This window comes from Bos indicus, chromosome 6, assembly GCF_029378745.1.
Source record: "Bos indicus isolate NIAB-ARS_2022 breed Sahiwal x Tharparkar chromosome 6, NIAB-ARS_B.indTharparkar_mat_pri_1.0, whole genome shotgun sequence".
NCBI lineage: Eukaryota > Metazoa > Chordata > Mammalia > Artiodactyla > Bovidae > Bos > Bos indicus.
Genome location: NC_091765.1, coordinates 107161077 through 107232402, shown reverse-complemented (window position 1 = coordinate 107232402; position 71326 = coordinate 107161077). Strand labels below are relative to the sequence as shown.

The 71326-nt window shown below is 45.6% G+C and overlaps 2 protein-coding genes across 5 annotated transcripts; one reads left to right on the top strand and one right to left on the bottom strand.

Moving 5' to 3' along the window:
• Window positions 1-20314: 20314 nt before the first annotated feature.
• On the bottom strand, window positions 20315-26535 carry LOC139183501 (circumsporozoite protein-like). Its single transcript, XM_070790749.1, has 3 exons — window positions 26322-26535; window positions 25578-26113; window positions 20315-25382 (listed from the first exon to the last, which is right to left on the bottom strand). Exons 1-3 carry the CDS (start codon window positions 26533-26535, stop codon window positions 24963-24965), a joined length of 1170 nt encoding a protein of 389 aa, XP_070646850.1. The 3' UTR covers window positions 20315-24962.
• HS3ST1 (heparan sulfate-glucosamine 3-sulfotransferase 1) lies at window positions 25738-62439 on the top strand. Of its 4 annotated transcripts, none has more exons than XM_019963103.2 (4): window positions 25738-26024; window positions 26329-26590; window positions 26723-26837; window positions 60638-62439. In XM_019963103.2, exon 4 carries the CDS (start codon window positions 60749-60751, stop codon window positions 61685-61687), a length of 939 nt encoding a protein of 312 aa, XP_019818662.1. In that variant the 5' UTR covers window positions 25738-26024; window positions 26329-26590; window positions 26723-26837; window positions 60638-60748; the 3' UTR covers window positions 61688-62439. The 4 variants fall into 4 exon arrangements, with proteins under 4 accessions (XP_019818662.1, XP_019818660.1, XP_019818665.1 ...); XM_019963102.2 differs by lacking the exon at window positions 25738-26024 and adding an exon at window positions 26042-26143; XM_019963101.2 differs by lacking the exons at window positions 26329-26590; window positions 26723-26837.
• The last annotated feature ends 8887 nt before the right edge of the window (window positions 62440-71326 follow it).

The window sequence follows — 71326 nt, the reverse complement described above, 5'->3', positions numbered from 1 at the left end:
ACCTATCACCCCAATTGTAATCATGTCTCCATTTTTACTTTCTTTTTATGTCTCATCAACCACCATTTTGCAATCACTTTACTGACCCCAAAGAATCGAAAGCACCTCCTAAATTGCCTCTATATCTCCTCCCTCACTCTTGGGACAGATGCAAAGTAATCCAGCCCCTTTCACACACGTGATCACATTTAGGTCCCAGAAGGTGATATTTCCCAGGCTTCAGGTCTCATTTTCTAAGGATGTAATTTACAGGCTGAGTGACCTTTACCTACTCTCTTCCCCTCTCTGGACCTCACTAACTCATTTATTTGGGATAAGGCAATGGCACCCCACTCCAGTACTCTTACCTGGAAAATCCCATGGACGGAGGATCCTGGTAGGCTGCGGTCCATGAGGTCGCTAAGAGTTGGACACGACTGAGCGACTTCATTTTCACTTTTCACTTTCATGCATTGAAGGAGGAAATGGCAACCCACTCCAGTGTTCTTTCCTGGAGAATCCCAGGGACGGCAGGGCCTGGTGGGCTGCCGTCTATGGGGTCACACAGAGTCAGACATGACTGAAGCGCCTTAGCAGCAGTAGCAGCAACTCATTTATTTATACTGTTTTTGTCTTTTTTACTGAAAAAAGAAAAGAAGAAAAAGAAAAAGCCAGGTCTCAAATTCTATGATTCAGGAAGGCATGCGGTCCAGGATCAAATCTGCTTCATTACCTAAAGTATCTTTACAGAATGAATATGGAGAGAAGGAAGAACAAAACACCTAAGAGCTCTCCCAGTTCCTATAAAACCGGACGCCAGAAGCCACTCAGCCATTCTTTGCTGATGCGAACCCAAAGATGAAAAGGGTTAACCTCTGTGTGTGAAAGTACTTTCTAAACTTAAACCCTGGGTACATTTTCTGCATTTTTATTACTAATTAGCAATCACAATAGTGACTGAGTTAACACAGGCATTAAGCTGTTAAAGCCCTCACCTCGGTGTGAGCAGCAAAGATCTTCCAAAGTCCACGGACCCTGGATTTCCAATTCAGGGCTCCATCCACCAGGTCATGCAGCATTTCAAATATGAAAATGAACTCCGTGGGTGAAAAGCAATCATTCACCCATGGGCCAAGCTCTCATCTTTCTCTGCACACCTGTCGGGAAGAGAGCCAAGTGGAAAGGCCCCACTTACCTGAGATAAAGGCCAGTCCACTAAGAACCGTGACGGGGGTGCCCTGCCCTTGAGCCCTGCAGCACACCAGCTGCATCAAGACTGTAAGGCACACAAGCCTTCCTGGCCTATTTTATTCTTTCCAGGTCCCGGGGATAGTGCTCCAAACTCTGAATGAAAGGCACATTTTTGTTTCCATCCCAGTGTAACCTAAGAAAGCAGGCTCTTGATACAGCAGTTTAATTAGAGTATGCAAATCGCTATGCTTCCATTTCTCTCCTGTGTGTTACCATTTGTGCCTTATTTACAGGAGAAGAGAATGCAGCTCAGAGAAGTGGTGGGGATGATCAGAAAAATTAAAAAAAGGGAAAAAAAAAGGAAGCAATCTGCCCTCCTCCAGAACAACGTGCTGGTGAGGATGGTGAGGGATAAAGGGTCACAAACTTGCTCTCCCAATTCCCATCATGTGACACCATTCAATATGCTTACCTTGTGAGACAACTTTCGTTAAACCATGTCCAAAGTGAGGTGCATGCGTTGTAAACAACATGTAAATTTTGTAAATTTATTTTTAATATGCAGGCTCTAAAGTATACTCTTTTATTATTGAAGTATAGTTGATTTACAGGTTGCGCTAGTGTCCTGCAAAGCAGGAGGCCTGGGTTTGCTCCCAGAGTTGGGAAGATCCCCTGGAGGAGAGCATGGCAACCCACCCCAGTATTCTTGACTGGAGAATCCCATGGACAGAGAAGCCTGGAGGGTTATTATCCACAGGGTCTCAAAGAGTCAGACACGACTGAAGTACCTTAGCATGCATGCATGCATGACTATATCAGTTGACACATTGATCTTCATTTCATTTCCATGTTAGAATGGCAAATAAAGAATTCCATTTTGGACCTAAGTTTCTAATATCTGAGAGAGATTTGAATGGAGCTGTCAAGTATACAGTTAGACTAGCAATCACAAGAAAAGGTGAGTTGAAGCCATAAACCAACAAGGTGTCAGGACAGAGAGGGGAGTTGATGGGGTCCTTTAGTAACAAGGTTTTAAATAGAAGGGCGTCCCAGGTGGCTCCGTGGTAAAGATCTGCCTGTCATGGCAGGAGACACAGGCAACGTGGGTTCAGTCTCCTATGTTGGGAAGATCTCCTGGAGGAGGAAATGGTAACTCACTCCAGTATTCTTGCCTGGAGAATCCCATGGACAGAGGAGCCTGGTGGGCTACTGTCCATGGCATCACAAAGAGTCAGACAGGACTTGGCATCTGAGCACGTATGCATGCTAATATTTAGAGCTTAAGCAGGAGAGGGGAAACAATTCAATAAAACAGAGAAGGCAAGTGTAAAGAGTGTGCAGAGAAGCAAGCTTGTTCCCAGGAGAGAGTGGTGTTTCATAAAATGGTAGACAAGGGTGTCAAGAAAGACTGATGGACCATATTACATTTTGCTGGAGGGTTTAGTAAGATGAGAGAAGGACATGCCTACTGGATTTGATTCCCAGGATGTTTGGTGACCTCATGGTGATCTCAGCAAGAGGGTGGCCATTTCAGAAGACTCCAGTGCAAAGTGAAGCACAAAAAACCCATGCCCCAGGAAGGGCATTTTATTGTTACTGTTAACAGAAGCATATTTTATTTGGGTATAAAGAAATATATGCATGTTCTGACTGAAAATTAAGGGAATTAAAGAAATGCATGAAATGACCAACAAAAATGTGTTTTAAATTTAATCATCAATAATCCTCACTTAAAACAAAGCCCTGGAAGAATGTTGTGTGTCCACTTCCTCTGTTTTCTGTTGGTAGATTCTGTTCCTTTAATTTACTCCATGTAATTATGATTAGATTTTATGCACTGTTCTTTTTTCACTTCAGTTTTTAACAAACAAACTTTAAATGCTTTGTAAGCATAGTATACCACAAAGTGTGCACATCATATATTCATCCCATTTAGATCGTTTCTAATTTGAAAGCTATTACAAATAGAGCTGAAATGAATGTATTTCTGTATAAGCCTTCTCCACAATTATTCTGGATTAAACAAAAAACAGAAATATTCATAGGGAAAATTCTAGGTTAAATGGAAATATAGCTGATTTGGGGCTTCCCTGGTGGCTCAGCTGGTAAAGAATCTGCCTGCCATGCGGGAGACCTGGGTTCGATCCCTAGGTTGGGAAGAGCCCCTGGAGAAGGGAAAGGCTACTCACTCCAGTATTCTGGCCTGGAGAATTCCATGGACTGTATAGTCTATGGGGTTGCAAAGAGTTAGACACGACTGAGCAACTTTTGTGTTTGCATTGTATTTGTATAGCTGACTTACAACACTGTGTTAATTTCAGGTGTATAACCCAGTGACTCAGCTCTATAGTGACCCAGGGATTGAACCCATGTCGTCTGCCTTGGCAGGCAAGTTCTTTACCAGCTGAGCCACCAGGGAAGCCTGGTGGGCTACAGTCCATAGGGTCATAAAGAGTCAGACACAACGGAGCAACTGCACACACACAGTCTGTGCTAAACAGTAGGTCCTTGTTGGTTATCTGTAACTTTTTAATGAAAATTTCAAACACACAACAAATTTGAAAGAATGTTACAGTAAGCACCCATACACACAAACCTAGATTCTACTATTAGTATTGTATTATACAGTGTGTTTGCTAAGGACTTATTTTTAAAATGAATATTAGTATGCTGTGGAATGACAAAAAGGACCACAAATTGATCCATAAACAAGATAATAAACTCTTGGTAGTTTTAATTTAGCAATTTCCATGAACATAATTTCCTTTCTCACCATTCAGAATATTACTTTTCTACCTTTACCTCCAAGGATTTAGAACTTGTCTAATACTGAGCAATAGAACATTGCTGCCAGTACAACAAGACAGACATGGGTCAGAGGAGAGAGAAGAACCAGACAGGAAAGGAAGGAAAGGAAAGAGAAGGGAAGACCATTTGCTACCATTGATTTCAAGAAAGCCTTTAAAATTGTGTAACTTTTTTTTTCCCCAAATTTTTGTGTTGTCCAAAGCAGAAGCATCTGCATAGTAGACACTGTTTCTGCTTCTGGGACAACCAGCCTCCTTTTCCTACCACCCTCAGTCTGTTATTTGAGAACTTCCTATTAGGTGGAGTCCTGGGGAGATACACCCAATCCCTCACTAGGCAAGGAGAAACAAAATAGTTCTTCTTGTTCTGTCTTGGGTCAGTAGGAGGCTAACACATGGACTGGGCTCCACAAGTTGGTAATCAATTTCAGCAATCAATTTGGATCTTAAGAGAATGATGCACTTATGTGGGAATAGAGGTCATAGTCATCACTGTTGCAGCCTGAGCAGGCCAGCCCACACACATCTGTAGTACCTTGTGCTGCAGTCTTTGGTGGTTAGCTGTCCCTGAATATCACTTGTTTCTACATCTGGTCTTCCTCCTCTTGTCATTTCTATGAACCCTAAAAACCCTTGAATAATCACCCTTTCCACCTAAGTTGCCACAGTTCAGTTCAGTGACTCAGTCACGTCCAACTCTTTGTGACCCCACAGACCACAGCACACCAGGCCTCCCTGTCCATCACCAACTCCTGGAGTTTACTCAAACTTATGTCCATTGAGTCGGGGATGCCATCCAACCATCTCATCCTCTGTCATCCCCTTCTCCTCCTGCCTTCAATCTTTCCCAGCATCAGGGTTTTTTCAAATGAGTCAACTCTTCCCATCAGGTGGCCAAAGTATTAGAGTTTCAGCTTCAACATCAGTCCTTCCAATGAACACTCAGGACTGATTTCCTTTAGGATGGACTGGTTGGATCTCCTTGCAGTCCAAGGGACTCTCAAGAGTCTTCTCCAACACCACAGTTCAAAAGCATCAATTCTTCGGCATTCAGCTTTCTTTATAGTCCAACTCTCACATCCATACATGACCACTGGAAAAATCATAGTTTTGACGAGATGGACTGTTGTTGGCAAAGTAACATCTCTGCTTTTTAATATGCTGTCTAGGTTGGTCATAACTTTCCTTCCAAGGAGTAAGCATCTTTTAATTTCATGGCTGCAATCACCATCTTCAGTGATTTTGGAGCCCCCAAAAATAAAGTCTTTCACTGTTTCCACTGTTTCCCCATCTATTTGCCATGAAGTGATGGGACTGGATGCCATGGACTTAGTTTTCTGAATTCAGTCTTTAGTGTTTGTAAGAGGTCTCTACCTGAGCCCAGTGGGCAAGACCAGGCTGCATTAGGATTTTGGACTTTAGAGTGATGGAAAGTTTCTAGTGGGTAAAAACTCTTTCATCACAGGACTATTATCCAGGGAGGCTGGAGACCTCCCTGAAAAAGAGTGGCAGTCAGAACAAAAGGATACACAGGAGTGAATGCCCGCAGATGGTAAGGAGTCGAAAGAAGGCTGTTCAGAGTGGCTGACACCCTGGGAATGAGGACCTTCTCATTTTCCCATCATGCAAAGGCTCAGGACTCCAGGGAAACGAACACAAGAGACACAGAGGCTGTGATTTCCAGGGACAAATGAAGATGCCAGTAGAGACATTCCATGAGGCTCCTGTAGAGACTCCAGAGCTGTGTTTTTCCACTTCATGGAGCCAAAAAGAATGAAAAATTGATAATTATTGGTTCTTCTGACAGCTCCTGACTCCTCAACACTCATCTCCAACATGTCAGGTGGGAAAATTCCACCCAGCCCACAGCCCCCACTCCCACCTTCAAGAACAGTTTCCTAACTCAAACAGGGGCTCTGTTTCAACCTAGAGGGGTAGGATGGGGAGGGAAATGGGAGGGAGGTTCAAAAGCGAGGAGATACATGTATATTTATGGCTGATTCATGTTGAGGTTTGACAGAAAACAACAACATTCTGTAAAGCAATTATTCTTCAATAAAAAAATAAATTAAAAAAAAAAAGAATACTTTCCTAAACTTCACAGATAAGATTTTAACATGAAACTCTGGTTAAAAACCCAGCTTCCCCAACTCTGCCCCCAGAAGGCATAAATCAGAGAGTAGAGGTGAAAGCTGAGACTGATTTTTACCATGTTCTGCTTTATGACTCTTGTTATCATGAAAGTTTGTGAAACACCATTTTAATGTCTCTTACCTGGTAAAGATATGAAGTAGATTCCTAGCAGGATTTCTCTTGTCATCTGTGGTATCATCACAGATAAAGGTGGTTTCAAGGGTGAGACTAGTGGTTCTTGATACATCCCAGCATCTCCTGGAGTCTCCTGGGGGACCTGTGACAAAACAGATCACTGGTCCCACTCCCAGAGTATCTTACTCAGAAGATCTTGGTTGGGGTCTTAGAATTTGTATTCGTGACAATCTTAGGTGAAGCTGAAGCTGCTGATCTTGGACCACATTTTGAGAATGACTGACGCAGAAGTCCACAGGTATTCATTCACCTAATTATCACTCACCTATATTACCAAAGGAAATCCCTCACCCAATCAATAAACTGGTAGAAAAGGACAGGAGATTCTCGGTCAGGAATTGCATACCCTGAGGCACTAGAGGCCAAGACCCTCCCTCCATTATAACATATCAGACAATAAGATCTAGAATCCCCAGTGTGGTCATCATGTAGACTCAGAGATGCAACACAAATCCTAACCCTCTTTAAACTGAATAAAGTAGGAGGTTGTTGGGACATGGATGCCTATAGAGTGGTTGATGTTTCTACAGTACAGCCTTGGGAAACCCAAGGCAGAGTCAAAACAAGGAAACTGAGACAAGGACACCTGGGCCTTGGGACACATCCCTAGTGTCGGGAAGAGGACAGCTGACAGTAGGGGAGGTCATTCCGGGGGGAGGGGACAACTGGGGAGAGTTGACAAAGCCGGGCTGGAGCACCCAGCTTGCTCTGCCATGCTCTGGTGGGATGCCACTAGGCATAGAGTTGGTCTACAGAACCCAGTGCATATGGTCTACCGTTGGGTGGACGGGAGTTAGTTCAGTTGTGTCCAATTCATTGTGGCCCCATGGACTATAACCTGTCAGTCTCCTATGTCCATGGAATTTTCCAGGCAAGGATACCAGACTGGCTTGCCATTCCCTACTCCAAGGGATCTTCCCAACCCAGGGATCCAACCTGCATTTCTTGTGTCTCCTGCATTGTCAGGCAAATTCTTTGTCACTAGCACCATCTTGGACACCCTATTATTGGAATGCTTTGTAAATGCCTGATGATGCACTGTTCTAAGAGCCTTTCATGAAACAACTCCCTTAACACACCCCAGCCCCAATTAGCAGGTACTGATAATATTGACCTTTACTGATTAAGGAAGTAGGGCACAGAAAAGCCAAGGATGCTGGTGGAAGATACAAGGCAAGCATTCAGTAGAGCCACATATCAAGTCCAGGTCATGTGACTTCAGAGGCTCTTGGCTTACCTCAATGTGTCACTGCTGCTGCTGCTGCTGCTAAGTCCCTTCAGTCATGTCTGACTCTGCGCAACCCCATAGATGGCAGCCCACCAGGCTCCCCGTCCCTGGGATTCTCCAGGCAAGAACACTGGAGTGGGTTGCCATTTCCTTCTCCAATACATGAAAGTGAAAAGTGAAAGTGAAGTCACTAAGTCATGTCTGACTCTTAGCAACCCCACAGACTGCAGCCCACCAGGCTCCTCCGTCTATGGGATTTTCCAGGCAAGAGTACTGGAGTGGGTTGCCATTGCCTTCTCCGAAGAGACTATGTAGTTCATGATTTATTGTTGTTTAGTCACTAAGTCATGTTCAACTCTGCGATCTCATAGACTGTGGCCCACCAGGCCTCTTTGTTCATTGGATTTTCCAGGCAAGAATACTGAAGTGGGTAGCCATTTCCTGCTCCAGGGGATCTTCCCAACCCAGGAATGAACCCGTGTCTCCTGCATTGGCAGATGAATTCTTTACCACTGAACTACCAGGAAAGCCTTATTTCATGATTATCTGCCACCTTTAAATCCCCGTTTTAGCCACCTTTTGTGGGGTCTAGAGGAGGGGCATGTAAAAAAAGATACTCTTCCTGGAGAAAGATGATCATCTAGTAGGACAGACAGACCCCTTACAGTTAACAAAACAGATGACAGATAGAGGCATCTATGTCCAGCTAAAGGCTGTGAGGCTGCAGAAGAGGGAATTGAGGGAGTAGATGGTCAGTTCTGGAGACCTGGTTGATAGAAGCAACCTTCAATCTAGGCCCTAAATGGATTACAAGCGAAAAAGAAAAGTCCTTCCAAAGTGGACACTTAAAAGAGAATATCTTAGCGGAAGAAGTACCTGATGCTGAAGTTCTCACCTCATTTTTCAGATTCTCCTTTGCTCTGCACCCCTCTCTGGTTCCTGCTACCACCATCCTGCTGGCCTCAGAGGGTAGTAATCTTCTTCAGATACCCTGGCCCAGACAGAAAAGACCTTTCTATTAACTCCCCACCATACAGCTGAGGCCAGGCTGGAATTAAAAATAATGAAAATCAATATGCCTTTTGCTGAATGCTCAGGAACAGAAACAAGGAAATAAACAGTCCTATCATATCAAAACTTTGTCTAAGAGGTCTGCTTCTTCTACATGGGATCCCTGGGGTAAGACCATCAGAGCTGACGCCTTCCCTTCCTAGACCTTGGTCTCCCTCGACTTAGGGGATACTATTTTCATTCCCGCCTGCTATCAAGACTCCTCAAAGTCTAGACAGGAGATGGACAATGGTCTTCCCTGGATCTGTGTGCCTGTCCTTTCAGGTCTGGTGTCGTGTGTTCTCACCCACCTCCCCTCTGAGTAATTAGAAGTGATTGACTTTCTCCTCTGGACTTTAATTTCTTTACAGCCTTTTAAAGAACACCATGGCTACCTTGTCTGAAATCAAGTCTGGATGGAGCCATAAATTAACTGCAGAAATTTGATCCAGGCGTTTGACCTTTCTGTGTTTCTGTTTTTCTGCTGGCAAAATGAAGGGTTGGAATGAGTGGTTAGCTCAGTCTCCTTTCTGATCTCTCTATTATTCTAAGGCCATCTAACAGGCATGACTCAAATTGCTCGTAGCCTGTTTTTCTTCTACAGCGATACACTGAGGGAAATTGCCTGAACCTGAAAAGTCACGTCTAAGATCCCATTGCTTTTAAAGAACAAGCCTGGCTGAGTAGAATCTGGGCTTCTCGATTCTCTATCTCCATAGAGATGGTATTTAAAGTACATGAGGGGGGCTTCCCTAATGGTGCAGTGGTGAAGACTGTGCTCTCAATGCACGTCCAAAACCAGATCCTGAAATGCTGTAATTAGAGATCCCATGTGCTAAGACCCAGTGCAGCCAAAAAAAAAAAAAAAAGTGCATTAGGTTTAAAGAAATCCAGAGCCCTTCCTATCTCTGGCAAGCTCAACTGCATGTAAAAACAGCATGGCTGATACAAACACAAATGCCCAATCATCAGCTTCCTCCTCAGGCCCCAGTATCCAGTCTCTGATATTATAAGCAGGATTCAAGCTAGAGTCATGACAACAAGCACTTTTGCAGGAACAAACAAATTGGTATGGCTGGGACATGCCAATGGGCCATCAGGATATACATACAAACAACTCTGAGCTAAACCCTGGTAGTCACAGTTTCCTTTTCATATGTGAAGATGTACACAGTTTTACTATGATGATGATAATGACAAGATTCATGTTCAAAGAGTAAAAGAACTCAAGTGAAAATAATAAAATGTTTGAGGTGACCCCACTGCTATCAGCGATATCTAAGATTGTGTGGAAATTCACACTAGTGTTTTTACCAGTAAGGATCTAGAATATCAGATGCTTCTCTTTTGGCAGGAGACCTGGGAGAACTAGACCCGGAAGACATAGATATAATAGAAACTAGATGGAGACACCTCTCAGTAAAAGTCTAGGAGGCAGCAAAACCAGGAACCCTGATCCAGTGAAGAAACAAAGTTAAGAGATCAGAGTGCAGAAAGCAAAATCAGACTTGGGTACAGAAGCAAGGAATTCAAAGGCAGGAAAACAGAAGAGAGGACCATTGAATGAAATGAATTAGCAGACGATCATTTGGACAAATACCAGAAAAAAATTCTTTATTATCTGAGGTTGGATATTAAGATGATCTTCTAATGTCATGGTAATATGGGACACAGGGTTCACAAAAGGTTCTATAAGTCAATCTAACCCACCAAAAAAAGACAAAGGATGTGTGTTTTCTGGGTTTCATGATGGCTTGGGCTTCCAACTGAATTTGGTTTGATAATATATTAGCACATATCCTGCTACATATCCTTGAGTAACAATTAGCAAGAAACTTAGCAGCTTAAAACAGCATATTTGTATTGTTTCGCTCCAGTATTCTTGCCTGGAAAATTCCATGGACAGAGGAGCCAGTTGGGGTCGCAAAGAGTGGGACACGATTGAGCACACACACCATTATTCTGTGGACCAGGAGTCCAGGCCTTACTTTGCTGGGTTCTCCACTTCAGAGTCTCATTTGAAAGCTTCAGCCAAGGTGTTGGCCTGGGCTGCAGTCTCACTTGGAGTTTCGCCTGGGGAAAAAAATCCTCTTCCAGGGCCACGTGACTGTTGGCAGCATCACAACTGAGGCTGTGAGACAGACCTCAGTTAGAAGCTCTTCTCAGTTCCTCATCATGTGGCTTCCTCCACAGGGCAGCTCATGACATGCCCGGCTTCTTCAGAGCCAGTTAGGAGAGCCTTCTAGAAAGACCATGTTACAGTCTCATGTAATGTTACCAAGGGCATGCACATATGTTCCATCACCTTTGCCATATTCTAGTGATCTGAAGCAAGTTAGAAGACACACAGGCACTCAAGCAGAGGGAATCATGCAAAGGCACTATCAGAAGGTGGGGATCATGGAAGTCCCTTCGAGTCTGTCACCCGTAAATAGAGGTGTTATTTGTTGCTGGATCTCAGTATTCTTCCATTCTCTTTGACAGATTCAGAGAAGACACCACATGCTTGGCAATGAACAACATCACACAGTTAAGTACAGGCTGCTGGACCAGACAATGGAGCTCTCTAATCATTCCTTAGTTGACGACACAAGGTTGTTTCCTTTCTCTTGGGTAATAGCTGAGTTTCCATTCCCAGAAATCTAAGCTTTCCTTTTCCCAAGTAGACAGAAACCACGAACCAGATGAAATGAGGTAAAAATTTAACAAGGAAAAGTATTAGGGTTGACATCTGGGTCCCTTAAACCTACCTCACAAGTCGGGGCACGATGTGGTCATAAAGACTTGTGAATAAGGCTTAAGGGATTTGATTGACTCAGTCTGAGTCAGCAGTGTGATGAAGCTGCCAAGAACAGCAAAGGCTTTGTTAGACGCAGTGTAATTAGTCCAGATGGGCGATTACTCCAGAGGAGACGACCCTTTCTCACTCTGGGCTGCTCTGACCACACACTAAGACTGGTGCTGATGCCAAATCTCACATTCTGCAGGGGACATGGGTACATCGTGCTTAGTCGCTCAGTCGTATCCAACTCTTGGCAACCCCATTGACTGTACCCTGCCAGGCTCCTCTGTCCATGAGATTATCCCAGCAAGAATACTGGAGCGGGTTCCCATTCCCTTCTCCAGGGGATCTTCCCAACCCAGGGATCAAACCTACATCTCCTGCATTGGCAGGCAGATTCTTTACCACTGAGCCACCTGGGAATCCCACGAGTCCATCTCTGCACTGAAAGAGTAGAACCTCTCAGGAGGCTGAGGAGGTGAAAGCGTGAAAGATAATAAACCAAAAGGAACGAATTCCTGAATAGTGGACAGCACTGTTTTCAAACCCTAGAGGGCTGTCTTATGGACAGGTATGAGATGGTTTTATGTGAGTCCAAAGAAGAGCACTGATACCCTTAGTGGAAATCGTGGAGGATCAGAGTTCTGCTCAGAATGAGAAACATTTTCAAAAGCCACAGCTGCCATAGAAGAGGTTACATGTTTGTCACTGGAGAGCTTCACCAAGTCATTCAGTTATTCAACAAACATTTATTCTGCCGACAGCCAAGCACCAAATTATGTACATAACCAACAAAGCAAGTGCATTCCCTGTCTTCAAGAAAGGTATCTTGAATAAAACAAATTAATAAACAGTTTCAGTGACAAGAAGTATTCAACAACCTCCAAGCCTTAGATAGTCAGTTCTTACTGATGGCCCGTGTAGGAGACCATAGCTTGGTGCCATGTGCATGTTCATTCTGGAACCAGAATGAAGGAACTTAGGACAAGAGAACAAGAGTGATGTCATTGAAAGCTTCCCCTTAGATGAGGCTTGTCTACTCACATCCCATTGGTTAAAGCACATCACATGGCCAATGCCAATGTCCATGGACTGTACCAAAAAGTACAGTCTTGCCACATAATGACACAGCAACAGTCAAGTATGTATAACCCTATACAGGAAGGTGGGAGCAATCAGTTCAGTTCAGTTCAGTCGCTCAGTCGTGTCCCAGTTTTTGTGACCCCATGGACTATAGCACGCCAGGCTTCCCTGTCCATTACCAACTCCCTGAGTTTACTCAAACTCATGTCCATTGAGTCCGTGATACCATCGAGCTATCTCTTCCTCTGTCATCCCCTTCTCCTCCTGCCTTCAATCTTTCCCAGCATCAGGTCTTTTCAAATGAGTCAGTTCTTCCCATCAGGTGGCCAAAGTATTGGAGTTTCAGCTCCAACATCAGTCCTTTCAATGAACATTCAGGACTGATCTCCTTTAGGATGGACAGGCTGGATCTCCTTGCAGTCCAAGGTATTTTCTAGAGTCTTCTCCAGCACCACAGTTCAAAAGCATCAATTCTTCGGCACTCAGCTTTCTTTATAGTCCAACTCTCACATCCATACGTGACTACTGGAAAAACCATAGCTTTGACCAGATGGACCTTTGTTCTCAAATTAATGTCTCTGCTGTTTAACATGCTGTCTAGGTTGGTCATAACTTTTCTTTCAAGGTGAGAACAATATCAGGGACAAAAACACACTTTATTCTTGAACTCAGTCTGTAGAAGTTGAGAGAACAAGATTTTGTGGACTATGTAACTCTTTGAAGGGGCTTCAAGGATGAAGAAGACTGTTTTCTTGACAGTCTTAGGCCAATCACTGTTCCTTTCCAAAATCATTCTATATTTACACATATACTTATATAGAATAATACAGTGTGGATGTTTATAATTTAGTTAACTCTGGTCTAAAGGAGATGGTTTTCTTGCCTGGGGAGAGAAATGAAAAAATAAACAAACTTTCCACTCAAGAAAAAAATCTCCAGAAATTTAAATAAGGTAAATGAAATTTAACAGTTGAGAAATTACAACTATGAAGAACTAGGTTAATCCAGGAATGAAACAGAGTGAATCAGGAAAAAAAAATATAAGAAGCTGAATTTAATTAAGGGACCAAGAAGGAAGATATTAGTAGCTGTTCTCTGTGAGGAATAATAAATGAAAGATTGTCATTTTTGGTTGTAAAGGCCTAAATTATGGTCTTCTGCATGCCTCACTCCTCAAAAAAGAATGAATTTAATTTATCTGTAAAAATTTCACAAATGGAAGGAGCCAAGGCAGGCTGACTACAGTTTGTTGATTTGTTTGTTTATAAGAAATTCTACTGCCTTGGCTACTAGAGGCAAATTAATTCCCAAATGGGGAGAAAAGAAATGTCCTTTTTTTGTAAGTGTGGTTGGTGAACCAAGAGAAGTTGTTTGAGGCAGAGAGGGGCCCTGAGCCTAAAACACGTCATTGCTCCACTGCATAACTTCAAATACATTTAATTCCTGTGTTTGGGGAGTTCCTTTTTTTTGTTTGTGTGTCTGCATGTGTGTGTTCAACCTCCTGATGCAAAGTCATTCTATAAAAACTTTTGGAATCTTGGAATCAACATGCCAAATGCACCATAAAATGGCAGTGAGTTAACCGCTACTTCAGTAATTTCCAGTCAAAAACCACTTTGTTCTCTTCAGAGGAAAAACACAATTTTAATATTTTAAAAACAGTGTGGTGATTATAATAAAATGACAACCAGCATTTTCCTCTAAAGCTATGACTAGGGCCTTGGGTATGTCGCTCAGTCACATCTGACCCTTTCAACCCCACGGACTGTAGCCTGTCTGGTTCCTCTGTCCAAGGGATTCTCCAGGTAAGAATACTGAAGTGTGTCCCTTCCCCAGGGGATATCCCCAGCCCAGGAACTAAAGCCACATCTCCTGCATTGCAAGCAGGTTCTTAACCACTAAGCCACCAGGGCCCTAGTTGGGCCCAATCAGGGGTGACTAAGGTGAGTTCCAATCTTTCTGGATCTGCAAAGTAACGGTTTGCAAGGCAGTGTTGGTAAATGGGAGTTTGAAGCCTCTTTGGAGTTCTGTGTCCACAACGTGCTAGCCATGGGAACCTGACCGGTAACAAAAGCAAACGCTTACGGAGCACTTACTATGCGCCACATACGGTTCTAAGTGTTTACATGCATTAACTCATATAGTCCTAGCAACAACAAGATGTAAAGTAGGCATTATTATCATTCACATTTGTAGGCAGGAAAACAGAAGCATAGTAACTTGCCCCAAACATACAAAGATTGTCTATAAATCAATAAACACAAGACAATAGAAAAATGGGCAAAAGACATGAATAGGTGTTTTATAAAAGAGGGATACATTAGGGGTATGGGATTAACAGATACAACCTACTACATACAAAGTAGACAAGCAACAGGCTTATGTTGCACAAGACAGGGGGTTACAGCAATCATCATCTCATAGCCTATAATTGAGTGTAACTGCAAAAATACTGATTAACTATGCAGAAACCCTACTCCTAAGTTTACAACAAACATAAATGTTTACATTTCTGCACCAAAAGGACACACACAAGAATGTTCACAGACGCATGATTTGGGAAAGTCCTAAACTGGAAACAACCTGAACGTCATCAACAGTAGGACTAAGAATCTTCCAACACTCACACAATATTCAGCAGTAACAGAGAATTCCATCTCCAAGCAATGGCATGGATGACTTGTATAAGCAATGTAGAAAACAAGGTCTGGGACTCAGAATAGTGATGCGTGCTGGTATTTAAATCACATTCTGGTTTGCAAATTTAGTCTCTAACTTTAAAATCCAGGAGAAGGGGTGACTTTGGGGAAGGAAGAGGGGGAGGATGTTTGATGAGGAAGAAGCCTGAAAGTCTCCTGGAGGTAAAGACCTTCTCTTCCATCTAAACCCACTTCTTCATTCCTGGCTCAAGAACTGGGTGAGAGTGAATTGCTTGACAAGTTGCCCTTCTTCAGACTTCCATGGGTCATCAGACAAGAATGTATTTGGTCATTTTCTATATAAAGTAAATATTGAAGTATTACTAAAACTGATTTTTTAAAAATCAGAGACTAGGCTCCGGTTTGCACCCTTTCCTAAGAAATCAGAAATCCAAATATACAATAATGTTATGTTTAATAAAGTTAAACATAAACAACTTTAAATGCTATAGACTTAGAAATACTCTAGTACAGCAAACTGGTGATTTCAATTTCGTTTTTCATTTCAGTTATTATCTACCCAGTCTTAATCCAGGAATTGCCTTCAGGTAGTGGTATTATTGTTTTCTTTTTTTCTCTGTCTAGTTTTCTGTGATTTTTTTCCAAATTAGCTGTAATGAACAAGTATTACTTTATAAGAAAACAAATGCCAAAGCAAACTTCAAAATTTAGCTTAACCCTTAACACTGGGATATGGAGGTTTAAAAACAGTATTTAGCCCTCGCTTGTGTGTCATTGGTGGCCTGTATGCTTTTTTCTCCTCTGATCTGTTCAGTAAATTCATTAGAGAATTTTGCCATTTGAAACGTCTACTGAAACCAAACATTATGGTACATGGATGTGGCCCAAATCCCACCTCTTTGTGAACGATTCTGTTCCCTGATTAGCTGATCTTTTTCTCTGAATCCATCAAACACTCTGAGGGTAGGGCTTCCCTGGTGGCTCAGTTGGTAAAGAATTTGCCTGTAAGGCAGGACACGTGGGTTTGATCCCTGGGTGGGAAGATCCCCTGGAGAAAGGAATGGCAACCCACTCCAGTATTCTTGCCTGGAAAATCCTACGGACGAGGAGTTTGGCCGGCTACAGTCTACGGGATGGCAAAAAGTCAGACACGATGAACATACTTTCGCATGCATAAGGGCTTCCCAGGTGGTGGTGGTAAAGAAACCACCTGCCGATGCAGGAGACTCAAGAGTCTAGGGTTCAATCCCTGGGTCAGTAAGATTCTGTGGAGGAGGAAATGGCAGTTCACTCCAGTATTCTTGCCTGGGAAATCCCATGGACAGAGGAGCCTGGGGTTACACGAAGTCGGACATGACTGATCATGTCCGACTGATCATGCATGAAGCAGCTGTCGTATGCATAGAACTTAGTGGTATCCATCTCTTGACTGATTAAATGATTTACTAATTAAGTACCTCAAAATTTGATTCCACAATTTTGGCTTTCTTTACTCTCTATTATAACATATAACTGCAAAGGTCATGTGAAAATTACAAGAAAAAATTTATAATACGTCATGTAGGGGTGCCATTTCAAAGCTTCTAAGAAATAACATTGCATTTCACTGACTTTACATTTTTTACATCTTAATATTTATGAAACTGAGATTATACCACAATTGATAGCATCTCACCATTGTGATCCGCCAAGAAGTTGTCATGAGGCTGATGTCGCTGCCTGCTCGCGCATGGACTTGCCTATTGCCACATTTAGTGTGTACTATGTACCAGGCACTTTCTGCGTAATAAGAAGAGAAGGGGGCCATTTTCATGATTTTACAGAAGAAGAAGCTGAGGCTAAGTAACTCAGATGAGATCACAGAGTGCATTCTGCAGATCTAGGATCTGAACCCTGGCAACCTGGATCTGGAATCTGCCCTCTTGAGGTTTGTCATATGTCCTGAATGTTTATTTTGGAAGAATTCACCTCATGTTCTCTTTCCAAGAATGAGTAGGGCCTCAAAGGTATAAACTGTGAACCCAACAGACTTACAATAACCCCAGGCATTGACCTTGGCCATGGTTAACAACTAGAGCACAGGATGGTACGTAATGAGTGCTAATTACAGGCAGTTCTGGGGTTCAGCTCAATGACACTATGAGCCGTGCTGTGTAGGACCAGCCAAGACGCATGGGTGATGGTGGAGAGTTCTGACCAAATGTGGTCCACTGGAGAAGGGAATGGCAAACCACTTCAGTATTCTTGCCTTGTGAGAACCCCATGAACAGTAAGTGAATTAAGGTAAAGGGGAAAAGAGTTCATCAGTTGGGAGATTTTAAATCAGCTTCTGTAAATGGCACCCCTATTCCATGCCCATGCCATAGAGACCAAGATGGACGTCAGCTAAATAAGTCCTTTATTACTGAGGGAAAAGAGATTGCAGAAATTTACCATATGAGAGCTAAGAGGGCTGCATAACTGAACCCCAGAACTGGGCACTTACCCATGGGGGAAGAGACAGCCCTGGGCCAGAACAGACCTCTCTCCCATAGAGGTGGATCCCAAAGAGGCAGCAGAGGAGTCGAGCAGGTCGGACATTTCCTACAGGCATCTTGCTCTCAAGAGGAAGAAAGGCAGAACTAACGGATAATCTGAAGATACACTTCCCAGTTCGTTCACAAGTAAGTCCATTCACTGGGATTCCCAGGTGGCTCAGTGGTAAAGAATCTGCCTGCCAATGCAGGAGATGTGGGTTCAGTTCCTGGGTTGGGAAGATTCCCCTGGAGGAGGAAATGGCAACCTGCTCCAGTATTCTTGCCTGGAAAATCCCATGGACAGAGAAGCCTGGTGGGCTACAGTCCATGGGATTGCAAAGAGTCAGACACGACTGATTAACTGAGCACACACATACACACTGACACACAAGTCCATCCACTTCCCTATTCAGGCAGAGTGTCTCTACCAATCAGAACAGCTTCCAGGTAGAGTGAATCCAGAAGGGCAGGCTGAGTCCAGATAAGGAGCAAGAGCTGTGAAGGGCATTCAATCCTCCAAAGGATATGTGGACACCTTCCTGATTTTCAGCTCTAAGATGACAGGAAGTGCTATCCTGTCCACTCCTGTATCTCCAGGGCCCACCCCTGTGCCTGGCACAGACGAAGAACTAAAAACTACATGATGCTGGAATAATGAATGAATGACCACAGACACCAGAGCCAAGATCTGAAACCCTGCATGAAATCAAGGGCCGCAGTGTGAGATAAAGTTTGCCAGCAATACATCTTCATCATAAATGTATGCAGGGTGAAAAAAACAATGACATTGAGAACTGAGCTTTTAAGCCTAGAGTTAGTTTACTAAATGCGATTATAACAGTATCATGAATATGGGATTTAAATACCTTATGGTTAATTCCTAGAATGTAAGTATCTTTTCAAGGCCTGAAGAGAACCCCTGATCTCTTCTTCATTTGGAAGAGATAGACCATAAACTCCACTGGACTCTTCTTTCTTTGATGAAGTGAATACATGAAATTAAGCAAGAAAACAGAGATTATATCATGAGACAGGAGGACAAAAACATAGAAAGACTTGATGTTCAGTTCAGTTCAGTTCAGTCGCTCAGTTGTGTCTGACTCTTTGCGACCCCATGAATCCCAGCATCCAGGCCTCCCTGTCCATCACCAACTCCCAGAGTTTACCCAAACTCATGTCCATCGAGTTGGTGATGCCATCCAGCCATCTCATCCTCTGTCATCCCCTTCTCCTCCTGCCCCCAATCCCTCCCAGCATCAGGGTCTTTTCCAATGAGTCAACTCTTCGCATGAGGTGGCCAAAGTATTGGAGTTTCAGCCTCAGCATCAGTCCTTCCAATGAACACCCAGGACTGTTCACCTGGTCCTAAATCCAGCACTGCTGGTTGTATGCCCTTTAGGAACCTCCTTAACTGCTCTATGTCTGTGCAAAACGAGGATAAGAGATATTCAGATCTCCTAGCACAAATCTTATCAATAAACGCCATGATTTTTGCTTACCTCTTCATACCTCCACCTTATTTCTCATGCTGTCTAATACATTTTCCCAACTTTGTACCAGTTAGCCATTTTTAACATGGAATTCAAGCATGGTTTCATCTAATCAAAGTCACTCAGTCGTATCTGACTCTTTGTGACCCCATGGACTATACAGTCCATGGAATTCTCCAGGCCAGAATACTTGAGTGCGTAGACTTTCCTTTCTTCAGGGGATCTTCCCAGCCCGGGGATCAAACTCAGGTCTCCCACATTCCAGGCAGATCCTTTACCAGGTTTCATCGAGTCTCTGTCCTAAACCGTCTTTGGTCCACTTGTTTTGACATCTTCTGTGTCCTGGAGGTCAGACTTTGTTTCCATGGTGAGGTCTCTCATGGTAACAGGATAGATACAAAACAGAATTGAGGTATCATATTTGCAAGGTAGCCATTTTAAAATTTTATAATAAATATTGTTACCAATATATTGAGATATGTCAACTTGATCATTTTAAATATCAACTTTTTTTTTCTTTTAGAGCTAAGTTGTCTGAGCTTCAAAGTGTTCTATAAAATACACATTACTACCATAAAGGAGAAAAAAAAAAAATATATATATATATATATAGCGAGCTCTTTTGGAGTGTCATTACAAACTCTTTTAAAAGAAAAGTATTATAAAAGTCAGAAAGAGAACTCACAAGCACCTTTCAAGACTTTTCTCATAGTTTTGATTCTATTTTAAATCTGGAATCAAAACAAGGCTCAGAAGTGAGAAGGCAGCCCTGCCGGTTTGCAGGGACAATAAGGCCACACTCTGGAGGACTTCAGCAGGGACTCCGAGAGGAGAGAGCTGCTAGAAATAGCAAGGGCTGCTTGAAGCTGCAAGTTCAGGGTAGAATGTAAGGGCGTGAGAATCACATTCCAAATGTTCTGTCGACCTTCCTAGTACACCGGGAACCTGAGCGCATGAGAATCGTCAGGCTGAATTGTAATTTTTCTCTTCTGCACATCTGTGAACCCCTTTGGGGTTAGGGCTTACACTTTATTCTTCTCTGTACATCTCCACCCAGGTACTTACCACTGGGCTGCTATCTAGGACGTACCCAGTAAATGTTTCCACTGAACTGACAGGGCTAGAGAGAGGTAAAGATCCTTTTTTTTTTTTTCTCCTGCAGAGTTTGAACCTCTCAGGATCCTTGAATAAGGCCTAAAAGAGAGAATCAGCAAGACCCGCTTATCAAAGCATCATCAGCTTTGGTCCCTGCAAACCCAAAATCAAAGAGAGTGCCACAATTTCCCGTGGCCCTGAAGTCTTTCTGGCACTCAGCAGGGTCTAACAATTTGAACAAGAGGACCACTTCAGGGCTGCAATATTGCAATTTCTGCAGCACTGATGTGTGTAATTTGGGGCAAAGCTTGACCCAGGACCAGAAATAAAAGCAGCATGTTTTCTATAGTTGTTTATCCAACATAACAAATGGACCTTGAAGTATGAGTCTAGAATTGCGGTTTTCACGCATACTCTGTGTGATCAGTCTCTCAGTTATGTCCGACTCTCGGTGACCCCATGGACTGTAGCCCTCCAGGCTCCTCTGTTCGTGGGATTTTCCAGGCAGGAATACTAGAGTGGGTTGCCATTTCCAGGGATTCTTCCTGACTCAGGGATCAAACCCATGTATCTATCTCCTGCATTGGCAGGCAGATTCTTTACCACTGCACCTCCTTACCAGAATCAATTAAGCATTCATCCCCAACAACATCACCATCAACACAGGGCCAACCACTCCATTAGAAATCTTGAGATTTCTTGTATCTCAAGGTACTTTCAGGGCCTTTCAAAAATATTGTAATTTCTTTTAAACTCTCAAGAAATACTGATTTGGGGGACCTCATAAAATATTTAAATAAATAAAAATAATATCAATATATTCTGGAGAAGGAAATGACAACCCTTTCCAGTGTTCTTGCCTGGAGGATTCCATGGACAAAGGGAGCTTGGCGGGCTACACAGTCCATGGGGTCATGGGGAGTCAGATCACAACTGATCGACTGAAGACGCACACACATGCTTCTTTATGGCGATGTAGACGTGCCATATAATTTTAATGTTTAATTAATTACAAAAGCAATATGGGAGAAGGATAGGTCCTATAAAGGCAAAAGTTAGAACTGAAACTTGTCACCACATGTGCCATGAGTATCCAGTGTTACTAAGGGGATGAAAGTCCTGTTTTCAGAAAAACATCCCATAGTCTATTAATCACAGAGGCGTGAGTCATTTTCAAGGACACACAGATAAGGCTAGGAGTTGGACAGGCTGGTGGGGTAGGCAGGTGACAGGTGCGCTGGCTGGGAGGAATCACAATCCTACATATTTTCTGGATATGACCATCATTTTTCTATTCTCACAAGCCTTCTGCTCCAGCTAATTAGCAAGTCAAAAGAAATGGAAACAATTCTAGACCTCAGCACAATCAAATTAGAGGAGTTATTTGAGGATACCATTTTCACACAGTGCAATCACACTCCCTTTGTTTTGGCCAAATGAGTGAAAACCATCTTTCAAAGCGAACGCCCTCTCCTCTCCCAACCAGCTCTGTGCACAGCGGCATTTCATATCTGCTCTCATCCATTATACACGTGATCTTTTCTATGAAGACAGGGATGCACAGTCTACAATTAAACACACCCATCCAGCTTTCTCTACAACAAGGACCTTTTAAAAGTACATTGACTTTTAAGGTGATTCAGCACTGAAAGCCATTAGTGCATCATCTAAATCAAGACTTGGAAAGTTTATTAAAATTGGATTTTTAACCTGATCCCAATTTCCTCTGCTTATAAAGAATCCCATTGGACTCCTTAATATTCATGCTATTAACCTGAAAGTTTCAAATGGCCATTAAGGGAAGAAAGGCTGAGGCTGTACAGGGGAGCCTTACAGATAAAATCAGGTTGAGCTCAGGAAGGTAGAGTGACTCTGAGTCCTCGACGTCATCCGAGGAAGCAAGCCCTCTCTTTCTCTCTCTCTCTCTAATTCTCCTTCTCCTGACCTCTCTTCCATCATATATTTGAGGAAAAGTAGAAAACCAGAGATAACAAAAGCAAACATAAACTATTCAAGTACAGAAAGCAGTGGGCTAGGAATCTTTTTCATGGCAAATAGATGGGAAAAAATGGAAAGTGGCAGATTTAATTTTCTTGGGCTCCAAAATTACTGTAGATGGTGACTTCAGCCATGAAATTAAAAGATGCTTGCTCTTTGGAAGAAAAGCTATGACAATCCTAGATAATGTATTAAAAAAAACAGAGATATCACTTTGCTGACAAAGATCCATATAGTCAAAGTTGTGATTTTTCAAGTAGTCATGTATGGATGTGAGAGTTGGACTACAAAGAAGGCTGAGCACCAAAGAACCGGTGCTTTGGAACTACGGTGGTGGAGAAGACTCTTGAGAGTGCCTTAGACTGCAAGGAGATCAAGCTAGTTAACCCAAAAGGAAGTGTTAGTCACTCAGTCATGTCCAATTCTTTGTGAGCCCATGGGTTGTAGTCCACCAGGTTCCTCTGTCCATGGAATTCTGTAGGCAAGGATGCTAAAGTGGGTAGACATTCCCTTCTCCAGGGGATCATCCTGATCTAGGGATCAAACATGGATCTCCCACATTGCAGGCAGATTCCTTACCATCTGAGCCATCAGGGAAGCCAGGAAATCAACCCTGAATATTCATTGGATGGACTGATGCTAAAGCAGAAACTCCAATCCTTTGGTCACTTGATGCAAAAAGCCAACTGATTGGAAAAGACTCTGATGCCGGGACTAAGGGCAAGAGGAGAAGGGGGTGACAGAGGATAAGATGGTTGGTTGACATCACCAACTTAATGGACATGAGTTTGAGCAAACTCTGGGAGATAGTGAAGGACAGGGAAGCCTGGCGTGCTGCAGTCCATGGGGTTGCAAAAAGTCAGACAGGACTTAGTGAGTGAACAACTATAACAGCAACAAAGATGCTAAATAAGAACAAATAACCAGTGAATACTTTCTTATTTACCTAAGCATAAGAATATTGATCACTGATCAATGAATGCTGGCCAAAATCAAAAAAGAGAGAGAAGCTAAAACACCAATCCTTGCCAGTGGCCAGATCTGTCTGGAGTCATCTGGGGCAAGAGAAGCTTGTGACAGAGTCTCAGGGCTGCGGCCTGAGGTTCTAGTTCCCTTTTGGGGCTTGTAGTGGGGAACTAAGTAGATCAGTTAACCGGACTTTGGCTCCCAGGGTACAAATGGAATCACTGCCAGTCTCACTTTGCATCTCACAAATGAGTTGTGAAATCCAGACTGTGGGCCCAAAGGCACTTTGAACTCTTAAGGAAAAGCAATCATACCAACTTAGGACATCAAAGTGGCTCCCTATTTTGAAGAACTTGTGATCTGCCCTGGGCTTAGCTGCTGGTAGGAGCTTAAGGACTCCAGTACTTGGCAAGGGTATATTTGAAAATACCATTTGACCTGCACAACCTCATCATACATGATTTTACAGGGGTTCATTGAATGAGGCAGGAAAAGTACTTTTTTTTTAGAAGCTAATGCAAATTTGAATCTTAAGGCTTTTCAAAGAGAGGCTTTAAACTGACTTTGTTTTTTTCCAGGTTTACTGAGATGTAATGGATATACATCACTTTAAGTTTAAGGCATACAGCCTTCTGGTTTGATTTACATCTGTTGTGGTATGATTATGACAATGAGTTCAGCCAACAGACACCTTCTCACGTAAACCCAACAAAAGGGAAGAAAAGAAGAAAAGAAAAAAGTCTCTTTGTGATGAGAACTCTTGGGATTTACTCTATTAGCAACTTTCCTATATACCATACAACAGTGTCAGCTATAGTCATTATGATGTACATTTTTAAAATACATATGTGTGTGTGCGTGTGTGCGTGTGTTCAGTGGCTCAGTCATGTTTGAACCTCTGCAGTCCCATGGACTGCAGCCCACCAGGCTCTTGTGTCCATAGAATTTTCCCGGCAAGACTATTGGAGTGGGTTGCCATTTCCTTGGGCTTCCCAGGTGGCACTGATGGTAAAGAACCCACCTACCAATGCAGGAGATGTAAGAGAGGACTGTTAGATCCCTGGGCCAGGAAGACTCCCTCCAGGAGGAAATGGCAACCCACTGCAGTGTTCTTGCCTGGAGAATCCCCATGGACAGAGGAGCCTGGTGGGTTACAGTCCATGGGGTCACAAAGAGTGGAACATGACAGAAGAAACTTAACACAAATGTACTCCAAAAGCATTTTAAAAGTTCTAAAATATTATGTCAATATTAGTCTGGCTCAAAGAAGCGATCAGGATCATTAAAACTTCTATAATCTTATTTTCCAAAATAAGACTTGGCCTTGGCTTCCCAGATACTACTGGTTTTATTAGACAGCCAGAAAATGCTGATCATGGTTTTGCTTTCCAAAAGGGCAGTGGGTAACATTACAAGAGAAAAAGGTCAATTTCCTACAGGATTTATTACTTAGGTGGGTGTGTATTTTTAATCTGAGCAAAGTTAATGAGGTTTTTTACACTTGAAGGGCAAATTTGATTTCTTCCAAACATTTATTTTCCAATACTTAAGATATGGAAGAGCGACTGAAATTTCATCTAAAATAAATTACTTTGACACTCATCTGGCACGTTTTCTTTTTCCTTTATTTAATTTCTTAACATATTGGCTGATCTGCCTTTTAGGGCCACTAGTTTGGGCTCCGATAGAGAGACAGCCTAGCTTCTCCAAGGGGATTCCTACTCTGGGTCCCTGGAAACCTTACAGTTGAAATTAGACTGAAGGCTGGTCTAGTTCTGACACAAAACTTTCAGGTACAGGAACGCGGGGGAAGGGGGCAGGGGGACCGGCTTAATTTCAGAGCCCGCGTTTGCAATCCCGATGCCCTAGAGAAGGCAGAGCTAAAAAGCTCTGCGTTCTCCGGATGAATCCGCATCCGCTCCGGGGACGCGAAACCGAAGAGGGAGGGAGTGATCAATGGCGACACCGAGCGCTGGGGAGCCGGCTCCTCGCGCGGATCCTCGCTCCGGCTGCCCGGCCGCCGGCGTCCGGGTCCGGCTGCGGTGCGAGTGGATGGCTCCCCTCGCTTCCTGGGCGGCGCAGGGAGCAAGCGATGCCTAAGGTGGGCACCTGCCCTGACGGAGACCGGCCGCGCTGACGCACGTGGGAGGGCCCGGCGAGGCCGGGGAGTGGAGGAAGACGTGGGCTCCGGGTTAGGACCTCGCCTTCCCTAACGAGAGTGACGGTGGAGACAGGATGTCCCAGGTTCGCAGGGACGGCAGTCGCCCAACCCACAACCGGCCCCACCCTCCCGGGAGGGAGCGCTAGTCCCCTCCCCAAGTTCCATCCCCACCCCCAGCTTCCCAGGGCTGAAACCCCGGGAACTGCCGGGCCAGGGAAGGGGCGGGACTGACTCGTGCCGTACCTGTCCGCGGGATTTCCCGAGCCCTGCCCGGCCGCCCCGGGAGCGGCGTGGCGAGCCGGACTCCGAGTCGACCCGACCCCGGGGCAGCACCGGAGCGGACCGGGCAGCAGTGGGCGCTCGCGATCCTCCTCGGCCCGACACGCTCTCCCTGCGGGCTCGGCCTCCTCTGTCCCCTCCTCCCGCTCCCGCTCCTCCCTCTGCTCCTCCCCTCGGCGGCGGTGATAACCTCGCCTCCCCGCCTGCAAAGTCCCCGGCGCGAGGGCAGCCGCGAACCGCCGCCACCACTGGGTCTCCGCGGGCGCCTGCGCCGGTGTCTCGCCCTCCGGCCCGGGTCGTCCTGGAAAAACTCGCTCCGCTGGCCGCCGGGGCTCCACGGCGCTGCCCATGGCCAAGCCCAGGAGCCGACTTCGGGCGCCGGACCGGCTGGACAGCCGAGGCGCGGCTCAGGTGAGTGCGGCGCGCGCTTGCGGCGGCGGGGGTCGCCAGTGTGGGGAGCGGCAGGACCCGGGGCCATCGAGGTGCCCCGACCTGGCATCCTGGACTTCAGGACCAGAGCAGAGCCCAAGGTGAGTGAAGGCTGGCGCAAGTGGAGTGCACGTAGGTCGAGGAAGGAAGGAGAGCCCAGAGCTTTCCCCATCCTACTAGCCTCCAGACTTTGTCCCTCAGCTAGGCAAGTCTTCAGGGACTGGTTTTTTTCAAGCAGGTTTCTGACTTGGTGGATTTTTTTCTCTTTTTTTCCCTTACCCCCTAGAAGAGTCAGGAGGTTTGCATCTGCCCGACGCGTCTCTCTAGGACCGACCGTGAGGGGCAGTAGGAGCGCAAAGCTCCGCGGAGCCTGGGTACCACTCTGGCTGGCAACTGGGGCGGGGATAACAGCAAAAAGTCCGTCTTCGGGGAGCATCCAGGGTGGGGAAACCTCAGTGCGGTTAGCTTTGGGAACGAAGCAGAGATGGGACATCTCCCGAGGGGCGGGCAAAGCTCGGGAGGAGAGAGATGGAAGCGGCGGACAGACAGTAAGTAGCCTACCCCCTCGCCCCGCCCTCCCCCCCCCCCCCCGCCCCGTGCCAAACATGCACGGTTCTGGTTTTTCGTGTTACTTTTTACTTTTTTTTTTTTTTTAATCCTGCGTCTGTTTCTATTTCGAGCACCTTGGGTGGTGACGGCAGATGAAGGTGAGGGGAGGAGGGGCGCCAACCCGCGGTGGAAGCGCGTAGACTCGGACTCAGAACCGGGCACACTCGCGGAGCCTGAAGTCTGCAGGTGCGACCTCTAGGCCAGGCGGCCGGCTTGCGCTGCTGACCCCAACCTGTCCCGGAGGCCGGCAAAAAAATAAAAAAGAGAGAGAGAGAGAGAGATGGAGAGGCGAGAGGGAGCGAGAGCTGGGATGCAGGGCGCCGGGCGCGGGGGTGGGGGGCGGGGGGGGAGGCGGTGCGGGGAGTGTGAGGTGTGCTCTGCTCCGCGGAGGTTTGCGAGCTCCGCGAGTCTTCCATCTCCTCCCCTCGGCGAGGCGATCGTCCACGCTTCTTCGCGCACCCAGGCCCCTCTCTCGGGAGGGGATCGCACCCCTCTTCCTCCGCCCTCCACTTTGCAGGACCAGTCGGATCCTTGCTTAGCCTTGCGTGAGTCTCGCTCCTCCCTCCCCCTCCCGGCGCTGTCCGCTGGCTATTTTTATCCACTACTTGTTCAGAGATGCTTTCGGGGGGGATTCTGGGGAGGCGACTCCAAATCTGGTGTCTTCTCGCTCCGCTCCCAGAAGCGGTCCCCTCCTAGCAGGGAGCAGCCGCGAGAAGCGGCCAAGGGATGTAGACGGAGGTCTGGAAACCCGGGTTCCACCTGCCCCGCTTCTCCGCCTGCCACTAGGTGCGGGCGCGGATCCTCGAGGGTCCCATAGCGCCCTGGGGCCGGTACTTAGCTGGCTTTTGTGGCCGCAACCCGTTTACACTCAGGATCCTTTGGGCCCTACTTGGGCGTTATTGCTCTGCAGCCACATTTTACCCTATTTTGTTGAAATGCAATTGCCCACTACCGTTCAAGGGTTAATTTCAGGAATTTTATGTTAAAAAAAAAAAAAAAAAAGGAAAGAAAGAAAGGGCAGGGAGATAACCTAACTTCTGCCTCCTTGAATTTCTAAACCCCATCCTTTGGCGTTCGGAATTATTCTTCCTTTCTGCTTCCTCGGTACTGATTGGGTGCGACTCGAATAAGCCTGACCGAGTGAAATTCCAGAAGATGAACGCTTCAGCTGCAGATCCCCGCGTTACTCTTTGTATTTCTAGAGCTTAGATTTTTTTTTTCCCTTTCCTCCCATAGGATTGCAGAAATAACATATTGAAATGGCCCATTGTGTTACATAAGATTTTCTCCAGCGCTCGGCAGAGCAAAATCAACTTCTCATGGAGCGTTTCAGGGCTTCAGCGGATCCCTCTAACTCAGCTGAGTTTGCCTGGGATCAACAACTTCGTGACTAAGCACTCTTAAGTCGAAACAGTTCATTACCATGACAGCATACACTGAGGATCCCTTTCTGAGGCATCCTGAGCCTTGCTTTTGCGGCTTCTGATTCAGGCTAAAGCTGCCCGCTGTACAGTGCACTGTAGCTTTAAGATGGGAGATTCTTTGCTTGGGAAACTGGTGAGAAAGTGATACCTTGAACTCTACAGGGGAGAACAGGAAAAGCCCGTGGTTCTAGCTGTGCTGTTGGTGTGCCTTGTGTGAAATTTCAAGTCTTCCACGTTGTTGTTCAGGAGTCCTTTACTTGTATTCTCCCGTGTAATTGGGGATGTGCTTTAGTTCTGAAAAGAAGACCATTCTCTTACTGGAAATGTCCAGCGAGCTCCTTGAAGGGAAATGCAATGTGGAAGCTTTTCTTATGTTGAATTAAAATTTGATGATGGCTAAAAAGAGGCTAGGGAGAGGGACTGGCTAATGTAATGTACTTGATTGGTACAGAGTGGCTTTTCCAGAACAGAGCATCTACCCAGGGTGGTCCAGACCCACAGTGAGTCCTGAGTCATGTTCTGGCTATAGAAGCCAGTTTGGAGAAAGGCATAGTAAAAGGTACTGATGTCCTGGTGGAACTGAGTCTGTATTCAGGATTAGGACTGAGAATTCAGGCTCCAGGGCCTGCTTCTATGCCAGGGTTCTTGTGTAAGAGACAGTCTTGGAGGAGTAAACGCAAGTAGCAACTTTGGTGAGTAGCAGCAGCCTTCTAGCTGCTCTGTGGGAAATGAAGTGACTTTCTGGCTGTTGCTGAAAGCTGTTATTTTCCAGCTGATGTTGGAAAAGATCTGCCTGTTCCCCCATCACTTTGATGTAAGTATCTTCTGTCAACCCCACTAATGGCCCAGGGCTTCCCAGTCAGGCCAACCTTTTCCAGTAGGGAATGGCAAGACTGCTAACTGGATTTGGAACCAGCTTCTTGCCTCAGGACCCTAAGCAAATGCTGTGTCCTCTCTGAGCCTCAGATTCATCCTCTAAAAAATAGAGCTCGAAAGAGTATTATGAGAAAGTGGGAAGATACATGTGGAGAGCATTTGGGCAGTTCTAAAACACTGGTGAAAAACATACTGGGTTAATTTCCTTTTCCTGCAAATTTCATTTGATCTATTTTAATGCTAATTTTCATTTTAGTTTGTGAATGTCTGTGTGAATTACATATTTTAAATATTCAATGAGGGAGAGGATTTCAAGTAATGGGCCAATATCTCCTGATTATTCCACCTGAAATTCACCAGCATCAGGCCTCACTACTTCTGAGAACGATTAGTTTCTTATTTGTAGAATCAGAGGTAAAGTTTTTTGGTGCTTTTTTTTTTTTTAGCTTAATGCATTTTGTATATTAAAAGAAATGTATGTTTCAGGAAGGGCCTTGGTATTGATTAACCAAAAAAGGAAGAATGTTGCAGATTAGTGTTAGCAGTTGGGGAAAAGGGATACATGATCAGTTTTAGAAGATGACCTGGGTCTCCGATGTCTACATCTGTCATCTAACATAAAGCACTGTCTCTCTGTTGCATTTTTGTTATTCAGAATTTGTCCCCAGGTGCTAGTTAAGTGGCTTAGTAGATGCTCAAATAGTAATTTCAAAATAAGTGAATGAATGCTTGAACTGAACCTTCACAGCAAGCTCATGCGGTACATGGGCAGATGGCAACTTTTCTATTTTAAAGATTTGGAATCTGCCGATTAGAAAAGTTAATTAATTTCCTAAAGGTACAAAGGATTCCAGATTGGAGTTGAGGTCTGCCTGTTCTCATTCCATTCTGTTCTTCATCCTGTGTTGCCCTTTCTCCCATCACCACTTAAAATTCTCCTAATCCATAGTGGACTTTTGCATTTTGTAAGGTTTCCAGCAATCAAACACCCTTCTTCTTCAGGGAGGTACCAACCTTCCCTCAGGTTGGCTTAGTAGTAAAGAATCCACCTGCCAATGCAGGTGACATAGGTTCAATTCCTAGGTGGGGAAGATCTCCTAGAGAAGGAAATAACCCACTCCAGTATTGTTTGGAGAATCCCATGGACGGAGGAGCCTGGCATGCTACAGTTCATGGGGTCGCAGAGAGTTGGACAGGACTTAGCCACTGCTGCTGCTGCTGCTAAGTCACTTCAGTCATATCCGACTCTGTGCGACCCCATAGATGGCAGCCCACCAGGCTCCCCTGTCCCTGGGATTCTCCAGGCAAGAACACTGGATCAGGTTGCCATTTCCTTCTCCAGTGTATGAAAGTGAAAAGGGAAAGTGAAGTCGCTCAGTTGTGTCCGACTCTTAGCAACCCTATGGACTGCAGCCTACCATGCTCCTCTGCCCATGGGATTTTCCAGGCAAGAGTACTGGACTGGGTTGCCATTGCCTTCTCCGGACTTAGCCACTACACAACAGCAACAACAACCTCCCCTCATGGAAGGACTTTAAGGGCGGGGCGGCGGGGGATGGGGGGCTCTTTCTTTGTATCCATATCTCTGAGCTCTGAACTGGGGCTCAGCCTGGTGATCCCACCTGAGGCTTGGAATCTCAAAGGACTGACTGAAGGACAAAAGGACAATCAAGCGTTTATTTACCAGTGTGAGTCATGAGTCAAGAGGCGTCAGCTGCAGCCCCAGTGTCTTAGGATGTCCCAGGGATGCTATTCCAGGGGCATCCTTGTCATTTCCAAGACCGGCTTTCCAGCTTCTCATGAATTCCTCGAGGTAACTCATAGTCTTCAAGTAAATTCCTTCTCTCTCGGATTCAGTCAGTCTTGTAACCAGCTGATGTCAGCCTCTCACAATGCATCTTCAGGCCTGCCTTGGGCATGAAGCTTTCTCAGCTTCCTCTACCCACAGGGAATTAAGTTTCATAGCTTTTTCAGGCCCTTAGAGGAATATTTACTGGGCCATAGTATGTCAACAGTTATGTGATACTACCAGAGTTCTAGAAAAATGAATACATTATTCTTCTGAGAAATAGCCTGAACATAAGGGAAATAGGTCCCAGTGGGCATTTTTTCTTTTCTTTTTTTTTTAAATCCATGCTGTGTGTTTTTTGGTAACTTTCCAGCAGGGGTCGCTCACTCAAATGCCTTCAGCAACCCGGCAAGTAAATAGCCTGAGTGAAACAGGCCTGGAGGACAGGCTGGGTAAGGGTGATGTCTTGGCTCTGATCCAGCACGCAAGCTGGGACCTCAGGCTCTGTCTTGCCGAGTATGATTTTATTTTCCAAGATAGGCTGTGAGTTTACAATTTTATGTAGAATTGACTGACTTAAGTTGTGTTAGTTGTTCAGTGTGTCTAACTCTTTGTGACCCCATGGACTGTAGCCCACCAGGCTCCTTTATCCATGGGGTTTTTCAGGCAAAGAAGACTGGAGTGGGTTACCATTTCCTTCTCCCGGGGATCGTCCCAACCCAGGGATGGAACCCACATCTTCTGCACTGGCAGGTGGATTCTTTATTGCTGAGCCACCAAGGAAAGCCCTTGACTTTTAATTGTGTCTGTGTGTGATCAGTCATATTGGATTCTTTGTGACCCCATGGACTGTGGCCTGCCAGGATCCTCCGTCCATGGAATTTTCCATGGACGAGAATGCTGGTGTGGATTGAAATTTCCTACTCTAGGGGATCTTCCCGACCCAGGGATCAAACTCCAGTCTCCTATCAGCAGCTAATTCCGTATTTTTAAAATAATACGATGTGGATGAAACAAAGCATGTCTATACGTAGACCTCCTTCCTCATCTGTACCTGCAACCCACAGGCCTCCAGTTTATGGCCTCTGGGTTCCAGGCACAGAAAAGTAATGGGTGGGACTACAGAGGCTCAGTATAGTCAATTATTTATAAGCTTGAAGCAAGAGTGCATCAGGAGTGTAGTGTAAACAGTGTTCCTGTGAGTTAAATTTTGCGTTTACAGAATTTCTGTTTGCGGTGTTACTTTTTCCTTGTGCTGTAAGCAGCTACACCAATCACATTTATGCCCTTAACACATGTTTATTGAGTTCCAGTCATGTACCAAGCGCTGTTCTTCTCACTGGTGACACAATAGGGGATAAAACAGATGGAAAGCTCTGCTCTTCTGCTTGTCTTCAGTGGAGGAGACAGGTAAAAGCAAGATGGGGAAGGACAGTCCATCTTAGGTCAGACTCTTAGGTACTAAGAATAAAGATAAATTAGGGGAAATGTCAGGGTACCAGGGTAACACCTTTGGCAGAGGGCCAGGAATCTCCAGGTTCAGTCTCTGATCCAACATAACGAAAGTCAGGTCCGACATAAAGGACATAAAGGATTTGAGGATTTGGGAGTTTGGACCTAGTATTATATTCCGGGACTTGCTATTGTGGGTAAACCCCTAAGAGCAGACTCTTCTCTTAGTTTTAATGAGGCCATCTCTTGAGCCCATTCATTGAGTGTCCAGCAGGTGGTAGGTGCTATATTAGGTGCTAGAATCCATTAACACAAAATTTCCAGTCCTCCAGGAAGTTGTAGGCCAGTGTGGAAGACATGACCAGATCATCACAAAAGAGATTACTAAAGTGAGTGGCGAGGGCGAGAAGGGATCACCGTTCAACGGGAAAACCATTGAGTTTTGACACTCAGAATGCTGACATTCAGCATCTTTTTGACTTTTTTTTTTAAGATTTTTTACTTTTTAACATGGACTGTTTTTAAAGTCTTTATTGAATTTGTTGCAATACTGCTTCTATTTTATGATTTGACCTGTTCCCTGTGAGGCATGTGGGATCTTAACTCCCTGACCAGGAATCAAACCCAGGTGCCCAGCATTGGGAGGCAAAGTCTTAACCACTAGTCTGCCAGGGGAGCCCCCATTTAACCTCTTTTTAATGGACCATCTGAGATGTACCAGGAACAGTTTAGATCTGTGCTTTTCATCATCAATACAATTTTTCTGAAGCTTTTTTTTTTTTTTCTTTTAAACCTGGCCATGGCATTTTGTCTGAGAAGGCACTGGCACCCCACTCCAGTACTCTTGCCTAGAAAGTCCCATGGATGGAGGAGTCTAGTAGGCTGCAGTCCATGGGGTCGCTAAGAGCCGTGTCACTTTCCCTTTTCACTTTCATGCATTGGAGAAGGAAATGGCAACCCACTCCAGTGTTCTTGCCTGGAGAATCCCAGGGACGGGGGAGCCTGGTGGGCTGCCATCTATGGGGTCGCACAGAGACAGACACGACTGAAGTGACTTAGCAGCATGGCATTTTGTATTCTTAACCAAATTTCATTTTGTATCAAGACAATTGAGTCTTTAAAAAAATCTTTTCTAAGTGTGAAGTGTACTTAGGCCCTTTGAGACTCTGGTACATCTCCCTCTCCAGTCGACTTTGCCATTGATGGTGACTGTTGTTGCCAGGGTAGCTGCACAGAAGCGAAAAAAAAAAAAAAGTTATTGTTCTTGAGGAACTTACAGTTTCGTATTGGCAGTCAGATAAATGAGCGATTTTTCTGTGTATGAACCGAGAAATGCATCCTGTTTGGGCCTTTGCTTGTGGCATCAGGTAGGCCTGCCTTTGAGAACAACTTCTTTCCAGTCACTCTGTTTCTTTCTTTCATGGCAGTCCTCCTTCCCACAGCATGGTTTTGCAGCCATAATGTTGATCTGGAGTCGTCCTGTCACTTCGGTGGTTCTCGTCCTCCCCACCTTTCACGCCCCCGTCAGAATATACACCAGGTCTGAGCAGGCATCTGGAGCCTCAGGTTTGTTTCTGCCACCAGTTTGCAGAACAGTGTGTCTGGTTCCAAGTAGTTGCTCAGAAAAGGAGCAAGAGGCAACGTTTCTGCCTGGGGGAACTGGGAAAGGTTTCATGGGGGAAAGAAATATTTAAGGAAAGAGAGAGGCTTGCGGAGAAAAGCCAATGAATGGTGATGATACAAGATAATCAAAATATGGCCCCAAGCCATCCCATTTGTCCATTTTAGAGATCCTCAGTGTGGTCAGTCCAGGTAAATAGCTGGCATGTTAAACACAAACCCTTCCCTGAATAGATTCTGGCAGCACAAAAGTACTCTGGCGTGAAAAGAATGAAAATGATTTAAAAAGAATGAAAAAATGGAAAAAGTAAATAACAAAATAAGAGAAAAGAATGAAAATGATAACTCTTAACTTCCATCTAGAACTTTCATACCCACTGTCTCCTTTTTGTCTTGTACCCGGTCCTTCAAGGGAGACAGGGATCTCTTAGCATTTTTATTTTATATTTAAGGAAACCAAGATTCTGAAAAGTGACTTTTCTTAGATCCTCAGAATGAAGATGGCAGACCCTGGTCCAGAGCCACAATTCTCCACTTGCAGTGAGCAGATGGCTCAAGGTGGAGACAGGTTAAATCCCTGGGGGGCTGAGTAGCCCACATTTTCTATAAGCAAAGGCATGTTTTTAGATTTGAAACATTCACGTCTCCTTTGATTTGTTGAGAACTTCCACTTCAGCACTTTCCGAGATGCATTTTGTGTCTTGATGAATTTCCCCTAGAATTCCTACAGATTAGGTACACTCTGCAGTAGGGTTGTTTTTGTGTAAATATCTTTACTCCTTAAGGAGAGTAAATCAGAGGCCTGTATCAGCAGTTAACATACAGTGGGAGAAAGGTGATTGCAGATGCAGCTGAAATGAAAAGGCTTGCTCTTCTAGCTGTGCTCAGAGAAATACATACTTGAGTGGCACATAGTGAAAGCAGGCTGGCACAGCACCACCTCTGAAAAACTCAGTTTCACTTGATATAAATTCCATCTTCAGCCAGATTTTTCCCAGTGTCCCTGATAGGAAGGAAGGCCAGAGAAGGTGTTAATTACACGTTTCTGGAATTAGGTGTAGGAGTTATTCTCGAAGAGTGTGGCTTTTGAAGTCATGTCTGTTTGAATTTCTGATCTCCTCCTTACTGATGGTATCACCCCGAGAAATAGACAGTTTTTCTGGGTCTCAGATTTTTCAGTATTTTAATGAGGATTAAAGGAGATTCCCCTTGTCAAATGCCTAGCCTAATGCTCAAGAAAATGCACATTCTTCTTATGCAGGGTTGCCTGATTTCACAAGTGAAAATACAGGATGATCAGTGAAATTTGAACTTTGAATAAAGAACATATACTCTTTTAGTATAGGTATATCCCGGATACTTCATATTAAGACATGATTGATTGTTTTTCTGGAATTTAAATTTAACTGGAAGTCCTATATTTTATTAAGCATCTCTATTCTTGCAGTGACAGTTGTAGGTGATGCATTTGGTGAAACTTCTAGAGCTGTAGGCAGTGAGAGAGGGAAGAATACAGTCATTTGGAGGTGAAATAATTTAGCCACTGTATGATCCAAGTAGAGAAGGAAGGGCTGTTTTCTCTGATGAGCTTAGCAACAGATCAAACCAAGGCAAACTTACTTGTTTGCGAAAAGAAGCAGAAGAATTGTGGACAAGTCAGATCTCTCCCATCTATGCAGCAGATTATTCCCAGCACCCTTTGGGAAGAAGGCATTTCAACCCTTTAGGCCACCAGGGGAGCAGCCAGTCCACCAACGCAGCACATTATTCAACACAAACATTGCTCTGAGCTCATTACTGCAGGACCGGAGTTGGAACCAAGAGATCCACACAAGGGCTCCACTGAGTACAGTGAAGGAGTGCTTTGTGCTTTGAAAACGCACGCTTGCAATTGCTCCCTCCTCGGATGAATCCAAAGCTAATAAAACAGTGAGAGGGCCTTTCAGACTGGCTCCTCCCAAGCAGATGACCTCAGGTTATGAACTGAGGCCGAGATCTCCTGAGGACCGCTGGACTTTGTTGTTCTGAGGATGGCCATGGAAATGTGTTTCCACTTCAGGTAATAACCTGGCAGAAACTCAACAAGCAGTACTTTGGTTGCCAGTGGACTTTTCCCAAGCAGAGTTTAATGCTTTCTTCTATAGTAAGATACTGCTTATGCCAAAATGATGTTTCTGTTGCATCTGAAATTACTAACTCTTCATTTAACTTGAGCTGCTTACGAGCAGTGTGTTTATATGGAATATGGACCAGAAAGGAAGCAAAGTGGCTTGGCAGGTTGCATGTAGAATGACTCAGCCAGAGAGATCTGGTTACATCCACTTTTTTACCTCTTGGCCATGCAACAGGAAACGAGTTATCTCCCATCTCTAAGCCTCAGTTTCCACATCTTCAAAATGGGCATAATTAAAATTATAGCAGATAATTGTTTAGTGCAAATTAAACTAAATAAATAATGTCAAACATTTACACAATGCCTGACTCATCAGCATTAAAAAAAAAAAAAAAGATGCTGTTAATAAGATAATGAAAGCAGTGTAGACTTCTAGATTGCAAACTCAGTGTTATATCACAGAGAGCGTGGATCTCATAGCTCACATTCTTGGGAGACTGTCTGGTCTTTTGCCCTTTGTTTCTTTAGTCTTAATTTATATAGTGTGAGCAAATCTTATTATTTCATTTTCTGGGCCAAAAGCTTAGAAGCAGCAATGCAGAAGGGTACAGCAGGAACCGTCAGGGGAAAACAAAGTACAGAAAGAGAAGGGAAGGAGGAAGAACCCAGGAAAGAAGGAGGGAAGAGAAGGGAGGAGAAGCCAGGACAGAAAAGGATTATGAGCAGACAGCGGATTAGTAGCCCAGGGAAATGCTGTGGCCTCTTGTAGCATGAAGTCCCTGATTAAATCCTATCCAGACACAGTCATTTAAGTAAATGTCACTCCCTCTCCCTGTCCCAAGGCTTCTCAGGATCTGGGCTTAATACCTATGACCTTGAGGGAAGGACATACAAATTGTAATGGTGGAACTGGAAAAAATGTGGAACGTGATAGAACTAGAGAAGTTGAGGCCTTTCTCCCTGCTCTGAGTCAGCACGAAGTCCTAGATGACAGCTGAACACAAGGCAACCCAGTGCCATCTGCTGGAGACACCGGCCACCATGCCCCTCACGGTCCTCCGCATGATGCCTGGAGTGGGTCTGTTACTTTGGCTTTGGTTTTATTTCCATTCATTACACAGGAGCTCTCTTTACTTTATTTTTTCTTGGGGTATAGCCAATTAACAATGTTGTGATAGTTTCAGACGATTGGCAAAGGGACTCAGCCATACACATACATGTATCCATTTTCCCTTAAACTCCCCTCCCATCCCAGCTGCCATGTAACATTGAGCAGAGTTCCATGTGCGGTACAGTAGATCCCTGTTGGTTATCTGTTTTAAACATAGCAGTGTGTACATATCCATCCTAAACTCCCTAACTATCCCTTCCCCTCATCCTGCCCCCAGCAACCATAAACTCTTTCTCTAAGTCTGTGAGTCTCTCTCTTAAACGTGGGCTCTTATTAGAGAGACTTTCGGGTGGCATCTCTCCTGCCGTGCTTTCTCCCTGTGAAATGGTTCCTCCCCTCCTGACCTCTCAGCCCCATCTACACACACATCAGAGGAACTGACCTTTTCTGGGGGACAAGTCGGTCCTCAGTTGTTCAGTGAGGCAGGAGCATCCTTGGGGCCAGAGCATTATTGAAGATCACAGAACCACCCCTGCTCCCGACAGCACTGCATTATTTGAGGTTTTTGACATTGGAGAAAATGCTTTTGTTTTTCCCAACCTTGACTGTCCTGTTTAAGAGCATTGCATTTCCTCATGGACCTTTTGGGCTCCCCTGGTGGCTCAGTGGTAAAGAATCCACCTGCCAATGCAGGGAACGAAGGTTTGATTCCTGGGTTGGGAAGATCCCCTGGAGAAGGAAATGGCAACCCACTCCAGTTTTCTTGTCTGGGAAACCCCATGGGCAGAGGAGCCTGGTGGGCTACAGTCCGTGGGGTCACAAAGAGTCAGACACGACTGAGCAAGTAAGCAACAGCAATAACCTGGACCTTTTGCTGGTAGAAACATTGGTTAATATATGTAAAATACCCATTGGAAAGTCTGGTACTGAGTAAGTGTGTATAAGGCGGCACTTAGTAGTGATTATGAGCTTTTCTTGCTGGTAAGCCTGATCTGTGTGAAAAGCAGATTAAGAATGTTACTAAGGCTCTAGCTGTGTATCCCCACCCAGACCACCTTGTCCTTCGCTGATCTGTCCAGGTGGGGAGAAGCCCAGGACGACCCCGGCAGCTGCCCTTAACCTCCATTTTCACGTAGGAAGGGAACAAGGTTGAGGGACTCCTAATCAGGGTAGAAATCTTTCTCAAAAGCCTGCAGATTTCCCTGTAAAACACAGAAGTTTGAAAGTTAGTCACTCAGTCGTGTCTGACTCTTTGTGACCCTATGGACTATGCCCACCAGGCCCATGGAATTCTTCAGGCAAGAATACTGGATTGAACCCAGGTCTCCCCATTGCAGGCAGACTCTTTACCAATTGAGCCACCAGCAAAGCCAGATTTCCCTGTAGGTCCCCTTATCCAAAAGTTTGGTCACATGCACACAGGCCAGAACTGCGGAAGGAGAAACTAAGGCACAGCCATTTGAAACTGTGGAAGAGCCAATTAATCAAACAATAAGCCAATTAATCTGGGTCATCCAGAATCGATCCCTTTCACCTTTGAGCAACTACAGGAGACGTGAGGGAGACTCAGGTTCGATCCCTGGGTCGGGAAGATCCCCTGGAGGAGGGCATGGCAACCCACTCCAGTATTCTTGCCTGGAGAATCCCCATGGACAGAGGAACCTGGCAGGCTACAGTCCATGGGGTCACAAAAAGTCAGACACAGCTGAAGTGATTTAGCATGCACAAGCCTTTGAGCAACAATTACACTTATGTTTGTATCTTGCAATTGGTGATGTATGCTGCTCCTCTCTAAAACATCTTTGACTACTGTCTTCAGCCAAAATGTAAATCTTATATTCTTCTGGTTTTGCTTTTCTTTCCCCCCTCAGCTTCATAACTTTTAAAACTGTTTGCAATCTACAGTATTCTCTATGTTAATTTCTCTAGCTCTGACCCACTGTGCAGAACACAAATATAATCTGGTCCCGGCCCTGTCCCCCGGTGCACAGTGTCCCATGGAATCCATGGTTTACAGCATTGGTGTTTGAGTACAGGACACTTAAATGCAGATGAGCTCTGGGCCCAACTGCATTGCTACATCACAGTATCCCTTTGGGCAAGGTTATCATTTCTGCAAACCTCACATACTCTTCATGATTTTTTCATAAACTTATTTAATGTTTAATCTGTTCCAGTAGATTAAATCACAGGAGGATGGAGGCTTTGTCTGGACCCCCCAACCCCTAGATCAATCCCGAACCAGGGTGTGGTAGGCATTGTCACCCAAGAAATAACTACTGACCAAAAAAACTAAGGACCCCAACATATTCTGTTTTATTGATTTGTCAGGATTAAAGGCAGTGGTGTATGGAGCACATTTAGTGTTCATGTTGTTATTTAGTAGCTAAGTCACGTCTGATTCTTTTGCAACCCCGCCTGACTGTAGTGCTCCAGGCTCCTCTGTCCATGGGATTTTCCAGGCAAGCATACTGGAGCGGGCTGCCATTTCCTACTCCAGGGGATCTTCCTGACCCAGGGATCAAAGCATCGTCTCCCCCATCTCCTGCATTGGCAGGTGGATTCTTTACCACTGAGCCACCAGGGAAGCCTTAATGCCCGTAGTGGGTTCTCCAGACCTAGCTGTTAATAATGCAAGTAATGTTGCAATTCCAAGTCCCGCAGCCTGGTGTTCGCACACTACTCTTTCAAGCCTTGTCCCTTGCCGTCCTCTGTTCTGACTCCCACCTCGTGGTCTGCCCACAGGACTCCCCACTGTTTCCCCAGATGAATCAGGACCGTGGGCATCCCCACCCTTTGCCCGGGCTGTGCTCCCTCTGCCAGCCCCGTCCCCTTTCTTCTTAGCTCCAGACTCTTGTCTTTCCCCCAGATCTGTCTTGGATGCTCTCCGCCTCCCACCTCCCATCCAAAATAATAATAATAATGCCTGTGGCAGCATCCTACTGTCTGTCTTTAGGTTCAGAGTAGGGTTGCACTCCCTCCCCCTCCCCCACCCCATCTGAAGGTCAGATGGCCTTGGGACTTGCTGCGGGCAGTGAAAGTGACAGGAAGCACTGTGTCACTTCCTGGAGCTGGAAGGGCCAGCTGAGGTTCTATGCACATTCTCCCCGCTCTGGCCCCAGATGGCCGGCGCTGTCTTTCTAGGTCTCTGAGACCCTCGAGTGGGCAGAGTCCTGCCACCAACCCAAGTGGAACAAGAAGCTGAGGGTTGGAGGTGCTGAGATGCAGGGTCTATTCTCGGTGTTCCCGGCTCCTCTGGCGCTGTGACATTGCTGTAATTGACATGGGCTTGGCTGCTTCCCGCAGGAAACGCCTGCCACGGGAGAACAGGATAAACCTCTGCTGTCAGCTCTGCACCCGCTCCTGCCTGGTCCCAGATCTCAGTGCAGGATTGCGCAACAGAATGTGGATCTATGCGCGGAGAAGGCAGAAAAAAAAAAAAGCCTGCCTTCGCAGCTGCTGGAAGTGAAAGTACCGTTAAACAGAAACAGGAGTCTTTGAGAGAAGCCTGAGGTTTTAGTCCAGATTTGTGAGTTCAGATGGGCAGCTGTCGGTGGTGGTCCATCAGGGAATGAAAGTGACCTGAGTCGGTCTCTGGGTAACATCAGTGCCACCTGGTGCTTTGTTTTCTCATGAGCCCTCTGGTTGCAGGCAGCCCTGTGTGCACCAGCCTTCCCCCAGCCTGGCAGCCCCTGTTCCAAGGACTGCTCTACATTATTTAGTCTTGAAAGTGGCCTTCCCCCGTGGCTCAGCTGGTAAAGAATCCATCTGCCAATGCAGGAGACACAAGAGACGTGGTTTCAATCCCTGGGTCAGGAAGATCCCCTGGAGGAGGAAATGGCAACCCACTCGTCTTCTTACCTGGGAGATCCCATGGACAGAGGAGCCTGGAGGGCTACAGTCCATAACGTGGCAAAGAGTTGGATATAACTGGGCACACATGCACACACACACAGTCTTGAAAGTCAAGCTTGCCTTGACCTTACTCTGCTCCCAGCCACGCTTCCTGGCTGTACAGATTCCAGCAGAAGCTGCAGAAGGGCTCAGGGTTGGCATGGAGCCACTTAGGAGGATGCCAGTTACACCAGCCACCAGACCCTGCTGATTGAAACAATCTCGTGTTCAGAATTGCCTTCACCTGCCGCCTTTTCTTACTTGAAGAGTTCTTTACAGTCCTCTGCAAAGATGGTGCCAAGGCTAATTATCTTATAAACGTTGTCCTTTAAAAATATTAGATTAAGAGCCACTTTGTGCTCTTTATTCTGCTATTTTCTTTGTTTTCTCTCTCTCTCTGTGAATGGCTCTCAATGCTCAAAATTTTCTGCTTTCCCTAAAGAATACTTTTCCTTACATGTCAGTTTTTGGAATGTTGCGATTCCTTTCTTTACTTAGGACCATTATTTAAGTAGGCTAGATGTTATAAAAATCTGAATTTTAATTGCTATTATTGTCCTTTTACTTCTCTTTTCAAGCTGATGTCATCATGCTACTGTTACTCTGGTATTTTTTAACTCCTTTGTCTTGAGGGTTTAACCTTGTATCAGGTGAGCTAAAGTGTTCTTCCTCAATATCTTATTTGAATCTTACAGTCACTCAACAATGTAGGAACCACCTCCTTTTTTGCGTATGTGGGTGCTTAGTTGTATCCAACTCTTTGCAACCCCATGGACTGCAACCCATCAGGCTCCTCTGTCCATGGGATTTTCCAGGCAAGAATACTAGAGTGAGTTGCCAGTTCCTTCTCCAGAGGATCTTCATGATCCAGAGATTGAACCCGCATCTTCTGCATTGGCAGGCGGATGCTCTACCACTGAGCCACACCTGGGGAGCCCCCTACTTTCTTTAGATGGGAAAAATAAGACCCAGAGAGATGTGTGACTTTTTTCATGATCAAATAACTAAGCCAGGATTTAAACCCCAGCAGATATCAACTCACTTGCTTTGATCTTCCCACACCATTCTATTTATTTCTCTGTTTATATGCTTTACCCTGGATGTCATTTTAAAGCATATTGAACTTGGTTTTTGTCCTCACCAGACTTCTAAGTGTTCCCTAGGTGTTTTTTCCATGAAGTATGTCCCAAACTTCCTCTTCCTGGCTTCCTTTAATTTGCTAAAATAGTGTTCATCCCAGATCCTCCTCCGACTAATTGGGCCAAAAGTGTCTATTTTCCACATCCATCTTCCTCTGTCCACAGTGGGCCTCTGGGGGCTGTGGAGGGACCTGTCTCCTTCTTGTATCCCTGACCAGTGTCCAGAAGGGACCTGTGCTCTGGAGACCTGGTATCCCTGTCCTGAGCAAACGATGTAGTCTCCTGGATGGTATCTGAGAGAAGAAAGAGGGTAATGTGTGTAAGAAGAAATCTTGAAATTTAATTTAGTGACCCACATTATTAAATGTCTTTCTTCCTGTGACTGTAAATACTTGTGGAAAGCCAACCAGAAATGTCAGCATAATCATCAATACCTCATTTAATGGGAACTGTTGAGCTTGGGCCAAGCCCCTCATTTGCCCCAACATATGGGACACCAGATGCTGAAGAGTTGGTACTTTTGAACTGTGGTGTTGGAGAAGAGTCTTGAGAGTCCCTTGGACTGCAGGAGATCAAACCAGTCCATCCTAAAGGAAATCAATCATGAATATTCATTGGAAAGAGTGATGATAAAGCTGAAGTTCCAGTACTTTGGCCACCTGATGCAAAGAACTGACTCATTGAAAAAGACCCTGGTGCTGGGAAAGATTGAGGGCAGGAGGAGAAGGGGATGACAGGGGATGAGATGGCTGGATGGCATCACCAACTCGATGGACATGAGTTTAAGCAAGCTCCAGGAGACGGTGAAGGAGAGGGAAGCCTGTAGTGCTGCAGTCCATGGGGTTGCAAAGAGTCGGACAGGACTGAGTGACTGAAGAACAGCGAATGCTGGTTTGAGTTTGATCCTAGTCTGAAGCACAAAGCCAGGGCATCAAGTTCACACCAGCTGATGGGGAAATGAAGGTGATTGTCAACATGGGAACTCTGTGTGGCTCAGTGACCAAGATGGCTGTAGTGATTTATTCTTTGACATCTTTGAAAATGTCCCTTTGGAAATGCATTGTCATAGAAACATCTCATAGGCAAGACCTCAAGGTGTGTGTTAGCTTCCCTAGTGCCTTGATTGTCTTGAGAGGATGTAAAAGTTGCAGAAAGTCTTAAAAACCTGGTCTGTCATCAGAGCTCCAACACAAAAACACACACGCATACACATACATACAGATTTTATGTAGCAAATTCCTTTCAGAGGATGAACCTTCATGATGTGTGTGTGTGTGTGCTCATTTTTTCCAGGCAGGAATTGTGAGGCCGGTGGCCATTTCCTACTCCAGGGGATATTCCCAACCCAGGGATCGAACCCACGTCTCTTGTATCTCCTGCATTGGCAGGTGATTTTTTTTTTTTTTAACCACTGATGCCACCTAGGAAGCCTGAACCCTATTCAAGTCCCGTCAAATCAAGTTGACACCATGAAAGAAGGAACAATGGAGAAGTTCACACGCAGACTCCTGTCTCTTCTCTCCCTCTCCCAACACCTTTGCTTTTTCCTTCTTGTTCACTAAGACTTGGAGGAAGAAATTCTGCCTATTATTGGGACATGAGGACTCATTCCCACACCATTTTCCCGCCTTTGGTTTTGACAAACAGAACAAACTATTTCTAAATGTAACTTTGTTACAGTTCTTCTTGTCTCTTGACACATTGATATGACCAAAATAATTTGATGTTGATGTATGTATACCCATCATTCTGTTGTCTGTGAATCTTTATGCTAGTAAGCTGTGCATTCATGGCCATTTCTCAGCCCTAACCTCAGTGCAGTTATCATATATGTTGCCTCCTCTCTCTCATCTGCCCCCGAAAAACACCCTATACCCCTGCATATACCTGAGTTATTGGAGGGAAGGAACAAGGATGCAAGCTGTGTCTTTTAATTTCCCAGGGCCTGAGACACAGCAAATCCGTTTAGGTCTTGGCTGGGTTCTGGGTACGTTGGGCCAGCTGATGATTGTGTTTTTCACTTGCTACTATTCTTTAAAGATTGCATCTTCACTGATTTAGGAAGAGACTGGATGTTATGTGTGATCAGGACCAAGAAGCGGGACCCCTCTGGCAGCCCTCCGTCCTTTTCTGTTGTCTTAAGGAATTCTGCTCACTCCCAAACTACCCTCCCAAACATATCTAAGCAAAAGTCCTGAACTCAACTGCCTCCATCCAGCCCAGAAGGTGCTGAGGCTCACCCTTTGGAGTTGGGTGTGGGGGAAGGTTTATCCCATGACACACAACCCCTCAGCCCCCACCCCAGCTGGAAGGACTTGGTCTACTTTGTATATTTTCCTTTCATTGAGAAGCTTTTATATAATGCTATTTTTCTTCATCTTTTTTTTTCCCCCTGGGGGTGATGAAACCTTCAGAGGGTTCCCCTCTCCTGCATATCCACCTCTTAATCAGGTCCTGGGTTTCATTAATATTTGTTGATTGAATGCTGAATATGATCTGAATAGAACCAGAGCAACAGGTAGCTTGGGAGACCCTACACCTGTCAGTACAGGAGACATAAGAGACGTGGGTTCAATCCCTGGGTTAGGAAGTTCCTCTGGAATAGGAAATGGCAACCCACTCCAATATTCTTGCCTGGGAAATTCCATGGACAGAGGAGTCTGGCGGGCTACAGAGTCGCAAAGAGTAGGACATGACTGAAGTGGCTTAACACACACACACCCTCAAAGGGAGTCCTTCCTGCTAGAAGCTATATGATTTTCCTGAATATCAAAAGGACCTCAGAAGTGTAGAAATTCAATATACATTGCTCCCGTTAGCCTATGAAATGGAAAGCTGATGCCAAGTGACAAAACATTATTAAGATTTATTTTTAACAGTGATTGTTTTGTTTAGAATCTTGGATAATAGTGTCTTGCTTTGACAGACAAGAATGTTTCTTAATTCTCTAAAGCCTTCATATTATAGATGGATATAAGAGGGCAGATGTTCTGAGAATTTATGGTCCAATTGTTTTCTTTTGTAAAAGAAGCTTAAGAGTATTTCTGGGTCTTGGCCAAGGTCACACAGAAGTCAGGACAGAACTTGGGACTAGACCCCAGCTCAACACCCTGCTCGCTCTTGTGTATGGGTCCTTTCAAGCCAAGACGACTTTGTGGCGATGCATTTTAGGTACCTGAAATGATCGGTGTTAGAGAAATTGATTATCTGGATTAAAGATGGAAAACAGAGTTCTGCCAGGGCTGATGATCACGTTTGGTGAGGGTTTCTACATGCCTGCCTCTTCTTGGTGCTTCATGTATGTGGTAATACCTTCTTTAAGCCTCACAGCAATCCTATAGTATTAATACTGTCATCCGTGCATGTTACATACAAAAACAGAGCCCACAGTGGTCACATGACCTTGGTCACACAGTAGGAGTAAGGGATGGAGCTGGGGTTCAAACCCACACTGTTAACCACCAGCTGGCCCCTCTGAGCTCGTCATTCTTGAAGATTCCTGAATGTCTCCCTCAGATGCCAGATTGTTTCAGATACATTATTTAAGGGATAATAAATTGAAAATATTTTTAAACTATAAACCACTTTGCAACAGTATGCAGAAAGAATACGTGATCAGGCTGACGATGGTTGAACTTACTGTATAGTATTGTAGTTAATCTGAAGATACTGAAATTTATCACAAGCGATAACAAAAGATCACAGAAAAGGTTGTGTCAAGTGCAAGATCTAGATGTAGTTCTTCTGGACCGATTAAACAGCATTTAAAGATTCCAAGATGACTGAGATAATAAGGCAGATGCTTTCTGTTTAAATTTATTATAGATAAGTTCAAGCTCGATTCAGAGGCAAATGAGACACTAACTCATTTTGTAAAACCTGAAGCTTTAAGAATAAGGAAATATTTAACTTGAATAGTATTTAAAAAAAATTTTTTAAAGTAAGGGATGAAGAGAAATCACAGTTCTGTGTGTATGTGTGGGAGGAGGGAGAAAACAGCCGTTACTTTATTCAGTACTGTTACAGGAACAGCAACAACTCAATTCCGAAAAGGAAAAAAAAAAAATCACAGACAATGTAAAATCAAAACCAGCTATGGTGCCGTGCTTTAATTCTGCCCATGCGTGTTTCCCCCTCAGCAACTTGCAGTCAGGGGTATCTCAGTCCTTGCCCAACCCTGGTGTCTTTCAAGGTCAGTACTGAGCTCACACTCAAATGTCTGTTTTTAAATGATCACGTTAAACCAAGAACACGCATATCCAAGAGGAGAGACAAAAACAAGCTCTTGGACCAAGAGTGAGCAGTAGTTTCCAAGATTTTCCATTAACGTGTCCCAACTTGGAGTCTGTGAGTGGCGTTTCTGGGACTCAGGCTGAGCAATTTTTCCTTTGTCCTATTGCCAGGGCTCTTTCCCCTCCCTGTGCTTCTGAATTTCAAGTTGTGGCCCCTACGGGCTCCTGCAGTCTCGTATCATCTGCCACTTTTCCCCAAAGACCTTACCTCCACAGCCAACCCCAGCACGGGCTGAGTCCCTGCCCCCTGCCCAGCCCTGATTCTGCTGCAAACTCTTTCTGGGCTGATTGTCCCTGGGGACTTCCTGCCAAGCAGACCCCAAGCCTCCTCCTGGATTATTTCTGGCCACTGATGTTGATTCCTTTTAGTGCAATGATGCCAGGCCCTCCCTGTCTTCTTCCTGTGTGGCTTCTCTCCCCTGCGCTCTGATACAGCGGTGCCTAATCCCTGATCACCCTGGACACCGTAATAGGTTTCCTTCCACAGGTATCTTCTACATTACAGGGTGCTCTGAGGGCAGTGACGGGGTCATTTCTGTGTCCCCAGGAATTCCCCTCCTCCACGGGATCACATTTTGTTGGAACTCTTCACTGTGACCCGTCTTTCTTGTATGACCCTGCACGACACGATTCATAGCTTCATAGAGTTACACAAGCCCCTTTGCCATGACTAGGCTGTGCTGCATGAAGGGGATGGAAGCATCATGCTGCTGCTGCTAAGTCACTTCAGTCGTGTCCGACTCTGTGCAACCCCATAGACAGCAGCCCACCAGGCTCACCCGTCCCTGGAATTCTCCAGGCAAGAACACTGAAGTGGGTTTCCATTTCCTTCTCCAATGCATGAAAGTGAAAAGTGAAAGTGAAGTGGCTCAGTCGTGTCTGACTCTTTGCAACCCCATGGAGTGCAGCCTACCAGGCTCCTCCCTCCATGGGATTTTCCAGGCTAGAGTATTGGAGCATCATAGGTGTCTTGTAAAAGTGTGAAGTGATCACCTGTGGGAAAGCATAGACCTGAGGCATCAGTCTTTGCAGACTTGCCTTCTAATCCTTTCATTTAAAAAAAAAAAAATCTTCACCTTTTTGAGCATCCATAAAAATCAAGAACTTTCATATAAGTATCCACAATAGAGTCTCAAAAAATCCAAAGATCAGATGACACTGGTCCCTCTTCCCCAAAAACACCAGCCAGAGTTATGGCAGCAGCTTGCTCATTACACCGCCTGTGTACACACGGGGCTGCTTGCTGCTTTCCTTCGCCCCAGCCACCCAGTTTCCAAGGTTCATGTCACCTGCCTGGATCCAGGAGACCGTGGTGTGCCACCCTGGGAAGACTCACCCAGTGGAAACAGTCCCAGGCAGACTCTTTCTTTCTTCTTTCCCCTAAGGGCTGTTTATCAGCCCTGGTGGCTCAGATGGTAGAGAATCTGCCTTTAATGTGGGAGACCTGAGCTCGATCCCTGGGTTGGGAAGATCCCTTGGAGGAGGGCATGGCAACCCACTCCAGTATTCTTGTCTGGAGAATCCCCAGGGACCAAGGAGCCTGGTGGGCTACTGTCCATGGGCCATGGGGTCGCAAAGAGTCAGAAACACCTGAGAGACTAAGCACGGCATAGCACGTGAGTGTGCTCAGCAGCTGTAACAAAATGCCAGAGGCTGGGTGGCTTAAACAACGGCAAATATTTATTCTTCCCAGCTCAAGTTCAAGATGCGAACAGATTCAGTTCTTGGTGAGAGCTCTCTCCAGGTTGCAGATGGTTACCATCTAGCATTGGGGCTTCCCCGACGGCTCAGTGGGTAAAGAATCTGCCTGCAATCCAGGAGACACAGACGATGCAGTTTCGATCCCTGGGTTAGGAAAATCCCTGGAGGAGGAAATGGCAACCCACTCCAGTATTCTCGTTTGAAAAATCCCATGAACAGAGGAACCTGATGAGCTACGGTCCACAGGTTCACAAAGAGGCAGACATGACTGAGCGACTAAGCAAGCAAGCAAGAGCATGCTCAGGTGGCAGAGACAGAGCACGAATCTCTCTCCCTCTTTTCCCAGGGATGCTCATCTCATTACGGGTCTTATCTTCAGGACTTTATCTAACTCTAATTACTTCCCCAAGGCCCCATCTCCAAATATCCACCACACCAGAGACAAGGGCTTCAACCTATGAAATTTGAGAGGCAACATCATTCAGTCTATCCAGCCTGGCTCAAGAAATGAGACAAATTCACCCTCCACCTTTGTGTATCCAGGGGAAGAATTTACTTTGACTTGTATATATTTATTTTCAGTGGCAACTATTCTAGGGCTCCGTGACCCCAAATAAAGGAAACACAGGTTCCCGTGTGTTTGGGGTTCGGTGCATGGGTATCAGCAGACGTTGCTTTCTGATTCATTTCAGCCCCTGCACCCTTGACCTTGGGGCTCTGGTCCTCTGTGACCTGTGTCCTAATCAACAGGGATGCAGAAAGGACAGGGGGTTCTTTGGCCTCTGAAGCTCTGTGTCTCTTTCCTGTCCATTTCCGGGGAAATGGATTGCATGGGTGCTGGCCATGAGTGGGGTGATGAGGACTGTCCACCTCATCCAGGGACGTTCTCACAGTCAGATGGCACCTGTGGGGAGATTGGCTCATACCTGGAGCAGGAGCTGAGCCGTGCGTATCCGAGCGCACCAAGGCAGTCGAGATCCTGTCTCCCGTCTGCTGGCACGGCCCCCTTTTCCACTCAGCTGCACTGAGTAATAAGAGAGGCCCCGTCCGCCCTCCCGTCATGAAGCTCAGCCTGTGCCAGTGTGTTTCTGCTTCTAATGAAGGATTTATTTAGGTCACCACTGCCTCCTGTGCACAGCACCACAGATTAAACATGAAGGGGGTGGAGGGGTCCTCTTCATCCCTCCTGCACACACCTGGCCACCTATCATTCAGGCAGGGGGCCTTTCTGGAGGACCCTCTGCGAGCCCCTCCCCAGACAGAGAGCCTGGATCGCCCCTGTGTGCCACTGTCCTTTCTCCTGCAAGCCTCTGTCTGGTTGAGTCACTGCAGTACTTTGGATCATGAACAAATGCGTTTGACTAATTATCATCCTTGATTCCCATTTATATCACACAGCCTCCCCCCCTTTTTTTTTAAGAGACAAAAATAGCTGCCACGATTGAAGGGCTTGCCATCGGCCAGGCAACATGGCAACATCGTAAGCACCCTCATAGGCTGTTCTGTTTAATCCTTCCAATAGTGTACGTTGGCCAGGACATTCGATCGAAGGCTCTGGGTTTTCAGTGCTCTCTCGTGGATTTTAAGTTATAAAGCTGAGATTTGCGCCTGGGTTTTTGGCTCTAAATCCTCTGAATTCCAGCATCGGCCCTCCAGCCCTGTCCACAGATAACACCACCTCTGTGACCAGACTGATCCCTCTCTATTTTGTCTCCTGCAATTGTTTCCAGCCTTGGATTTAAAAACAAACTACCCTAACAACATAGGAGACCAAATCCAAAGGCAGCCTTCCCAGCCCAAGGCCAGGGGCATCAGGCTCCGAATCTGAATGGATGCAGTTGTTCCAAGCTCAGGGAGTTCTTTAGTTCTTACCATTCCAAAGGCTGTGGGTGGGCAGACCGGTTCTCCAGGCAACTGGTTAGAAACGCAGACTCCCAGGCCTCTGCCCAGAACTCTTGGATTAGAATCTGCATTTTGAACTACATCCCCAGGGAATTGATGTGCACTTGTAAGCCTGGAAAGTGCCTGGCGATGGTGATGGAGCAGCCAGAGCTCCTGGTGGGGATGTGGGGAGCTTTAATTGACTCCAACTTGCAACCCCTTGCCCAGATCCTTCAACCTAATCTCTCACCTAATTTGGAAAAGTATATCCTGTGGGTTGACTTCAGGCTACTTATGGGGCAGTTGGCATTTATCATCCATCGTTGGATCAGGGAATTCTCAGAAGCTTGGAAATAACATGGTGATTGAAATCCACTGGCCCCAGATTCTTGCCCCACCATGCTGCCCTCCCGGGCTGACCCAGGCACCTCCTTCCTTCAATTCCGGGGAGTTGCATTCATTATCCAGGTACCCTTCTGTATATATGGAGCCTCCCGTGTCATGGAGGTAACAGAGCCTAGAAAGTGGAGGAGGGAGTGTTGGAACAGTCCTGGTCTTTTTCAAGAGAAAAATAGGGCTGGTCACTCCTCCTTTTCCCAGGCAGTCAGTGTGGCCCAGAGAAACTTTTTTTCTTTAAATTGGAATATGATTGCTTTGCAACGTTGTGTTTATTTCTGCTGTACAGCAGAATGCATCAGCTATCCGTATACATATAACCCCTCTTTTTTGAGTTTCCTTCCCACTTAGGTCACCACAGAGCACTGAGTGGTATTCCTTCTGCTATACTAGGTCTTCCTTAGTTATCTATTTTATACATAGTACCAATATGTATCGGAGAAGGCAATGGCACCCCACTCCAGTACTCTTGCCTGGAAAATCCCATGGACAGAGGCACCTGGTAGGCTGCAGTCCATGGGGTCGCTAAGAGTCAGACACGACTGAGCGACTTCACTTTCACTTTTCACTTTCATGCATTGGAGAAGGAAACAGCAACCCACTCCAGTGTTCTTGCCTTGAGAATCCCAGGGATGGGGGAGCCTAGTGGGCTGCCGTCTATGGGGTTGCACAGAGTTGGACATGACTGAAGCGACTTACAGTGCAGTGCAGTACCAACATGTATAAAACAGATATATATCAACGTTCCTGTGTCAGTCCCAATCTCCCAGTTCACCCCAATCCCCCTTGGTATCCACATGTTCTCTGCATCTGTGCCTTTGTTTCTGCTTTGTAAATAAGATTGTCTATACCAATATTTTTTTCCGATTCTACATATATGCATTAATATTCCATCCTTGTTTTTCTCATTCTGACTGACTTCTCTCTGTAGTAACATTATGTGAACTGACCTTGTGTCTTTTGTACCCTGAGCTCTTTTCTACCCCCAACTTACCTCACAGCAATTACCATGAGTAAATTCAAGCAAAAGTCAATGTCAACAGCTGTTGACAAGTGTCATGTGTAGGCAGTTTCAAGAAAATAAATATTTATGGGAGTCTTGAGATCTCTCTGTCCTTCTGTAGACTGACAGGCAGGAGCTAAATCCGCTTCCTCTTTCTTGGTTTCCACGATGACCTGCCAAGGATGGAAAGTTGACCCTGCTGCCACATGCTCTTAAATTAGCCAGGCAGAGGTAAAGGTCTCCTAAAGGCAAACAAAACATCATCTACCGTTGATTGCTCAGAAGTTTGGTTGGAAACAGAAAGGACGGTTCTCATCAAACCGTCTTTACTTGGGTATTACTGCATGCCAGAAAGTTAAATCACTCGACACTCCAGCATGTGTGGAGAGAGGCAATTCTTGGAGAGTAACACAAGAGCTCTCCTCCTTTCTGCTGTGTTATCAGGCTTGGAGCAAGCTTGCCCCCTCTGCCTGGGATGTGCTCACCGCAGCCCAAGGAAGGCATCTCCACTCAGAGGCAAAGCACACTTCTTGCTCCTGTGACGTTTTTGTTCTAGTTCAGTTGCTCAGTTGTGTCCGACTCTTTGTGACCCCAGAGAACGCAGTACGCCAGGTTTCTCTGTCCTTCACCATCTCCCGGAAATCGCCCTAACTCGTGTCCATCGAGTCGGTGATGCCCTCCAACCATCTCACCCTCTGTCGCACCCTTCTCCTGCTTTCAATCCTTCCCAGCATCAGTATCTTTTCCAGGGAATCGGCTCTTCGCATCAGGTGGCCAAAGTACTGGAGTTTCAGCTTCAACATCCATCCTTCCAATGAATATTCAGGGTTGATTTCCTTTAGGATTGACTGGTTTGATCTCCTTGCAGTCCAGGGGACTCTCAAGAAACTTCTCCAGCACCACAGTTCAAAAGCATCAATTCTTCGGCACTCAGCCTTCTTTATTTGAGAAGGTCTTTTAATCTTACTCAGCTGAGCCACAAGGGAAGCCCAAGAATATTGGAGTAGATAGCCAATCCTTTCTCCAGCCTTCTCCAGTGATCTTCCTTACCTAGGGATCGAAACGTGGTCTTCTGCATTGCAGGCAGATTCTTTACCAACTGAGCTATCAGGGATAAAGAATCTGCCTGCAGTGCGGGAGACCTGGGTTTGATCCCTGGGTTGGGAAGATCCCCTGGAGAAGGGAAAGGCTACCCACTCCAGTATTTCGGCCCAGAGAATTCCATGGACTGTGTAGTCCGTGGCATCGCAAAGAGTCGGACACAACTGAGCGACTTTCATTTTCACTTTAACCTTAATAGTGTGTTTCTGTGTCTGCCTTGGGGAGAAAGGCAGGCCATTAGCATTCGTAGTATGCCCTGTAAATGCCAGACATCGCCCTGTCTCTTTGGCATGGGTAATCTATCGGAATCATGATAGCATCCCTATGAAGTAGATTTTAGCCCGTTTTGCAGAATGGCACACTGAGGCCCAAAGAGATGAGAAGCTAACCTGAGCTCAGCTAGCTATAAGAATTCTAGCCTGGGTCTGTCCAGTTGCTTTTCTATTACCACTCACTGCCCTTTTATTGCTTACAAATATATAAGATAAAAGGAGAATAGCCACCCCCTTGATACTGTTACAAGTATTTGGAGGGATAATTTCTACCTGAGGGCTTACTGCCTGACACGCGGTGGGCACTCAGGGAGAGAGTAATTGCTTCCTTTCCAACCCTTCTGTCAAATCCCTTGGATGACTTTGGTCCCCCAGATAACCATCCTTGTCATCCAAGACCATCTTTTTCTGAGGGGCGAAAAGGTTTTCCTGCAGACAGAAGGACCACAAGCACCGCTGTGCTTGATGTACTGAATGTCCCTCCTGTGAAATATTCTAGTTCTTTAATTTTATCCATGAACATGTTCTAGTGATGGAGCTGAGAGCAGATGTGTTGTAGTGGTTACATTTGAAATCTCGGTCATAATGTGAATTTTGTGGTAAGACTTAAGAAGAAAATTAAAATATTTTTGAAGGGTTATCTCACTAGTTCCCATCCTTTTTTAATGAAAATGCGTTCTAGGCTCTCAGGCGATTTTGTCCGTCCTCCAGGAGAAATTTTGAGCCCCCTTCTCAACATCTGGTTCCTATTTGATCCTCTAGGGAGGAAAGCTTGCTACTTTTTGCCACTGTCTTTTTCATAAGTGGCAAATGGTTAAGTTTCTCTTTCTGCTGAATGAAAAGCCTCTGTCAGTGCCTTCCGTCATTTGCCTGACTTGCCGCTACATCCAATGTGTTCATTCAGCAAACAGCATCTCTAGCACCCACTGGGTACCAGCAATCACACCAGCCCCCGAGGATGCAGCGGCGGGAGGTAGGATGCTGATAAGGAAGCTCTGAATTGACTTTGTTGGGTGGAGAGGCAGGCAGTAAACAAGCAAACATAATTTTGGATAGTATATCAGGAATAGAAAACAAGATGATGGGAAAGAAAGTGATTAAAGGTGAGAGGTTGAGCTCATGTTGCCGAGGAAAGCCAGCGTTTGAAATAAAATGCGTGACGGGACAGCCATCCTCAGGAAGCATGTTGGGGGATGGAGCATCCTGGAAAGATGGAGCAGAGAAGGCCAAGGCACAGAGCTGGTGTGAGCTTGGTACCATCAAATGAACCGGAAGGCCCGAGCTTGGCTTAAAAGGGCAGTGAGGTGGGAGGGGCAGACAGATCCTATTCTAGGTTCATTCCTGACCCGAAAAGGATTTGCATTTAACTTGTATTTTTTTCACCTCAAAGCATGTGGCTTCCCAGTTCCCCGACCCCATGCCTCCTTCAGTGAAAGCTAAGAGTCTTAACCACTGGACCGCCGGGGAAGTTCCCTTGGATTTAATTTTTAATGCAGGGGAATCTCCACCTGGAAAATTCTGTGTCCTTTCCCATGTGTCCCCCGTGCCTGGTGTGTGGTCAGCATCTTCATGTGGAATCCAAGGAAGCCTAGTGCTGCTGATGGGAAAGACTCTTGGCTTCGGAATTCTTGAAACTCAGGGCTTGGTTTATCACTGCAAGATGAAGCAAGTAGCCTGCCTGGTAAAAGGGAGTGAACAGAGAGTGAGTTAGATCTCTTTCAACAGGGAAGGATGGGACTTCTCAGGTGATGCTAGTGGTAAAAGAGCCCACCCTCTAATGCAGGTAAACAGAAGAGATGAGGGTTCGATCCCTGGGTCGGGAGATCCCCTCAAGTAGGAAATGGCAACCCACTCTGGTATTCTTGCCTGGAGAATCCCATGGACAGAGGAGCCTGGTGGGCTACAGTCCTTAGGGATGCAAAGAGATGGACATGACTGAAGAAACCACTCCGTTTCTCTGAGCCTCATTTTCTTGTGACAGGATCAGTTCCGTCCAGCATGCAGTGTGCATCACACGGGTCCTGTGTGTAAAGTGGCTAGCCTAGTGTCTGCTCAGTAGCAAGTGCTCCGGATGACTGCTGCCAACATTGCTTTTTGGAGGAATGTAGACTGGCCTCCAGGTGCTGTTGAACAGTCTTTGTGCTGATGCCAGCTCAGGCTCCAGACTTCCAGAAGATTCCCTTTGATAGTACCTAGTTTACTTCTGAAGAGAGAATACTCCATTTATTTTTGTGCTGCTTGCAATTTCAAACTTTCCTTCCTGGTTCTTTTCCTGTTTGAGATGCTCCTGATTTGTGAGTGGGGTCAAGGATCTTACTTTTGAAGAAAGCAGGTTCCACAATTAACGAGCTTTCAGAGTAAGAATTGCAACATTGCTCAGTGCTGTGGATCTCTGGGCTGTCCACTCCAGTTGTCAGAAACCACATGTGGCCTTGGGCCCCAGAATCACCTCAGATGGTGATTTCAGCCACGGAATTAAAGGATGCTTGCCCCTTGGAAGTAGAGCTATGACAAACCTAAACACCATATTAAAAAGCAAGCCTGGCTTTGCAAAGGGGTTGCAAAGACTCAGACGTGACTTAGTGACTGGACAACAGCAACAAGAAGCAGCCTTGAGATGTCCTACAAATGTATACACACTGGCTTTTGAAGACTTAAGACAAAAAACTGCAAAAAATCTCCTTCATTTTGTGTTGAAGTAATAATGTTTTGGATAGGGTTACAGAAAATATTCTGTTTTTAAAACAGGGCTCCTGGAAAATGTACAAATGCATATGTGGGTCATTTTAACATCTATAATAAAAGTAACAATGAGATATGATCCATCTTAGGGCAAGCTGTGACTAAGTGTTGGAGACATAAATGAGCAGTGGTTACTGTCAGCTTTGAGAGGGTTGCTCTTACCTTTCGGAGAAGGCAGTAGCACCCCACTCCAGTACTCTTGACTGGAGAATCCCATGGTTGGAGGAGCCTGGTAAGCTGCAGTCCATAGGGTCGCTAAGAGTCTCACAGGACTGAGCGACTTCACTTTCACTCTTCACTTTCATGCATTGGAGAAGGAAATGGCAACCCACTCCAGTGTTCTTGCCTGGAGAATCCCAGGGATGGGGGAGCCTGGTGGGCTGCCATCTGTGGGGTCACACAGAGTTGCACATGACTGAAGTGACTTAGCAGCAGCAGCAGCAGCAGCAGCAGCTCTTACCTTCCTGAGCAGCTCTTAATGACCTGTGATGATTTGAGGTTTTCTGAATATCTTGTAAAACAGTGTGTTACACTTTTACTTACATAACTCCTTTGGGGAAGGCAGTGTGGTTGGAAGAGTGGAGGGGAGAAGGTATCGGTGAAAGTAGGGAATACCAGATCACCTTACCTGCCTCCTGGGAAACCTGTACGCTGGTCAAGAATCAACAGTTTGAACCAGACATGGAACAGCAGATGGGTTCCAAATTGGGAAAGGAATAGATCAAGGCTGTATATTGTCACCCTGCTTATTTAGCTTATATGCAGAGAACATCATGTGAAATGCCAGGCTGGATGAAGCACAAGCTGGAATCAAGATTGCCAGGAGAAATATCAATAACCACAGATAAGCAGATGATACTGCCCTTATGGCAGAAAACGAAGAGGAACTAAAGAGCCTCTCGATGAAAGTGAAAGAGGAGAGTGAAAAATTTGGCTTAAAACTCAACATTCGCAAAACTAAGATCATGGCATCCACCCATCACTTCATGGCAAATAGATGGGGAAACAATAGAAACAGTGTCAGACTTTATTTTCTTGGGCTTCAAAATCACTGCAGATGGTGACTGCAGGCATGAAATTAAAAGACGCTTGCTCCTTGGAAGAAAAGCTATGACCAAACCAGACAGAATATTAAAAAACTGAGACATCACTTTGCCATCAAAGTTCCATCTAGTCAAAGCTATGGTTTTTCCACTAGTCATTTATGGATATGAGAGTTGGACTATAAAGAAAGCTGAGCGCCAAAGAATTGATGCTTTTGAACTGTGGTGTTGGAGAAGACTCTTGAGAGTCCCTTGGACTGCAAGGAGATCCAACCAGTCAATCCTAAAGGAAATCAGTCCTGAATATTCCTTGGAAGGCCTGATGCTGAAGCTGAAGCTCAATTATTTTGGCCACCTGATGCAAAGAGCCAACTCATTAGAAAAGACCCTGATGCTGGGAAAGATTGAAGGCAGGAGGAAAAGGGGATGGCAAAGGATGAGATGTTTGGATGGCATCAGAGACCCAATGGACATGAATGTGAACAAGCGCTGGGAGATAGTGAAGGACAGGGAAGCCTGGAGTGCTGCAGTCCATGGGCTTGTAAAGAGTTGGACACAATTAAGCGACTGAATAGCAACAAGGAGTTTTTAAACTACATACTAGTCTTTTGGTTGTTTTGGAGGGGGAGTTGTTTCAGAGTGGTGGTGTTTTTGTTTTGTTTTTGTAAAAGACAAATTATATTTAGTTTCTTCTCAGGAATTCCCTGGTGGTTTAGTGGTTAATACTTCAGGCTCTCACTGCTGAGGGCCCAGATTTAATCCCCGGTAGGGGAACTAAGATCCCACAAGCCTCGTGGTTCAACCAGAAAAAATAAAATAAAAGTTTCTTCTTTTTGCTGTCTGCTGGTAACTCCCCTTTAGGAAAGTGATCTCAGATGCTCCCTGTGCTAATCCGCATGCCTCATAATAAAGTGAAAAGAGCATGGATAGTCAAAGGGTGTGGATCTCAGGTCTGGCCTCTGGCTCTGTTCCTTCGGTGTCCCAGGATCGGGCTGTTTTCTGGGATGTGAGGCTGTGAGATGGGGAGAGTGTGGCTGCTCAGTGTGGAAGAGCTGCTCTCTCCCTCACTTCACCCACGTGACACCCTGCACATGCACACACATCTACACACATGTACACATAGACGTGCAGACACACAAGCACACGCGTGCACCTGCTCACATACCCTAAACGTGTGAAAGGCAAGCACAACTGGTCCCTTTGGCTGACCCACACAAGCAGTGGAAAAGGAAATAGAATTTCACTGAGTCATGCTAAAACATGCATTTGACTAAAGCAAATGGCCCATTAAATTGAGCTCATCCAATCAGTAAGACCAACCTTGAACCCCATCTTGTTTGGCCAGCTCTCTGAAACGTTTTTTTTTTTTTTTTTTCCCCTAAATAAGCATGTGGTGATTTTGCAGTTTCCTTTTCCAGTGTTCTATGATTTTCAACTTCTTAATTGTTTGGTCTTGAATATACATTTTTCAAAGTGGTTAATACAATTGATATCTGAAGGATATCAAATCAATTTGATCATAAACAGGGAAGCCCTGTATATTGTTCTTCATTACACATTCAAGACAAATTTTAGTACTTCTCTAGTGGATCAGCCAGTAAAGAATCTGCCTGCAGTGCAGGAAGTCTGGGTTCAATCCCTGGGTCGGGAGGATCCCCTGGAGAAGGGAATGGCAACCCACTCCAGAAGTCTTGCCTGGGAAATCCCATGGACAGTGGAGCCTGGTGGGCTATGTAGTTCATGGGGTCAAAAGAGTCAAACACAACTAGCAACTATACCTCTACCACCAGACAAGTTTTAAACTATTAAAGTGAATTTTAAACCTGGCATAATGAAGATGATGGGCCTTCTTGATGGAAAATATGTTTTCTGGCTTTGTAAGTCCTACAGTCCCCAAACTGGGCCTGTCTCCAACTCTCCCTAAGCTGTGTTTAGACAGAGATTATTTAAAACAGAGCTTCCAATCGCCTCTTTCCTGGAGAGGGTCAAACACGGATTGCTGCTTATCAGCCCCGTAAAAACATCAACCGTGGCTCATGTGTCTTGGGGGCCCATACGCTGCAGCTCAGCAGTGCCTGTGCTCCTTAGGGACTTTAACGCCCAAATGTGATAAATCTCAGAGTTAAAGGAGGAGAAGGCATAAAGCAGGCAGTTCATGGGAAGAGCCCTGCGTTTAGAGCTTTAAATTTAGACCGTGAATCTTGAAGTGGAATAAATTTTTGTGTCCCTGGGCAAGACCCTCATCTATAACTGTCCTGCATTTCTACTTTCCACTGCCGTGTTGGGGTGACATTCCACTGAGCAGACTGCAAGACTCGCTCTTTATAAACAGTTAACCTTTGCTTGTATGAAAGTTTTTTGTTCCTTCCAGTAACCTCACCTGTTCATCCCTCCAGGCCCACTGCACACACTTGCTCTACTAGGAAGACATCCCTAATTGTTTCAGGCAAAATGAAGGAATGCAGGTCCTCAAAGTACCTGAACTGTGATCATAACGGATACCATACTGATGCTTGCAGTCAGGTTGTGTCGGTTAACTTTTGCCAAATTTGTACTGCAATACAAACCAGCCCAAAACTCAACAGCTTAAAACCACAAGCATGCATTCTCACACACGAGGGAAATGGCTAGGCTGCACACATGGGGTGGCTCTATGCCAAGTGCGGTTTGTCTTTCTCCTGGGACCTGGGCACATTTTTTTTGTTGTTGTTCATCACAATGGTGTAAGGACTGAGGACATGTGAAAACACACTCCTCTTAAGGCCTCTGCTGGGCACTGGCACACTGTCGTTTCTGCCCACGTTGTTGTGCACTCACTAAGTCGTGTCCAACGCTTTGCAATGCCATGGACTGTAGCACACCAGCCTCCTTTCTCTTCCACTATCTCCCTGAGTTTGCTCAAACTCATGTTCATTGAGTCAGTGATGCTATCTAACCATCTCATCCTCTGCAGCCCCCTTCTCCTTCAGCCCTCAGTCTTTCCCAGCATTGGGGTCTTTTCCAGTGAGTGAGCTCTTTGCATCCAGGGCCAAAGTATTGGAGCTTCAGTTTCAGCATCAGTCCTTCTGATGAATATTCAGGGTTGATTTCCTTTAGGTTTGACTGGTTTGGGCTGAGTTCCAAGGAATTGATGCTTTTGGATTGTGGTGCTGGAGAAGACTCTGGAGAGTCCTTTGGACTGCAAGGAGCTCAGACCAGTCAATCTGCCCACGTGCCACTGGCCAAATCTTAAAATCACTGGGAAGTATGTTCCCCTCTGCACTGAGGCCACAGCAAGAACTGGATCCAGGGACAAGTGAACAACAGGAACTAACCGTTCCATTTTTCAAACAAGTTTGCCGGTCCTATTAAATCAGAAGCCCCTCCTGGGTAGGGGAGCAGAAACCATGGCTGCTTCGCTGTCTCTTGCCCCTCTGCCTGGGGCTCGAAGCTAGTTGCTATTCACTGATGTTTCCTGAGGTCCAACAGACCTTCCCAATCTTTTTCCTTTGTAGCAAAGTTTGGCAAAATAGGACTACAGGCCAAATCTGGCCTGGTTTTTGTGTCAATAAAGCACTAAACATATAAATATTGGGGGGAAAAAAGTAAAAGAATAATAATTTTTAATGACCCATGAAAATGATACGGAATTCAAATGTCAGTGCCCATAAATAAGACTTTATTGGAACACAACTACACCCAAGTCTCTGTGCATTGTCTGTGGACATTTAAGAGAAAATCAACATAGCTGAAAGAGTTCCCATGGAGACTATATGTCCCCCAAAGCCTAACCATTTACTCTCTTGCCTGGTGCAGAAACTGTTTGACACTGCTTGATAGGATAAATGAAAGTGAAAGTCACTCAGCCATGTCACACTCTTTGCTACCCGACCCTGTGGACTCCTCTGCCAGGCTCCTCTGCCCATGGGATTCACCAGGCAACAATACTGGAGCGGGTTGCCATTTCCTTCTCCAAGGGATCTTCCTTATCCAGGGATCAAACCTGGGTCTCCAGCATTGCATGCAGATTTTTTACCATCTAATAAAGAAACTGAGAAAACCCCGAGGAGCTGAATGTCTTGCCAAAGATGACAGAGTTGTCAGCTTGATTAAGCCAAGTATTTACGTGGGGTTAATATTTTCCCCTTTGTTTCCTAGTAATCAGAAGCCTGCAATACCCATGTGTCACTGATCTGGAGACGTCCCCCCGCGGGCAGCACTTCATGACCCAGCGGCGCCCGGCCCAGTGAAGCCACCGTGGTGTCCGGCATGGCCCCGCTGCTCCTGGGCGCGGTGATGCTGGTGGCCCAGCTCCAGCTAGTGCCTTCCCGCCCCGCGGTGGTGCCAGGGGACGAGCCGGGCCTGCCGGAGCTGGTGCGGAAAGCGGCAGCCCTCCAGGAGGAGATCTCCGACGGCGCAGCCCCCAACGGCTCCGCCCAGCAGCTGCCGCAGACCATCATCATCGGAGTGCGCAAGGGCGGTACCCGCGCACTGTTGGAGATGCTCAGCCTGCATCCGGACGTGGCGGCCGCCGAGAACGAGGTGCACTTCTTCGACTGGGAGGAGCACTACAGCCAAGGCCTGGGCTGGTACCTCAGCCAGATGCCCTTCTCCGCCCCACACCAGCTCACGGTGGAAAAGACCCCTGCGTACTTCACGTCGCCCAAAGTGCCTGAGCGCGTCCACGGCATGAACCCGGCCATCCGGCTGCTGCTTATCCTGCGGGACCCGTCGGAGCGCGTGCTATCCGACTACACGCAAGTGTTCTACAACCACGTGCAGAAGCGCAAGCCCTACCCGTCCATCGAGGAGTTCCTGGTGCGCGACGGCCGCCTCAACGTGGACTACAAGGCTCTCAACCGCAGCCTGTACCACCTGCACATGCAGAACTGGCTGCGTTTCTTCCCGCTGCGCCGCATCCACATCGTGGACGGCGACCGCCTCATCAGGGACCCCTTCCCCGAGATCCAGAAGGTGGAGCGGTTCCTGAGGCTGTCGCCGCAGATCAACGCCTCCAACTTCTACTTTAACAAAACCAAGGGCTTCTACTGCCTGAGGGACAGCGGCCGGGACCGCTGCTTACACGAGTCCAAAGGCCGGGCGCACCCCCAAGTGGACCCCAGACTCCTCAATAAACTGCACGAATATTTTCATGAGCCAAATAAGAAATTCTTTGAGCTTGTCGGCAGAACATTTGACTGGCACTGATTTTTTTTTTTTTTTTTTTTTTTTGCGATAAGCTAGGCTCGGAACCTTTCCTATTGTAAGTTCTGGTGTACATCTAGGGTGGGGGAAAGAATTTTAAAAGGGCATTTAAGTATAATTTATTTGTAAGATCCATAAATTACTTCTGTACAGTATTAGATTCACAATTGCCATATATACTAGTTATATTTTTCTACTTGTTAAATCGAGGGCATTTTGTATTGTTTTTCATGGTTGTTAACATGTGTAATATGTCTCTATATGAAGGAACTAAAATATTTAACTGCAAAAAAAAAAAAAGAAAGAAATTCTGGAGATGCAGTCTTTTTTGAATATAATTAACTTGCCCCCAACTCCAAATAGCTGTGTGTGTTCATTCATCGCGTATATTTCTTTGTTATGTTTTTAAAAAAATGTTTTTCATAGTTACTACCTTCCTCTCCCTTTCTCTCCTGTCTTCATTGTCGTTTAAATTTTTAATGTCTCCCTGAGGTCATCAGATTTATTTTTTACTTGCATTGTGAGACTTATCTTCATTGAGATGCCTGTTATTCTTGGAGGTGACAGTTTCACCCATTTCCAGCTTTAGCAGGTCCCTGAGTGTGGATTCTAACTCCACGTAAACTCCAAGAGGACAAAGCAATTAAGCTGGAGAAGTTAGTTGCTAACCAGCAAGAGACTTGCTTCAAAGAGTGCTTACACTTCCTTCTGATTGCAGCAATAGATGAAACAACAATAAAGGAAATTAAACCTGGCTTTCAGAATGATCTTGGGGCTGTGTACTTTGCCCCAGGTGGCAGTGGGTCTCCAGAAAGTCACTTAGAATAGAAAAGAGGAATTGCAGAATCTTTGCATGTCCCCATCTGTGAAAAGCTGACTAAAGGGATAACCGTTTGCTTGGGCTGCTGCTGCTGCTGCTAAGTCACTTCAGTCGTATCCGACTCTATGCAACCCCATAGACGGCAGCCCACCAGGCTCCCCTGTCCCTGGGATTCTCCAGGCAAGAACACTGGAGTGGGTTGCCATTTCCTTCTCCAATGCGTGAAAGTGAAAAGTGAAAGTGAAGTCGCTCAGTCGTGTCCGACCCTCAGCGACCCCATGGACTGCAGCCTTCCAGACTCCTCCATCCATGGGATTTTCCAGGCAAGAGTACTGGAGTGGGGTGCCATTGCCTTCTCCGAGTCTATTAATCTCTTTCCTGAAAGATCAATATGCACTTATAGACCTATATTCCATATGCTTTGAGATCTGGGTGTGTGCATGTTTAAAACATCAGCTCCAAATTTGGAGTCCTGAATGTGAAAAGAAATTTAAATTCCCAAGGGTTGAAATTGAAAAGAGAAAAAAGTTCAAAGCAGTGGCGGATATAGGTTTGGAACCCCTTGCACCTGCCTCAGAGACGAGGGGCCCAGTTTCAGTTTCACTTCTGCCCTGAACAACTGGGTTGTTAGGAATGATCAGATAAGTCCCTCTGAGCCTCAGTTTTCTCCTGCATTCTTCGTTCAGTCAGCCTCATACAGAATTAAATAAATCAGATTTTTTTTTCTTATTATGAATACAAATATGTTCGTTATGGTAAAACAAAAAATTATAAGGACACAAATGCGTCTCCTGACATAGTTCTTACTTAAGGCAGAGGACTGAAATAGACATTTTGTAGAGGAACTCATTGAGATTTCCCTCAAGCAACCCCAGGAAGGAGGAATTATTCTGGCAAGTTCACAGTGGAAGAAACAGGCACAGGGAAGATAAGGAACTCGCCCAAGTTCACGTTGACTATAAAACAGAGCTCAGAGTCCACTTAGAGTCAAAGCCCAAGGGTTTTTTATTTTATTTTATTTTTTTGGTTTTTTTCTCTACCCATTTTCCCCCTAAATGCAAATGGAAAGACCTAGAGACAGTTCTTCCTGACATATTCCTTTTCTGGTGCCAAATGTCTTCCATCCCAAGAGGTGAGCCTGAGCCAGAGGGAAAGAGCAAGAAGGAGCCTGAGGTTTTCTCAGCCGTGCTATCAGGAAAGTGAGTCACCTTAGTTATGCTTCACCAGTCTGGCTGGACCTTAGCATGGACTGCGTCCCACCCTGGGCCCTGCACAGACAACAGAAAATGCCTTCTCTGCACCTTCATTCGGAGAAGGCAATGGCACCCCACTCCAGTACTCTTGCCTGGAAAATCCCATGGACGGAGGAGCCTGTTAGGCTGCAGTCCATGGGGTCGCTAAGAGTCGGACATGACTGAGTGACTTCACTTTCACTTTTCACTTCCATGCATTGGAGAAGGAAATGGCAACCCACTCCATGTTCTTGCCTGGAGAATCCCAGGGACGGGGAAGCCTCGTGGGCTGCCATCTATGGGGTCGCACAGAGTCGGACACGACTGAAGTGACTTAGCAGCAGCAGCAGCACCTTCATTAAGTGAAAGTGAAGTCGCTCAGTCATGTCCGACTCTTTGTGACTCCATGCCTACCAGGCTCCTCCATCCATGGGATTTTCCAGGCAAGAATACTGGAGTGGGTTGCCATTTCCTTCTCCAGGAAATCTTCCCAGCCCAGGGATTGAACCCCGGTCTCCCGCATTGTAGGAAAATCCTTTACCGTCTGAGCCACCCGGGAAGTCAAGGTTGTCATTAAAAAAAACCAGCTCCCCAGAGGGTGTGGCAGAAATAGAGTGGGCTTCCTGTTGACACGGTACTTTACCATCTGCAGAGTGTTTCCCTTTATAGTGCACCACTGGATCTTACTTCTGTTATACCCACTGTAATAGATGAAGGCTGAAAAAATGAGAGACAAAGATGAAATCAAGTTATCAAGGTTGCCCAGGAATTGGGTGACTAAGGGGAGCCTCTGATATGTGTTTTCTGACTCCAAAGAGGATGCTTTTTGCAAAATACCTAAGCATGCCAGCACCCTCGGGATGGTGTACTTGAAGCTTGTGCTGTTGGGGCAAGAAGGTGGTGGGTAGGGATGAAGGAGGGAGGGACCAAGCACTGGAGACATGATCTAACTTTTGTGGCTGACACAGCTGATGCTAGGGGATGACTCAATTTAAGATGATCAATGGGTATAAATTCAATAATTGTTGGTTTGGAGGTGTGCTTATGTGCTCAGGTACATCTGATTCTTTGCAACCTCATGGACTACAGCCCCCCCGGCTTCTCTGTGCCTGGGATTTTCCAGGCAAGAACACTGGAGTAAGTTGCCATTTTCTGCTCCAGGGGATTTTCCCAACCCAGGGATCGAACCCATATCTCTGGCATCTCCTGAATTGGTAGGTGGATTCTTCCCCACTGAGCCACCTGGGAAGCCCAATGGGGGTGTTGTTGACTAAAAATGCTGTCATGGAGGTCTACCACAGGCAAGGGTCAGGGGCCCTGGTAGCTATTTCTATTCACCTGTTTTTGGTACCCCCTGAGCCAGCCATTTGGAAGGGATAAGCAGTATGAGGCCGTTGCTCCAGACCTGTTCCAGGCCCTTGGCTCTCATCTGAGCACGGTCAGATTCAGAGGGGTCCTGCCGTAGACCAGGGTGGGCCTACTCAGAGGCCCAAATGCAGTGACTCAGGAGTCAGATGGACACCTGATCCGTCTCCAAACGCCTCACAGGAAGTCTATTAACAGAGAAAAGCCTAGGGAGTGAGGTTGCTGCCTGGATTGGTCTAGGCTCAGGGCCAGCCTGGGTGATGCCCTCCTCGCAGGGCGACGGAGAACAGCTGAGCAGGGTCTCAGCTATTGTGTTCCGGATATTTGGAATATTCACTTGATGCTTCTGAGGCATCAGACAGCCCCCTCCCATCCTCCAGGAATCAGATAGTGCTGAAAGCCTGATAACACTATTTTGGTTATCAGCTCACAGCCTGGAAATTTGCTATTTTAGCAAAACTGCTGGTGTGCCTCTGAGCAGAGTGCCTTGCTCTTTCTATCTTGGGAGACAGTACACAGCAGAAAGGAGATGTGGGGCAGAAGAGGCCAGTGTTCAGAGTGCCTGCTACCCGCAGAGGTAGAGTCAGAGATCACTGCTGAGAGTTTGAGTATTCATTACAATTGTGTTCTTCTTTTGAGACCCTACTCCGTGCTTAGCATGGCACTAAGCTCTCAGGAGAATGAAAATGTTAATCCAGGAATAAATAGTCATTAACTGTTCTGTGTTTAAAATAAAAACAACAAAAGCATAGAAGCGCTAGGAAGGCTGTTCTGTGTTTAAATTAAAAAAAGGAAAGCAGGCAGCTTAAACTGTGTACAGATTAGCCAGTGTAGTGTGCTTAGGGCCTTCTATATGGATTCAAGAATATCCCTGAGAGAAGTCAGTTAGCCCCAGGATAGAGTGGACTAACAGGCATAAGACATGGACCTGCCCCATTGTTTTAAAAGAAAATAAGTAGAGGGAGCTTCCCTGGTGGTCCAGAGGCTAAGTCTCTGCATCCCCCAAGCAGGGGGCCCAAGTTGGTCCCTGGTCGAGTAACTGGATCCCACAAACCACAATTAAGAGGTTGCATGCTGCAGTCAGGAATTTGCCTTCCTCAGCCGGGGGTTCACATGCTGTGACTGGGGATCCCACATGCCACAACTGGGACCTGGAGCAACCAGACAAATATATATATAAATATTTTTAAATGATAATAATAAAGAGAGGAATACTATTCTGGCTATAGGGATGGTGGTCTCAGAGATGGGGAATGTTGGCATCAAGGATCATATAAAGTGAGAGATGACAGAGGTATCATTTAACCGCACCATTGCTCAGAGTAGGAAGAAATGGGAAGGGTGGCGAGGCAAAGCTGTGACCCAGATCGCTTATCCTGTGGGCCACAGGACCCTGTCCTTACTGCAGGAAGGCTTCTTGGGGGAATTGCCATAGAGCCGGAGCGCAGGAGGCAATGGAGGTAACCAGAGCAGGGCATTCTGGACAAGAGCAGGTTAAGGAATCAAGGCAGTGGGGGTGTGGAGGCAGAGGAAGTAGAGATGCAAGCGGGAGAAGGTCCCCTGGGCATGGGAGTGGGTTCAGCACACTGGGAGCTCACTCTGTGGCCTTGACATCTGCTTCCCAAGTGGCGGAAGCTGGCTTAGTAGGCATCCATGCGTCTCTCTCTCTCCTGTGCAGGTGTATATCTGTCAGATAAAAATAACTACCATTTTTGCATACCTGCTATGTGCTTGGTATTTTAAATATGTTGTTTTTAACCCATGTGGTAACTCTGAGAAGTAGGAAATGACATAGCCCTAATTTTACAGGGGAGGAAATGCAAACTCAGAGGCTAAAGGGCCTGACCACGATGCCAGAGCCACTGATGGCTACAACTGGAATTTAGCCTCTAGTGTCCACGCCCTGCTACTAAAAGTCTATGCAACTGTGAGTCAGCAGAGGAAGAAGTAAAGCATATGCCTCGGGCTCCTCCGTCCATGGGATATTCCAGGCAAGAATACTGGAGGGGGTGGCCATTTCCTTCTCCAGGGGATCTTCCTGCCCCAGGGACTGAACCAGGCCTCCTACATTGACAGGCAGATTCTTTACCACTGAGCCACCAGAGAAGCTCCTAAAAACATAAGAGGCATCCAGAATCTCAGGAGGCACTCTCTAGTGCTATTGGATCATCTTCAAGCCAAGAGTCGTTGAATCCTGATACAAAAGGGATGTGATAAATCAGGTTCCTTACCAGTAGATGTTCATTTAGAAAGTCTGAGCTTGAGCTAAAGACCAGAACAGCACAAAGGCGCTCTCCAAATGGCAAGCAAGGGATGAGGACCAAGATGCTGAGATGCTTGACTGAGGTGTTTAACTGAAATATTTTGGTGGAAGGAATGACCCTGACTCTTCCGTTCACCCTGAAATCAAGATCCTCACTCCACTTTCCTCAAATTTCCAAGTTAGGTGACCTGAGAGAAAAAGCAAGGAGAGCTAGGAGACCTGAATCAATCTGAATCCCAATTCCACCAGGTATTAGGTTCAAATTCCCAGAAACTCAATTTTTTTTTTTTTTCTGAATATAAATGGACTGACATTTACTTAACTCTATTTTGGGGAGCATTCAGTAAGATAAAGTAAAACCTGTTAACTTTGTGGGTATGTGGTTTAGTGGTTAAAAGCATTGAGAACTTTAGGAAGTAGATCAAGACTGGTTTTGAAACAGGAGGCCCCAAGGCCCTGGTTTCCCACCATTTCCCAGCTTCAGGACCATGGCTTTTGCAGTTGGTGTCCAGTCTGGACTCCATTCATCAGAAAAATACTCTGATTCCCCATCGCCCATTCCCCACCCCCATCTGGCTGCTGAAAGCTCACCCTGTGTACTATGTTCTGGGGCATTTCTCTTAATTGTCGGTTTCTGCCGTCCCTGGAGGTGCCTGGGAAGTAATGCCCACACTTCTTCTCTACTCTCCATGGGGTTGCCTGTGACTAATGATTGACTGATTGTGGCATGAGGCATAGGATCACGGGGAAGCATCCCAGCCTCCTGGTCTCTGGGCAGGACAACCTCTATGGTACAACTCACGTTCCAGAATTCGTGGGATCAAGTGGAGGCTAGACTTCTCCTGAGGGCTTCCCAGGTGGCACTAGTGGTAAAGACACGCCTGCCAATGCAGGAGACGCAAGAGGCATGGGTTCGATCCCTGGGCCCAGAAGATCCTACTGGAGTTGGGCATGGCAACCCACTCCAGTATTCTTGCCTGGGGAATCCCATGGACAGAGGAGCCTGGAGGGCTACAGTCCATAGGGTTGCACGGAGTCGGATACGACTGAAACGCCTTAGCACACGTGCGTGCACACAGACTTCTCCTGAAGCCACACTTCTGCCTAATTTCCTCTCCTGTTTTATTCTGTGTCCCTGATTATCTATTTCTTCCACAATCCCATTCCTAGTAAATGACTTGCCCAAGAATACAGGTGGAGAAGGAAATGGCAACCCAGTCCAGTGTTCTTGCCTGGAGAATCCCAGGGACGGAGGAGCCTGGCGGGCTGCCATCTAGGCGGTCGCACAGGGTCGGACACGACTGAAGTGACTTAGCAGCAGCAGCATCAAGAATACAGGACTCCCCATCTCGGGCTTTGCTTCTAGAGCATCCACTCTAAGATAGTAAACGTGCATAGAGGTCTTAGTCTCTCTGTATTTCTTATGAATAATATGACCAGCCAGTAATACAACAGGGTTATTCTAATTTTTCCCGTAAGGAATGAGACCACTTTGTTCTCTGACACACAGCAGTGCTAAATACAATGATAGACTTAACCATTATCAAGGAGTAGTCTCTTCTTTTGGCTTCTCAGACTATCAACAGTGTCCATGCATTACTATCAACCTCCAGCTTCCTGAAAGCTTCCTGGTTCTCATCAATATGAGGGCATCACTCCATCTTACTTATTTTACAAGATATCGTATCTCTATTGTTTGGTTAGTAATTAATTTAGAGCTCCTGAATGAATGTCTTTTCCTCTTGGTTACAACACCCTGGCGCTCAGCATTGTGCCTGGCACATGGTAGATAGCAAATACTTGTTTGTGGATTGAATTATAATTCTAGCCCAGATGTCAATCTGATGTGAAAACCCCCTTCACCATATCCTGGCTTCGGGAGCTGCCGTCCTGGGAACCCCTTCTCTGGGCCACCACTGTTAGCAGTTCACAGTATGCTGTTTACTTAATCCTTACAAAACCCGGGGGAAATACTCAATCCAAGCTCACTGTTTTTTTTCTGACCATCATATCCCAAGCAAATAGAACAATGTTTGACCTAAGAGTTACAAACATTTATGAACGAAATGAATCATTCCAACATTCAAGCTTTCTCCACTATGCCGTATGATACAACCTCTTTCCGAATATTGCACTAGTAGAGAATCCAGTATTCCCTAAGGCAAGCCATTGCATCTCCAGATTGGCCACTAAAATTCATGCTTCCTCCAACTACATCTCTATTCCCCTAGCTTCCTCCAGTGGATATGAGTTCTACACCAGGTCCTATGAAGAACAAATCTCATTCTACTTTTTTCATGTTGGCACACTGGAAAGTATGCTGACCTTGGATTCTGAAGTCCTAAACTTAGAGAGCTAATCCCGAACCTAGTTTTTCACAGCAGTGTGACCTTGGGCAATTTCTGTAGCTTCTCTCAACTTCTGGTACCTTTCTGCAAAGCAAGATAAGTGATGCCTTCTTCACATAGATTCTATGAGTCTTGCATGGCTAGTGGCCAATGTACAAATATAAGGGATCATAATTCTACAAAAACCCATCAACATTGAAAAGCAATTTAGCTCTCATGACTGGTGTCACCCCATTTAGAGGGTAATGGAATAATACTGAGTATTAATGAAAAGCTGGGTATGTATTATCTCATTTAATTTTCAGATTAGCCTCTGAGGCAGACATTACTATTAACCTCATTCTGTGGATGGGACATCTAAGGCAAGAGACATTAAGTAATTTTCTCAAAGTCACATGACTAGTAAATAGAGCTAGATTTGTTCCCTGAACTGTCTTCTTGGCTAGCATATATGTAGTACTAGCTAGTACTCGTAGGGTAGCCTAGTATCTCCAGGTTACCCCACCTTTCAGTGCAGAAGAGAGTCCTTTCTTTAACATACTTGCTCATGAAAAGAACTAGAGCGTAAAGAAAGCAAACATAGAGATTAGGAACTTAAGATAAACATCAGCAAGGAGATGTAGTAGGTAGAATTCAAGAATGTCCTCCCAAGATTCCTCGTCCCTGGTGTACATACTCTATATAATTTTCTCCTCTTGAATGTAAGCTGAACTTGTAAATGAGATGAGATATTTACCCTCTTGATTGAGTTACATTATCTGGTAAGGATAATTGCATGTGACGTTATCAGGTTTTCTGAGACTCCGAGTCAGCTTAGCATACTGGGGAGGGAGAAAGATGCTCCTACTAGATTTGAAGTCACCTGCCATGTAAGAAGCTTATCAAGGGACTGCAGTGGCCAGCAATACTGGAAGGGTCCCTCAGCCGTCATCCAGCAAGGAAACAATAGCCATGGTCCTGCAGGTGCAAAGAACTCAAGTTTCCCAACAAGATGTCAACTTGGAAGAGGGCCCCAAGCTCCAGATGAGAACATTCTGGCTGAGACCTTGACTGCCACCCAGTGAGGGCCTGCTTGGACTCCTGTCTCATGGAAACTGAAATAATAGAAGTATGTTGGTTTAAGCTGCTAGATTTATAATTTTTGTTATGTATTAATAAGAGAAAATTCCCTGGTGGCTCAGATGGTAAAGAGTCTGCCTGCAATGTATAAGACCCAGTTTGATCCCTGGGTGGAGAAGATCCCCTGGAGAGGGGAATGACTCCAGTATTCTTGCCTGGAGGATTCCATGGGCAGAGGAGCCTGGTGGGCTATACAGTCCATGGGGTTGCAAAGAGTCAGACATGACTGTGCAACTAACACACACACACATACACACACACACACACACACACACTACAAAGTCTTAAATCTACTTTTTAGCCATTCTTCTCAATTTATACTCACTTTTATATACTCTCTATTGAAAACAAACAAAATGCATGACTTTTTTGCTACCCAAGGAATACATATTTGTTGTATGAAAACTGAATCCTTCAAGTAAGATTATCTAGAAATAATCACTGCCAATATTTTGCCTTGCTTCAGATTTTTCCAACACATGACTTGTGTGTATT

Excerpts from the sequence above, each read along its gene's own strand:
- HS3ST1 (XM_019963101.2), top strand. The coding sequence starts at position 60,749 with ATGGCCCCGCTGCTCCTGGGCGCGGTGATGCTGGTGGCCCAGCTCCAG.
- LOC139183501 (XM_070790749.1), bottom strand. The coding sequence starts at position 26,535 with ATGTCCCATCTCTGCTTCGTTCCCAAAGCTAACCGCACTGAGGTTTCC. Across the intron at positions 26,114-26,321 it reads CCTCCTGACTCTTCTAGGGG|GATGCCAGGTCGGGGCACCT; the intron begins GTAAGGGAAAAA and ends CCTGAAGTCCAG. Across the intron at positions 25,383-25,577 it reads TCGGGAAATCCCGCGGACAG|GGAAGGCGAGGTCCTAACCC; the intron begins GTACGGCACGAG and ends CACTCTCGTTAG.